General features: G+C 32.9%; 8 protein-coding genes, 1 long non-coding RNA gene and 4 pseudogenes across 12 annotated transcripts; 7 read left to right on the top strand and 6 right to left on the bottom strand.

The window, feature by feature from the left end:
• Positions 1-1,476: 1,476 nt before the first annotated feature.
• LOC107417352 (protochlorophyllide reductase) lies at positions 1,477-4,108 on the top strand. The gene is made up of 5 exons (XM_016025966.4): positions 1,477-1,697; positions 1,816-1,902; positions 2,450-2,978; positions 3,237-3,595; positions 3,691-4,108. The coding sequence occupies exons 1-5, from the start codon at positions 1,644-1,646 to the stop codon at positions 3,844-3,846; spliced, it is 1,185 nt and encodes a 394-aa protein (XP_015881452.3). The 5' UTR covers positions 1,477-1,643; the 3' UTR covers positions 3,847-4,108.
• A 693-nt stretch (positions 4,109-4,801) lies between these two features.
• Positions 4,802-8,346, bottom strand: LOC107417354 (protein STABILIZED1). Its single transcript, XM_016025968.4, has one exon. The coding sequence runs from the start codon at positions 8,192-8,194 to the stop codon at positions 5,117-5,119; it is 3,078 nt and encodes a 1,025-aa protein (XP_015881454.2). The 5' UTR covers positions 8,195-8,346; the 3' UTR covers positions 4,802-5,116.
• Positions 8,347-11,437: 3,091 nt separating this feature from the next.
• On the bottom strand, positions 11,438-24,413 carry LOC107417351 (protein STABILIZED1-like; annotated as a pseudogene).
• Positions 24,414-26,041: 1,628 nt separating this feature from the next.
• On the top strand, positions 26,042-31,084 carry LOC107417379 (probable polyol transporter 4). Its single transcript, XM_016025994.4, has 2 exons — positions 26,042-28,143; positions 29,310-31,084. Exons 1-2 carry the CDS (start codon positions 27,930-27,932, stop codon positions 30,671-30,673), a joined length of 1,578 nt encoding a protein of 525 aa, XP_015881480.2. The 5' UTR covers positions 26,042-27,929; the 3' UTR covers positions 30,674-31,084.
• LOC132803427 (UPF0481 protein At3g47200-like) lies at positions 31,043-33,385 on the bottom strand. Of its 3 annotated transcripts, none has more exons than XM_060816434.1 (2): positions 33,126-33,385; positions 31,043-32,634 (listed from the first exon to the last, which is right to left on the bottom strand). In XM_060816434.1, the coding sequence occupies exons 1-2, from the start codon at positions 33,132-33,134 to the stop codon at positions 31,096-31,098; spliced, it is 1,548 nt and encodes a 515-aa protein (XP_060672417.1). In that variant the 5' UTR covers positions 33,135-33,385; the 3' UTR covers positions 31,043-31,095. The 3 variants fall into 3 exon arrangements, with proteins under 3 accessions (XP_060672417.1, XP_060672418.1, XP_060672419.1); XM_060816435.1 differs by having other exon boundaries at positions 31,043-32,622; XM_060816436.1 differs by having other exon boundaries at positions 31,043-32,616.
• Positions 33,386-42,329: 8,944 nt separating this feature from the next.
• Positions 42,330-44,446, top strand: LOC107417376 (uncharacterized). Of its 2 annotated transcripts, none has more exons than XM_016025993.4 (5): positions 42,330-42,497; positions 42,634-42,848; positions 43,357-43,527; positions 43,648-43,883; positions 43,960-44,446. In XM_016025993.4, the coding sequence occupies exons 1-5, from the start codon at positions 42,428-42,430 to the stop codon at positions 44,207-44,209; spliced, it is 942 nt and encodes a 313-aa protein (XP_015881479.2). In that variant the 5' UTR covers positions 42,330-42,427; the 3' UTR covers positions 44,210-44,446. The 2 variants fall into 2 exon arrangements, with proteins under 2 accessions (XP_015881479.2, XP_048327417.1); XM_048471460.2 differs by having other exon boundaries at positions 42,367-42,502.
• A 152-nt stretch (positions 44,447-44,598) lies between these two features.
• On the top strand, positions 44,599-46,827 carry LOC132803437 (uncharacterized; annotated as a pseudogene).
• Positions 46,828-48,502: 1,675 nt separating this feature from the next.
• On the top strand, positions 48,503-50,128 carry LOC125421828 (probable polyol transporter 4; annotated as a pseudogene).
• Positions 50,129-50,406: 278 nt separating this feature from the next.
• On the bottom strand, positions 50,407-52,484 carry LOC107417380 (UPF0481 protein At3g47200-like). The gene is made up of 2 exons (XM_060816572.1): positions 52,318-52,484; positions 50,407-51,852 (listed from the first exon to the last, which is right to left on the bottom strand). Exons 1-2 carry the CDS (start codon positions 52,324-52,326, stop codon positions 50,509-50,511), a joined length of 1,353 nt encoding a protein of 450 aa, XP_060672555.1. The 5' UTR covers positions 52,327-52,484; the 3' UTR covers positions 50,407-50,508.
• Positions 52,485-54,386: 1,902 nt separating this feature from the next.
• Positions 54,387-56,452, top strand: LOC107417378 (uncharacterized). The gene is made up of 5 exons (XM_048472048.2): positions 54,387-54,573; positions 54,730-54,944; positions 55,214-55,381; positions 55,499-55,734; positions 55,949-56,452. Exons 1-5 carry the CDS (start codon positions 54,504-54,506, stop codon positions 56,196-56,198), a joined length of 939 nt encoding a protein of 312 aa, XP_048328005.1. The 5' UTR covers positions 54,387-54,503; the 3' UTR covers positions 56,199-56,452.
• Positions 56,453-57,036: 584 nt separating this feature from the next.
• LOC107417377 (uncharacterized) lies at positions 57,037-59,328 on the top strand (annotated as a pseudogene).
• LOC132803438 (uncharacterized) lies at positions 57,392-61,252 on the bottom strand. The gene is made up of 2 exons (XR_009638679.1): positions 59,774-61,252; positions 57,392-57,681 (listed from the first exon to the last, which is right to left on the bottom strand). It is a non-coding gene; the product is annotated as an uncharacterized LOC132803438 (long non-coding RNA).
• Positions 61,253-63,632: 2,380 nt separating this feature from the next.
• LOC107417375 (lanC-like protein GCL2) lies at positions 63,633-66,601 on the bottom strand. Its single transcript, XM_016025991.4, has 6 exons — positions 66,077-66,601; positions 65,768-65,946; positions 65,365-65,476; positions 65,139-65,255; positions 64,739-65,053; positions 63,633-64,197 (listed from the first exon to the last, which is right to left on the bottom strand). Exons 1-6 carry the CDS (start codon positions 66,260-66,262, stop codon positions 63,859-63,861), a joined length of 1,248 nt encoding a protein of 415 aa, XP_015881477.1. The 5' UTR covers positions 66,263-66,601; the 3' UTR covers positions 63,633-63,858.
• Between the last annotated feature and the right edge of the window lie 4,624 nt (positions 66,602-71,225).

The following is a 71,225-nucleotide window of genomic DNA, read 5'->3' as shown; positions in this document are numbered from 1 at the left end:
TATATATTTATATGAAAGACTAGATTAGTATTTACTCCATTATTTGGAAGATTAGTATTTACTCCATTATTTGATTTTGGAGATTTAAAAAAATTGCATTTTCTTTTTTTCTTTTTGGATATTTATCTTTTCTCATAAAATTTTGACATAAGAGTTGTATATTACATGCTAAAAGATAATTAAAAAAAGAAAAAAGAAAAAAGAGGGCAGATAATATTCAGGTCAAGAATTGATTTGTCAAACATTGACAATCAGATTTAAATAATATGGCCTAAGAAACTTGTGGGGTTAATGAAAATCAAACTGTTTATTTTACTCTAAAGCCGCATATGTTGCATGGCATTTGTGATAAGCTTATTCATTACGAAGATTGGTCACAATTGAAGTCCCTGCCACGCAAATGGAACATTTTTGTTTTTTTGGGTACAAATCCACAAATGGATGGGACTTTGGCTTGTCATAATTTAGGTGGCCAATCAAAATTTTGACATAACGGCAAAACCACCATTCCCTCGGCAAGAATTTGAGTCGGAATTTTTCTTTTGTGCAAGATCAAAATATAAATAAAAGGAAAAAAAAGAAGCAATATGCCTCTATCTCAGGAATCAAATTCTTCAACATATTCCATATCATTTTTTCAAATATTTTCTTTTTTCTTTTTATATTTTCTTAAAAGTGTGAATGCTGGAATTACTTTATTATTATTATTATTATTATTATTATTATTATTTTTTATTGGAGAATGGTAAATCCAATTGTATCGACCTTGACATTTTACATACTCTTTTTTTAAATTATGCAAATATAACAATATCTCTGATTCAAGTGATGAAGAAGGTGGCTAAATTTCATTTGTTCATTTATGATTTATATGTATTAGGTATAAGACCATTTTCCAACAGTAATCTAAAATATAGAACATCTTTGATTTTCTTTTTAATACAACATTTTAAATATTGAAAGGTAAATGATTTTGTATCATTATTATGTTTATATATATATATATATAATAATGTTAGATTTTTTATTAAATTTATTTATCAATTGATGTAATAAATTATATAACATATTTTATTAATTTATTTTATTATTTATTTAAATATTCATTTTTCATATATGAACATATTAACTAATAACAATTTATTATTTATTATTTAAAAAATATTTTAATATTGTTACTGATAATTCGAACATAAAGAATCAAGTGGAGGGTAATATTGTTATATAAATTTTTTTTTTTTTAAGTAATAATAAAACCTGATCCAACGACCCAAATCCAAATGGTTACCCACCCAAATTCGAAGGCTTAGCCCATGGTTATTGGTAGAAGGGTCTAGATAGCCCAAAAACCATCCCAACAAAGTAAAAACTCAAAAACATGGATGGAAAGGCCATGTCATGAATAATAATATCAAAGAGAAATCTGAAACGAAAATCCTGATTAGACCATAAAAATCGACGTGGTAAATTTGTCGGCAATCCAATCACAATCTTATCTGTCTTCTTTAAACACACACACGAAAGATTATTTCAAATTCCCATTCAAGGCGTCCTTTCTTCAATAATTTCCACAAATAATGCTGCTGCTTCAGTTTGGCATAAACCCATAACATCATCAACAAGAGCTTCTGGGCTGCTCTCTAATGGCTCTGCAAACAGCCTCTTTGCTTCGTCTTGCCCTCCCCCTCCACAAAGAAGTAGACAACACTTGGCTTCTTCTGTCTTAACTGTTTTTACTTCTAAAAGCCTTTTTTTTTTTTTTTTTGTTTTGGGTCTTTCTTCGCTGACTCCTATGAGGTACTGCTACTTTTACAGGGGAAGTCCAGTGCTTCTTTTAAGGAATTGGATTTCTTAGGAATTCCAGTCCCAGATCACCTCAAAGCTGAATGCAAGTCTTCTCTGGTAAATATAAACTGGGTTTGACTTGATGACTTTCCTTTTTCCAAGAAAAGTTTGATGCTTTTTTCTTTTTTCAAGTGTTGAAGTAGTTGATGCTAAATGGGACAGTAAAGCTTGTCATATGAGTGTAAAGCTAGCCCATAAACTTGTATTTGAACGAGAAATTTTGAACATTGTTACTATTATTAAATCCAGTGTTAGTGTCACTTAAATTGCTGTGTAAAGACTTGAAAAGCATTACCATCTGTTGAAAAGAAATAAACATGAGTTACAGAGGAAAAACTATGAAAACTTCTATAATTTATAGTAGAGAGAGAACTTTGATGTAAGATAGGCACAAATGGGTATTCAACATTTTTGGGTAATAAAATGGGTATGCGACATGTTTTATCTACTAAATCCCAAATGAGATACTAGAATAGCAAATTATACCAGTATCGGATTCTTGAGGAAAAAACAAAAAAATGCTATGGAATACTAAACCAACTCTCACTTTTATGCAGCATCCATAAATACCTATTTCAAGTTGAAAAGTACTTTTTACTTGCAGGGTGTGAGGATAAGGGACCTACCCCTTGGAACCTTTAGAGCCCAGACAACAACAAGAAGTCCAACAAAGGCTGCACCAGAAGGAAAGAAGACTTTAAGAAAAGGCAATGTAATAATAACTGGTGCATCCTCTGGTTTGGGCCTTGCCACAGCGAAAGCTCTTGCTGAAAAAGGACAATGGCATGTAATTATGGCATGTAGAAATTTCCTCAAGGCTGAAAGGGCAGCTAAATCAGCTGGCATTCCCAAGGAGAATTACACTATTATGCATCTTGATCTTGCCTCCCTTGAAAGTGTGCGGCAATTTGTGAATAACTTCCGTCAATCAGGAAGGCAACTAGATGTGTTGGTTTGCAATGCTGCTGTCTATTTACCCACTGCTAAGGAACCATCTTTCACTGCCGAAGGGTTTGAACTTAGTGTAGGAACAAACCATCTTGGCCACTTCCTCCTCTCACGACTGCTCCTTGATGACATCAAGCAATCGGATTATCCGGCCAAGCGTCTCATCATTGTTGGCTCCATAACAGGTACTTGCTAATAAAATCAAAGTAACAAATTCCTAAATTTCAATGTCAATTAGGAAACAAAAAAAGCTGTTATGATGATGACAACTGAAACGCGTTCATTAGCATGTAATGAGGTTAGAAAAACTGCATGAATCAATGGACGACTCTCAGTAATATCATAGAAATAATTGCAAAGAACATTGCAGGGGGAATCTACATACTTTGTCACAAAAACAAAATAGATTCCTAATTATGGTTTTTACTACACCGAGATTACAGGAAACACAAACACCTTGGCTGGGAATGTGCCCCCAAAGGCTAATCTTGGGGACTTGAGAGGCCTCACGGGAGGGTTGAATGGGATAAACAGCTCTGCAATGATAGATGGGGGAGAATTTGATGGTGCCAAGGCCTATAAAGACAGCAAAGTATGCAACATGCTCACCATGCAAGAGTTCCATAGGCGTTTTCATGAGGAAACGGGAATTTCCTTTGCTTCTCTCTACCCCGGTTGCATTGCTACAACAGGCTTGTTTAGGGAGCACATACCCTTGTTCAGGCTTCTATTCCCTCCATTCCAAAAGTATATTACCAGAGGCTATGTTTCTGAAGAGGAAGCTGGGGAAAGACTAGCACAGGTCAGTTGAAACCTCAGTACTCAGCAGTAAATGTTTTGTGTCTGAAATTGAAGTTCTATGTTATATAAGAACTAAGTAAAGCTACTATTCTTCAGGTTGTAAGTGATCCAAGCCTGACAAAATCAGGAGTGTATTGGAGCTGGAACAAGAACTCAGCCTCGTTTGAAAACCAGCTATCAAAAGAAGCCAGTGACCCACAGAAAGCACAGAAATTATGGGACATCAGTGAGAAGCTAGTTGGATTGGCTTAAATGAGCCCCAGAAATGATAAAACTTCCTTCCACAGTGTGCCTCTGTCTAGGGAAAATATACTACAAATCATCTAATTGAACAAGAAAAGTAGAAATTTTATTGGGTTGCATAAGACTGATAAGGATATACCCCATTGGTTTAGACATAAGCTAACAGTAGAGAGCAAGTCACAAGGATGCAAAAACCCTCCCAGCTCAAATGGCTTTACATACAAAATTACATTTCCGTTGATTTGCTTATATATCGCAATATTTAGGTCGATATGCATTCACCCATCAATTGACGAAAAGGATGCATTTGGACACTAGTTGGAAGAAAGCAAGCCTTATATGAGGAGGGAAGCTAACATAGAATTACCCTCTACCATTTTGGTGTTATACCATGCTACCCCTATGATCCATAACTATTCTAATAGCCCCATGGATTCACCACCGAAAAAAAAAAAAAAAAAAAAGTGCAGCTCCATGGTTTGAAGTATTGAGAAGCCATGTGCCTCTCCTCCACCTAATAATAACGCCATAGTAAATAAAGTTCATAAAAAAGAAAAGGAAAAATACAGGACTCAAGGAGGAAAGCGACAATAACAATCACCAATTACCTACAACGCTCGAAAAGATTCCAACACCAACTTTACCTTACCAGTGGTCCATTTCTCCCCTTCCTATACTACCCACGAGCTTAGGAAGAAATGAGACTAACCAGGATCCAGTTTGCCAAGGCCACAATCCCAATAAAGTAATCAATCCACTTGGTCTCTTTTGATAAACTCAAACACCCCCTCGCATGTCCGAACATAAAGAAATGTTTTCACCCAAATTAAAAAAAAAATAAAAAGTTTGCTCTACATAACCGTGAAATTGAATGGGTTGTGCCGGTTTGGTTAAAAACACAATTGCAGTTTTTGCTGGAAACCAGAGAGAGCCCCCGTACAATATGCACAAATATTCTGTGTGATGAAAAAGAAATCCACAAAAAATATTATTCCATTCAGAAACATTTTCCATAATAACCAATGAGGTATATATCTTTACGATGACGGAAAATTACAGCTCCAAGGAGATTGGGAAGAGGTTGCGTAAAAATGTAGAACCAAAAACCCGAGTCCAACCTCGTGGTATTTGCGACTAACTGATCAATACAACAGTCTACTACAACTTAAAATTTAACTAGCTGCCCAAGATTAAGTTATAAACAAAAAGAAGTCCTCAGTACTATAATTTTACCAAATAAAGAGGCAAGAATTCTACAACTTTCTGATTGAACTAATTATTATTGTTTACTATTTTCTGCTGCACTTTCTTCCTTCCCGAGGACCACCACAACTTTCTTCAAGATGGCTTCAACAGGCTGGTGGGAATTTTCCACAGCCTTCGATATTGCTTGCCATTTCTCACCGTGCTTTGGTTCTGCAGCAACACATCTTCTCAGAACCTCTTTTTGCATCTCTTCACTTCCATGCTGAAGTTCAAATTTGTAAAATAAAGCCCAGAAATCACCAATATCTGGAGCAAGCGTCACAGCTCTGTTGAACCAAGTCCTAGCTTTATCCACCTTCCTATCTTGCCAGAACAACTTGGCCACAGCAGCAATGACATGTGGATCATGATCACATTTCTTGAGGGCATCCATACTCTTGGTTTTACGTTGGGGACGTGGTGCCAGCTCAATGCATGCTGCCCACAATATACCACTATCGGGACACTCCTGTAAGGCCTTCGCCATCAAGATATCAGATTCTCTCTTATTGCCATGCCTCAATTCAGCTCGAACTGCAGCAAGCCACAGTTCAGGATTCTGAGGATTCTTCTTTCGGGCCATAGTGAGAACCGCACGAGCTTTACTCAGCGAATTCACCTTCTCCTCAAGATTTGCAAGAGAAAGCCAGAGGGGTATACAATTGGGGCAGTGCTTCAGACCCGAATCATAAGCCTCCTTAGCTTTTTCTAAGTGACCAAGCCGCTCGTCAAGCTGTCCAAGCATCAGCCACAATTTAAAGAATGAAGGGAAGCGTTTCAGTCCTTCATTAAGCAGTCTTCTCTCCTCATCAATGTTCCCCAATTCTCTCTCAACGATCGCTGATTTCATCCAAACTCTTTCTGTACCACCCCTTTCTCGCGCTTTAGAAAGAAGCATTCTCGCTCTCTCAGGTTCATTGTTCTCAAACTCAAGCTTAAATGCAGCAAGCCAAATCTCCTCAGAATTTGGAATCGCAGCATAAGCTTCTTGGAGGATGGCACGAGCAGCAGGCACATCCCCAGCAAGCCACTTCTCCTTGGCACCCATAAGCCACAAAACTTCAGCCTGTGGCCGGTAAGTAACAGCTTTACGAAGTAAAGCATCAAGAGACTCCCTCGTCCCATGGCTCTTTTCAAGTTGTGCTGCTTTGAGCCATATGCTCTTCTTAGTTAGGAACACAGTGAGTGCATGAGCATAAATAGCTCTGGCTGTCTCAATGGAACCCCTTTTCTTGCACTCCTCTGCATCAGCAACCCATGTTCTCTTCCTATCTTCATCCTCCACTCCAATCCCAATTGTATTATGAATAATCGCTTGGCAAGTTGCAATAGAACCGGCACGTTCGGCAGCCTCAGCATCCTTCATCCAGGCTTCTCTATCAATCACCAGCCCTTCTCTTTGCAAAGCCCTTATGCCCCTTTCAATAATTTTGCCAACCATGGCAGTATTCCCATTAGCTTCTTCCAACTTCGCAGCAGTGATCCATATGGCAGGCTCCTTTGTTAGCTTCTGTCTTGCCTTGTTAAGAACCATTTTAGCAGTTTCATATGTTTCCAACCTAACAAGTGCCAGCCACAATTCAACATGCAAAGGGCAACATTCCACAGCCCTATGAAGCAACACTCTCGCATTCTCCTCATTAGACAGCTCCACAACCGCCTTCCACAGCCTGACAGAATCAGGAATATGTTCCAACCCTCTCCTCAAAACCTTGCTCTTACTTGCATCATCATGCTCCAGTTTTGCAGCCTGCATCCACAACTTCACCGAATTCGGTATCGACTTCACTCCCTTAGCTATCACAGCTTTGGCTTCATCTGGGCTAGAAAGCCTACAAGCCTCCAACCACACATCCTCATTCTTGGGACACTCCTCACAGCCTTTCTCAATCAACTGCCTCGCTGCTTGAATCTTCCCAGCTACTTCCTCCAATCTCGCAGCCGCAATCCAGCCAGGTGGGTGCTTTGGATTCGTCTGAGTAACACTCTTAAGCAACAACCTAGCCTTCTTTATATCAGAAATCTCAGCATCACTGGTAATCTTCATACTCTTAAGATCAGTAAGATACCCTTTCGGGTCCACAACAGTTAATCCGGAAACAGAATCCGAAAGCCTATCCAACTTCAATGACAACACAGTACCTCTCCCCTCGCCCACCGCAGTCAAATCGGTGACCGGAGTCTGTGACCAGGGCGTTTCTGTACCACTAGCAGCTCTGCTCTTCGGGTCCAATGCAGTAACATGTTCCTGTTCCTGCCTTGCCTTCTCAAGAAGTGTATCGGGCACTGGAACAAAGCTCTCGAACCTCTTCTTCTTGTTCCTCAATGAATAATCTCCAATTTCAGGTATACTATCCCATTCTTGAGCAGACAAAGTATACAACTTCCTCTTCAAATCCGCAAATTGCTCAGTAATCTTGGGGTTAGAAGCACGGTACTTCTCAATCTCCTGCTTCAACCTAGCTTCCCTCCTGTCCTTTCTCCTCGAATCCATTCTCTTATCAATCTCCTCCCAAACAGCATCAGCCTCTTTATCATCCTCATCATACTCAGCAGAAGCGAACAATCCCACATCGTTACCTTCAAACTCATCAAACTTCTGATTCTCATCATACCCTTTGTCATCCCCTTCGTCCTCTTCCTCTTCCTCTCCGGGCTTCCCACGTCCGCGACCAACCGCAGCAGGCCCAGCAGCAGCGCCGCCAATCGTGGTCGCTGACCTATCAGGTAGGTCCGGTGCGGCTCGTGCAGGACCGATATCGGATCGAGTAGTGAACCCAGTAGCACCACGACCCAGCCCGGCGACATAGTTTGGGGGAGGCTTCGAATTCAAGAAATCAAGGCGGGGCTTTGGAACGGCAGGAGTTTGGGTGCCACCATAGAAGGGGAAATGGAGGGTTAGGGTTGAATTGGTTCCGACCCCAAGTTCAGATAGGAGGGAAGAGTCTTCTTGGGTGTGGAATTGGAAGCTCTGAGACAAGAAGAGGTGCTGGAGAGAAATGGGAATGCCGGAACTTCCATGGATAGCGAGCTTGAGATCTTGGAGAGTGGTGGTTTTCGGGTTGACGTTGAGGGCTAGGGTTTTGTGGATTGGGGATGCGATAAACACCATGATAGCTTGTGGAAATGGAAAGAACAAGGAGATTTGATTGGGCCGTTTGAGATCGGAAGAAGAAGAAGAAGATGGCTCCGAAAGAGAAAGCCGACGAAGAATTTGGTGTCCGGAGCTTTGTTATGATACAGTCTCAGAGTCGGTGACGCATTTGGATTGGCCTTTTTGTTAATTGTTCGAAAACTAATTGGGCCTTTTTTGGGCCTTATTTTGCTTGACCGTAGGAGGTTCTACTCGCCCAACAAATAATAATAATAATAATAATTTGGCTAGATCTATCATAAAATTGTTGACCAAACAAATTAAAAAAATAATACAAAAACAAATTTTCATTTGCAATTAGAATTTTTTATTTTTCTTTTTTCTCCTTCAGTTAGATTAGAAAGTAACAATCTACCAAAGATTTAATCTTCTAGTTATTATCATTTAAAAAAAAAAAAAACCAAACATATATTCTTTATTTTAAAATCAATTTTTGGAAAAAAAAAAAAGTCGCTATTTTATGACTTTTTCACAATCTTATATTCCATTTTCATCATTTTGTTGCTTTATTTTTCTTATTTGATTAATTATATATAATTCATTTGGAGAATTGTAAAAATGATCGTAGAACAATATTTCTTGAAAACCATGAAATCATGTGAAATTTGATTTTTTTTTTTTTTAATCATAATCTATATGCAAAGAAAACGTCAAAGAAATCTTTTTCAATCCTTGAGTAGCAAATATTTTTAATAATTTTTATTTTCCACAATATAAGTCTAAGCGATTTGAGGTTGTTTGACCAAGAAAATAGAACAAACTTCTAATTGTGTAGCTGTGCGAAGAAGATGATTGCAGTAGAACTTCTACTGGGCAAGACATGCATAAAATTTCCAAAACGAGAAAACTGTTCAATTTTATATTATTGAGGAGCGTATATAAAGTTTATTTGGCGATGCAGAAAGAAAAATCGAGTCATTCAGGCATCACCATCCAACATGCAACTGAGAATGAGTCATGTGTATACAAAAAGCTAATAACTCTACGATAAATAGAACAAGAAAAAATCTATTAAAAAAAAAAAAAACCATTAATTTATAACCAGAAGTTTTGGCCTCTCAATGCAAAGCCTGTCACACTCATCCCTCCAAAAAGTGTCTAGAAAAAAGGAATAACAGAACTTTTTTATGATGAACTTGCGGAAGGGGAAACCTTATGGTACAGACTACTTCTTTGGCTTCATTTTAGGCATCTAATTCATGAAAAGGAGTTAACAAAGTTTCTTCATTAGCAACAAATTCATATTAGAGGCATTGAGTATATAATTGGGTAGGTCTTTTGATAGGTTTTTGGTATGGCATTTAAGATTTCCAAGTAAGTTTGATATTAAATTTTTGCATTATTTTGCAAAGTAGAAAAAAGCCTAAGAATACTAGTTAAATGGAAACGCTTAGCTATCATTTTGCTTGGTGCTGGGCTGAGTATTGGATACCATTCTTTTCAGCTTCTAGGTGTGATTGCTATGCCATTAGCTTGTTGGGCCAGGGGTTCCTTCCCCTTCTCACTCTAAAGTTGTTTCATTTTTGGAGTTCAATTGGTTATAAATAACTTCGTATTTCAATAATGGTTGATGTTAAATTTGTCTTTCCTTCTTTCTTCTTCTTTGATGCTTTAAATTTTTTCATGTGATACTCAAAATGGTTTCATCAAATTCTGTGGTACTATATAGAAAATCGTTTCTTTTTTCTTACTTTTCTCTCCTTTAGTTTTGGCTTGCATTAAATTCGTTGATAATGGTTGCCCCTGCAATCATTTAATATGAAATTGGTTTTTGAATAAGACCATGAGAAAGGTAAATTGATCGAGAACTATAGCTGGTCTCTTCTGACATTTGTGCTCATTGCAGAAAACATTTTATATCTTCTTTTTTTCTGTCTTAAAGACACATTAGTCATGCTGCAACACAAACTTTAACAGTGTTTCTTATCAAATATTTTCAAATATAATAAATTATTTTCACCACTAACAGTTTGTCGTGGCACTCGAATAATTATTGCTAATATGATTACTAATCTGTATAACCATATTTATTATCTTCTATAACTAAGAAAGTCTTTTTGGTACTTAGAACTACTATCATTCTAATCATCTGGATTCAGAAGCATAATTTTATAGTGGAGCTGTGGATAAAATATATCTCCAAAAGTTGTGTTTAGCTAGCGGTATCAAGATAGCTTTACATTCAAATGGATCTGGCACTAATTAGGCATAACTTTCAAATTGACAAGGGTGAAAGTGATGAAACTGCTGGTTCTGTTGTAGGAAGGCTTCAGGTATACCAGCTCATCATCAGGAGAGGCTCCTATTACACTTTAATTGATAGCAAAATTATGTTACATACACGCTAGACTAAGCAATATTTTATTTATAACTTTCATTCTGTCTTTAGTTCAGTGTTTATTATTATAAAATTTATATTTTATGTCATTTTTGACATTCCTCTTCACTTTCACAACGATGACTAATATGAAAATTGTTTATTTAATGCAATCCAAACACATATATTGAGATTAAAACTTCAGATAGTGTGTCTCAACTCTTAGCATTAACTTAATATTTTGGTTAGTATATGGTAGTGTCTTTTTTCTTTTCTTTTTTTTTTCCCTCTAGATCATATAATTATTTTATTAAAATATTTTATTTATGTTAAAATTGATTCATCAGTAATTAGATGTAGTATCAAGTAATAATTATGGACAAATGAATTATAATAAAGAAAACAAAAGGAATTATCAAAGAAAGTTGAAGAACGTGAAGCACTACCTTTTAGAAGATGGAACAAACATGAGACAGACAAGCAGCAAACTACCATTCCTCAACTCCTCTCTACTTGAAAAAACACAAACCAAAATTATTTTTAAAAAACTATAAAACATAACAAATTGTAGAGGGAAAGAAAAACAAAGACCTCCATAGCTATTACCTCAAAAGCTCCGTTTAAGCTTTTAATAAAATGGCAAGGGGACCGCTTGTATGAAAATAAGAAAGAAAAGGTCCCACTTTTATCCTGGGTACTGCTTAGTTTTCCTATTTGCATACTGAAAACAACGAAAACAAAAGAAAGGATTCTAAGATAAAAGAGCATCATCATTCATCATCAAACATCAAGAAAAAGTAGTACCAAAAAATATGTTTTTTTACTCGTGTGCAGATTTTTGTCTCCCTCAAACTCTGTTCTTGGCTATAGCAATGCTTTCCTTTTTATCGTTTTTTATTGTGTGATTTTAGTCCTAGCTTTGTCAATTTGTCAATGAGCTTTGGAACTGCTGTAATAGATCTTCTCAAAACATCTTTCTAGATTTCTTCACTTCCATGATGAAGTTCAAATTGGTAATATAAATCCCAGAAATCACCAATATCTGGGGCAAGGGTCACTGCCCGATTGAACCAGGTCCTAGCCTTGTCCACGTTCCTGTTATTCCAGTACAACTTGGCCACAGCAGCCATGACATGGGGATCATTTTCACATTTCATGAGGGCATCCAAACTTTTGATTTTACGCTAGGACCAAGTGCCATCTCAAAGGATGCTGCCCACAATATACCACTATTGGGACACTCCTCTAAGCCTTTGCCAACAAGGTATTAAATTCTTTCTTACTTCCATGATTCAATTCAGCTCGAACTGCAGAAGCCACAGTTCAAGATTCTGAGGATTCTTCTTTCGGGCCATAGTGAGAATTGCACAAGCTTTGTTCAGCCCAATCACCTTCTCTTCAAGATTTGCAAGGGAAAGCCTAAGGGGTACAAAATTGGGGTAGCGCTTAAGACCCAAATTGTAAAGCTCCTTAGCTTTTACTAAGCGATCAAGCCGCTATTCAAGCTATCCAAGAATCATCCACATTTTAAAGTACCAAGGGAAGCGTTTTAGCCCATCATTAAGCAGTCTTCTTTCCTCATCAATGTTCCCCAATTCTCTCTCAACAATTGTTGATTTCTTCCAAACTGTTTCCATGGCACTCCTTTCCCGGGCTTTAGAAAGAACCATTCTAGCTCTCTCAATTTCATGGTTCTCAAACTCAAGCTTAAATGCAGCAAGCCAAATCTCCTCGGAATTTGGAATTGCAGAATAAGCTTTTTGGAGGATGGCACGAGCAGCAGGCACATCCCCAGCAAGCCAATTCTCCTTGGCACCCATAAGCCGCAAAACTTTAGCCTTTACGAAGTAAAGCTTCAAGAGTCTCTCCAGTCCCATGGCTCTTTTCAAAATATGCTGCATTGACCCATATTCTCTCCTTAGTTAAGAAGACTGGGTGCATGAGCATAAATATCTCTGTCCGTCTCAATGGAACCATTTTTCTCACACACCTCAGCATCAGCAACCCAAGTTTCTTCGTATCTATTTCCTCCACTCCAATCCCAATTGTATGACTTATGATTGCTTGGCAAGTTGCAATGTAGCCTGCACGTTCAGCATCCTCAACATACTTAATCCAGGCTTCTTCATCAATCACCAACCCTTCTCTTTGCAAAGACCTTATGGCCCTTTTAATAATTTTTCCAATCATGGCAGTATTCCCATTAGCTTCTTCCAACTCCGCAACCATGATCCATATTTTAGGCTCTTTGGATAGATTCCTTCTTGCCTTATTAAGGCCTTCAGCAGCGTCATATGTTTCCAACCTGACAAGTGCAAGCCACAATTCAACATGCAAAGGACAACCTTCCACAGCCCTATGAAGCAATACTCTTGCTTGATCCTCATTATCCAGATCCACAATCGCCTTCCACAGCCTAACAAAATCAGGAATATGATTAATCCTCGTGTCAAAACCTTGCTCTTACTTGCATCATCATACTTTAATTATACAGCCTGCATCCACAAATTCACTGAATTGGATATGGACTTCACTCCCTTAGCTATCAAAGTTTTAGCTTCATCTGAACCAGCAAGCCTATAAGCCCCCAACCGCACATCCTCACTCTTAGGACACTCCTCATAACCTTTCTCAATCAACTGCCTTGCTGCCTGAATATTCCCGACTAATTTCTCCAATCTTGCAGTTGCAATCCAACCCGGTGGGTGCTTAGGATTCGCTAGAATAACACTTGTTAGGATATTCTGCTATGAGACACACAATTATGACTGAAGTAGATATTATAAAAATAAGAAATTTATATGAAAAAGTACTCAAATAAAATACACACAAAATAATTGACAATTGTAGAAGGATTTTATTATAACAAAAGAATATAATAATTTTTTTATAAAATAAGAAAAATACAATTGACAGCTTTCTTATAATAATAAAAGACATACACTTTTTCTTATAGAGGAAAGACATTAGTATTTAGGGAAAACCCCTTTAAAAATTCTCTCCAATACTCTCATTCTTTCTCTTTGCTTCTATGTTTCTCACACCAATAAATGGAATGGAATTTTTCAAAGTATGGAAATGCATATATAAGGAGGTAAAAAAAGAGGCTGTGAGTATTAAAATTGAATTGGTAGTCTCCTACTACTAACTAGTCATGACATCTTGATTTGATTGATTTTTGTTTTATTTATTTATTTATTTATTTTTTAATCAATTTCCATCCCTCCCACTGCCTTAGGCAAAATGAAGAGGAAGCTTTGCAAGCTGTAAACACCACTGCACTGCTTTAACTTGTTTACATCTTTAATGGCCAAAAAGTGGTTTTACCATCACATATCTCCCACTTTTGCTATAACCCTTCTATCCTTTCTACTTGCCATTTTATTCCTATACTACTCATGTTTCTACTAGGCTAATGGAAGATCTACACCATATAAACTTGTCAGTACTAATTCGCTTTATCATAACATCTGCTAGTTTGTCTCTAATATAGATTTTCTATGGATCCACACTTACCTCTTCCACCTTCTCACGAAATGAAGTGAAATGGAACTCATATGTGTTTTGTCTGAGTGATATGCTAGATTCTTTGCTAAACGCAAAGCACTCTGACTATCACAAAACAAAGTTATCCTCTCTTGTTTGTCTCCAAGCTCCTTTAGTATCATTTTGCAACCAGATTGCCTCTTTGTTAGCTTATGAAGCTATAATATATTCTGCATTCGTTGTAGAAGTAGTCACGACAGACTGTAGTTTTGAAATCCAGCTTATAGCTCTTCCAGCAAAAGTAAACACATATCTTGTGGTGGATTGCTTTTGTCAAGATCATCTGCATAATCTGAATCAACATAGCCTCTAACATTAAAGTCTAATCCTCCATAACATAATGCAGCATTTGAGGTACCTTTCACATATCCTCTTCACAGTACTCTAATGCCCTCTATTAGGATTTGCCATGTGTCGATTAACTACTCCCACTGCTTGTGCAATGTCTACCCACTGCTTAATAGGAAGAGGGGTAAAAATTGCCTTACAATTTTGCATGTTGAAACGCTGCAAAATTTTCTTCGAGTAATTCTACTGAGAAAGCCAAATCTTCCTATTATTTCTGTCTCAGTAAATTTGCATATCTAGAATCTTGTTTGCCGGTCCTAAGTCCTTCATTTCAAACTACCTAGCCAATTATGCCTTCAAATTCTTAACACTATCTTTATTGGGGCATGCTACCAACATATCGTCAACATACAAAAACAAAATAATAAAATCACCATCACCAAATCTCTTGTAGTAAGCACAAGGATCTAAAATTATGTCTGTTGTATCCAAGGCTCATGATGAAGGAATCAAATCTTTTATACCAACATCTTGGAGCCTATTCAAGACCGTATAGAAATTTGTTCAAACTGCAAACCAAGTTCTCCTTTCCTTTTTCTTCAAAACCTCTTGGTTGGAGTATTTAATTCTTGTTTTTAAATTTTCCATGAAAGAATGCAGTTTTGACATTTAACTGCTTTAAATACAAGTCAAATGTAGCACACTGTAACAGCCCAGTCCACCCGCATACGATATTGTCCGCTTTGGGCCCAGCCCGTACGATTTTGTCAAAACGCGTCGCAAGGGAAATGTATCCACACCCTCTTTTAAGATATGGTTCGTTTCTCTTTCCAACCGATGTAGGATTTCACAATCCTCCCTCTTGGGATCCAGCGTCTTCATTGGCACACTGATCTAGATACTAGCTCTGATACCATTTGTAATAACCCAGTCCACCTGCATGCGATATTATCCGCTTTGGGCCCAGCCCGCATGGTTTTGTCAGAACGCGTCGTAAGGGAAAGGTATCCACACCCTCTTTTAAGGCATGCTTCGTTCTTCTATCCAATCGATGTGGGATCTCACAATCCTCCCCCCTTGGGACCCAGCGTCCTCGCTGGCACACTGATCTAGGTACTGGCTCTGATACCATTTGTAACAACCCAGTCCACCCGCATGTGATATTATCCTCTTTGGGCCCAACCCGTACGGTTTTGTCAGAACGCGTCGCAAGGGAAATGTATCCACACCCTCTTTTAAGGCATGCTTCGTTTCATTTTCCAACCGATGTGGGATCTCACAACACATTCCCAAGACTAAGCAAACTATTATAAGTCGAACAACATGAAAGAATATTTCATTGAAATCAATATCTTCTTTCTAAGCAAATCCTTTCACCACCAATCTAACATGATACTGCTCCACTTGATCATTGCTATCTCGTTTGATCTGTAGATCCAATTGTTGTCGATAGCCTTTCTTCCTTGTGGTAATGGTACAAGATCCGATATCTTGTTTTTATAGAGAGTTTCAATTTTTTCTTACATTGTTGCCATCCACAAAAAAGCTTTTGGGCTTTTTATAGCCTATTGGAAAGTTGATGGCTTTCCATCTTTAGTAGACAGTATGTAACATTTCTCTCCATAATGTATTCTGAGTGCCAAGTTGGTTCTCTTCTCTCCTTAGTTGACCATTGAACTTATGAAGTTACAAACTCAACTTGCTCTTGTTTTTCATGCTCTGATGCTGCTTCAGAAGAATCTAGAACTTTTTTATTCTTGTCTTTCTTTATCTTGAACTATAATAGTCTCTAGGTTCTCTTCTAAAGTACTATTATTTTCATTTTCTTGTATTTTATCTTCTGTAAATATCACATCTCTACTAATTATCACCTTGTGGGTAGTGGGATCCCATAGGCGATATCCGTACATTTTCTTGATTTTGAATCCAGCTTTGATGTTTCTTTGGGCATTGTACATAACATAGAAAAGACTTCTAAATATATGCAAGAGAGAACAATTAACTGGCTTATCATTCCACATCTCTATTGGGGTTTTCAGATCAATTGCGGTTAATGGTGACCCATTGACCACATAGCAGGTGGTCTTAAGTGCTTCTGCCCAAAATGACTTGGCCATCCGTACAATTCTCAACATCGCTCTTATCCGATCCACCAAGGTTTTATTTATCCGCTTTGCTACTATACTTTGTTGTGGAGTATATGCCACAATGAACTGCCTATTGATACCTTCTTATTGACAAAAGTTATCAATTTTTTTACCAGTATATTCTCCTCTAGTATTTGTCCTCATACACTTGATCTTCTTCTTAGATTCAAATTCCACCTACACTTTGAATATTTTAAAAACTAGAAATACATCTGCTTTCCTCTTGATTAGGTATACCCAACATCTCCTGGAATAATCATCAATAAATGATACGAAGTATCTTGCGCCTCCTAGGGACATAAATGCTGCTTGCCAAATATCGAAGTAAATCATCTCTAAGATAGCTTTCCTTCTAGCATTAGAACTGCTGAACTTTAACTTATGCTACTTATTAGTAACACAATGCTCATAAAGGGGTAATGAAACCTTTTTGAGCCCTGGATGAAGCTTTTATTCAATGAGAATCTTCAAGCCTCATTCCAACATGTGGCTAAGCTTACAGTACCACATCATCGTTGACTCTTCTACAGAACTTGCTGATACTGTAGATACTTCTCCTTCTTGTTGCGTTTCTCCTTTAAGCATGTACAAATTTATAGCTATTTTTTTGCTTTCATCATCAAAAGCGTGCTTTTGATTCTTTTCATGATAATGATCCCATCTTCAATATGGGTTTTACACCCACTATTATTCAATTGTCCCAAAGACAATAGATTTTTTTTTTTTCAGGCCTTTCACATGTTGTACCATTTGGATGGTGCGAACCGTGCCATCATACATCTTCAATTTGACAGTACCAATACCAGCATTCTCCAGGGTATGATCGTCTCACATGAATATAGATCCTCATGCGATACGTTTATATTGATGGAGACATTTTCTCTTAGGGGTCCTATGCCCTGTTGCTTTTGAGTTCATAAGTCAAACATCAGTGAATCTCTTCTGCCTTCAGTAACTATTATTACTTCGCTGTATAAAATTTCATCATCATTTGAGGTACTTGCCATGTAATCTTAAACTTTGGATGACTGTAGTGCCCTTTCTTGCCACAAGGATGACACTTAATATTCTTTTTACTTCTGGATTTTGATCTACTCTGATTTTGACTTACGTTCCATTGATCTCTCTCTTGTTATCATCAAAGATTCAACTTGTTGTGAGCCTCCCAATCTATCTTCTTTGGTCTTGCACTGACTTTCTTCTTCAAAAACCACAGCTGCAATATCATCGGAGATTTTTCTATGTTGTTGGTTAAGTTGTCAATTAGTTGATCATACGAATCGGGTAGACTTTAAAGCAGAATTTTAGTACATTCACTCATCTCTATGTTATGCCCCATTACTGTGAGCTAAAAAAATAAAGTATTAAGGGTGTTGATGTGGTCATTCACAGTAGTTGACTCCATCATCCGACAGTGTAAAGTCTTTTCCTTTAAGAATATTTTGTTGTTTAGTGATTTGGCCTCGTACAACTTTATCAACATATCCCATATATCTTTTGCTGCCTTTTTTTCTGCCATGTTTGACAATACTTCGTCAACTAGTGCTAGATGCAGATTAGCAATAGTATTACCATCCATCTTGTTCCATTTTCCATCATCAAGGATCACTGCGGACCTTTATTAAATTGCCGCCAAGCTGTTATCTTTTCTCAAAACTGCTTTTATTCTCATTTTTCACAATGAGAAATTATTCCCATTAAATTTTTCTATTTTGTACTTTGCCACCATTAGTGAAGGTGCCTATTTTTCACTATCTAGATTTGACTATAGCACGAAAAATTGGCTATAAATCAGGCTCTGATACCACTGTTCGGATATTGTGGTATGAGATACACAATTATAGCTGAAGTGGAAATTATAAAAATAAGAAATTTGTATGTAAAAATACTCAAATAAAATGCACACAAAATAATTGGCAATTGTAGAAGGATTTTATTATAGCAAAAAAATACAATAATTTCTCTCTAAAATAAGGAGAGCATGATTGACCATACCCTTTCTTTTATAATAAGAGAAAATACACATTGTTTCTTACAAAGGAAAGACATAAGTACTCAGAAGAATCCCCTTTAAAAATTCTCTCTCTAATACTCTCTGTCTTTCTCTTTGCTTCTATGTTCTCACACCAATAAATGGAATGGAATTTTTCAAAGTATGGAAGTACATATATACATGTGTCTAAGACCCAAAAAACAAAGGCTGTGGAGTGTTAAAATTGAATTGGTATTCTCCTGTTACTAGTTGTCATGATAGCTTGATTTGATTGATTTTTATTTTATTTATTTTTTTATTAATTTCTATCCTTCCCACCGCCATAGACAAAAGGAAGAGGAAGCTTTGCAAGCTGTAAACACCACTGCACTGCCTTTGACTTGTCAACATCTTTAATGGCCAAAAAGTGGCTTTAACGCCACAACACTTTTGAGCAACAATCTAGCCTTCTTTATATCTGAAATCTCTGCATCACTAGTAATCTTGATACTCTTGAGATCAGTAAGATACCTTTTTGGGTCTACAACAGTCATCCCAGATACATAATCCGAAAGCCTATCCAAATTCATGGACAACATTGTGCCTCTCCCCTCACCTATTGTAGTTAAATCCGTTACCAAAGTCTCAGTGCCACCGCCACCACCAACAATGCTGCTATTTGTGGCGTCTAATGCGATAACATGTAGTTGTTCCTACATTGCTTTCTCAAGAAGAGTATCGAGCACTAGTACAAAGCTCTCAAACCTCCTCCTCCTCTTGTTCCTAAACGAATAATCCCCAATTTTGGGTATACTATACCATTCTTTTATAGACAAAGTGTACAACTTCTCCTTCATATTAGAAAATTGCTTCGTAATCTTCGGGTTCAAAGCACAGTGCTTCTCAATCTCCTTCTTCAACCTAGCCTCCTTTCTTTCATTCCTCCTAGAACTCATCCTCTTATCAATGGCTTCCTATATAGCATCAGCCTTTTTATCATCCTCATCATACTCATCAACATTTGCAAACAATCTAACATCATTACCTTCAAATTCGACTCATCATGCTCATCAGCATTAGCATTAGCAAACAATCCAACATCAGTATCTTTAATTTCATCAAATTTTTTATTACCACTATACCCTTTTTTATTGTCGTCGTCGTCGTTCTCTTTGTCATCTACTTGCTTTATGGGCCTTCTCCCACATCCGCCACCAATCGAGATCGTCGATGGCACGGCTCGAGTAGGACCAATATCCAATAGGGTAGTGAAGCCGATAGCTCCACTGCCTAGCCTAGCAACATAGTCTGGCGGTGGCTTGGAGTTCAAGAAATTGATGCGGGGTTTAGGAATGCCACCATTGAAGTTGGTTCCAAACCCAAATCCTGTTTTAGATAGTGTTAAGGTTGACATTTTAGGGGATTAAAGAGAATAAAAGAAGAAGAAGATTGAAGCAAAAGAGGCAAACAAACTGTATGTAGAAATTTTTTGTTTCGGACAAAAAAGACAGAAATTTGAAATATTATGAGCATATGATTATGAATTTATAAGTGTGGTTCTGAGAGCCTTATTAGGAAACTGCCTTTAGAGTCGGTTAAGCATTCAAGATGGGCTTTGGGTTAAGCCTCTAAAACACTGGGCCTTGTTGGGCCTCATTTTGTTCAAGTATGTTTTTTTATATAAAATAAATTATATTAAATAATAATAAATAACAATTATACCCTCTTAAAGTATAAAAAAAACCTGTTGGATCGAAATATATATTTATACCAGGAAATTAAAACCAAAGTTTTTCATTTTCCTTTTAATATTTAAAGTTTTAGCTTTTTTTAAAAAAAAAAAAAATTTCCTTAGCAACTCAACACTAGAGTTGTGAAAAAAGAAAGATAACAGTAAAAGGCTTTTTTTTTTTTTTTTTTGGGAAAAAAGAAATATTTCTTTGATATTTGGTTAAATGTAAATTATAAATCCTAAATTTGTTAGGTAATGAAATTATATTGAACTAATAATAGATAATATTGATCCATGACGTCATAATGGCTAAACTTTGTGGGTAGAGTTCATAAATCCTAAATTTGTTAGGTAATGATTATATTGGACTAATAATAGATATATTGATCCATGACGTCATAATGGCTAAACTTTGTGGGTAGAGTTTGGTTTTAATCTTGTATATCTTAGTCCATTATCTATGAAGTTGTAAATTTTGGACCACCCCTTAACGATAATAGCCTTTCTTTATAAAGCTTGAGACTTTCAAATCATAGTAATTGTATAAGCTTCTGTTAAAAAAATTCACCTAAGTATTATTATTATTATTATTATTTTCCATATGAAACTAATTTTTTTAAGGAAAACAAAATATTAATTAGGGATGGGTGCCGATTTAATTGTTTTTTTTTTGCATTTTTTTTCCTTTTTCCTTTTTTTTTTAATTTTAATTTAATTTAATTTTTATTTTTTTTTTGGTTTCAAACTTAATTGAACCGGACCAATGAAAAAAATTCAAATCAAATTTAATCTACCATCATTTTTCGATTTGGTTCAATTTGGTTAGTTTGAGCTTTGATCCAATATTGCATTATTTTTTTATAATGATATTTTTAAAAATTTGTTATTATTTTTTAAATAATTTGAAATTAATATTATTAATATTTTAAACTAAATAATTTAAAAACATACATAAACATATAAAAAATTATATATATATATATATATTATGGTAGTCAGCTCAGTCTAGTTTGATTTGAATTTAAAGTCGTCCAAATCAAATTAAATAGATCATAGAACAAAAATCAAATGAAATCATGCTAATTTGATTAGTTGGTTGGGGCATTTTGGAACAATTTGTACCCACCCTAATATTGATAGACTTCCAAATTGGATTGTTAAAAACTAAAAAGTGCCGGGTTAAAAGTCAGCAAAATCATAATAGATAATAGTCTTTTGTTGACTTTTTATGCATTCTCTTAATCAATCGTACAATCATTTGGCTAATTGTATAAATTATCACAAACAATTTTCTTCTTCATCATCTTCTTCTTCTTCTTTGTTTAACCATCAAATCATAATCCAAAATGCATTTATATAAATTATATGTTTGTCGGCATTTCAATAAGAGTTTTACGTCCCATTTGTTTTAAAATATAAGTTAAACAAATATCAATTTTTTCTTTTAAATTATATTGAGATTTCAAGATAACAAGAGGAGAAAAAAATATGTCATGTTTTCTGTTTTTTGTTTTTAAAATATTATTTTAAAAATAAAAAAATAAATTATTTTTATTTGTTTTTTAAAATAAAAATATTATAATGTTTGAAAATAGTTTTCAAAACTAAAAAGTAGAAAACATAAAATATTATTTTAATATTTTTAAATTTTTTTTTAAAATTTTATTTTCTAAAACTATTTTTAAAAACTTAAACAAATAATCATTTATTTTAGAAATAAATTTTTTTAAAATAAAAAATTATTTAAAATCTAACAGCCAATAGTAGGCGGGCTAGGCTCATAACAACCAACTAGGGATGGTTAGTTTTTACTTCTTTTTTTTTTTTTTTTTTTTTTTCAAGAACCAATTGGGAATTTTTGTTTTTTTTTTTAGTTTTTTTTAACCAAAAATTGCTCCATGTTTCTTTTTAAACATTTACAATAACTTTGCCCTTATTTGATCTCTCAAATCTGCTATCTGTCAGTCATATATGCGAATGATTAATTAACTAAGGCAACCTTACTTGACGAACCAACTATAATTAATTGGATCTAGCATTTATAAATATTATTTCTATTTAAATTAGCAAATCTTTTTCACAATACTTTGGACCAAATAATTAAGAGATGTTTAGTAATTGAGTGCCTAACGTTTTTTAGTTGTTTCTTTATTTTTTCTTTCTTAAAACAACTCAGGATGGGCCGATTTGACTTATGGATATTTTACGTCATGAAGTAATTGCTGCTGTTGATTAATAAAATTCAGTTTTTACTAACAGCAAATTATACCAATTTTATTCGAAAGTTAAAACTTCTTCATTTTCAAGTTGTTTGACAATGTAATGGTCGGGTTATTATAGCTGAAAATAGAGATTTACTTTGTAAAGTTTTATATAATAAATTTTTTTTTAAAAATTTTTTTTTATTAAAAAGCTAATAAATATTTAATTGTAAATAAAAAATCTCTAGTAAATGTTCATTAAGCTGTATTATTTTGAAAGTGTTTGCCCACCATAAATAGAACAAATTTGTATAGATGTACAACCCTAAAAAAAGAGGGAAAAAAAAAACAAAAAAAAACAGAAAAAGGGAAAGACTCCAATAGAAATATTATTTGCAATACCATTTGGAATACACACGATATAAAACATTTCAAAACTCTTTTTTTATGTAATTAAAAAAAAAAAACTATTTTACTTTATATTGGAGAAACCTGTTTAGAGTTTACAAGTAGTGCAAAAAGAAAATTCCAATCTCTCTTTCTATCTGAAGTTTCAAAACTCTTTAAAAGCATGAATTTTGGGTGCGCATGATTTCCATGAGAGTTTTTTACTACAAAATTTAACACTGCATTTGGAATAGGTTTCTAACCAATTTTTTATATTTTATTACTGAAAAAAAAAATCAATTTTCTACTTTTTATTTCTTTTATATAAAGAAACAAGTTGACGTACCAAACCATATTTGTCTCTTTCATAACCAAATTTTCAAAAACTTATTAATTTTTTCTTATATGTACTCTTACACTATATTTAAATTGAAAGAATAGGAAGAAATAAAAAGGAAAACATTCAAATTCCTTGTTTGAATAGTTAACATGAAAAAAATGAAAGAATTTGTCTTTTCGAACAAGTCAATTTTTCATCCAAAATTGAAAGTAAAATAATGAAAAAGAAAAGAGTTCAATGAAAATTTTCAATATTTCAAAATTAACTATATTATTATTATCATTATTATCTAGTTGATTTGTTAGAATATACATTCAAAGTAATTATGTAAACAACTCATTTTGTTTCCTTTTTATTTACTAATCATCCAAATAATAATTGTTAATAAATACCATAATATCATTTTCTTTCCTTATTAAACTTATCATTTCTTTTCCTTTCTTGACTTTCTCCAATCCAAATATAGTGTTAAAAACTTTGGTTAAGAGTATTTACACTTAAAATAAGTCAATTTAGGATATAGATGAAAAAAAAAAAAAAAAACATACCCTTAATTTTTAGCGTGATATGAACTCCAATGGCAAAACATGTTTCCTCGTATAATAATCAAATTTAACTATTCATGTCTCTAATATAAAAAACTATACAATATAAATTCAAAAACCTTTGGTTGGTAGTGTCAGTAGTAGTTAAAAGAAAGAAACCATGAGAAATTGATTATGAGACAAAGATATGTGCACCTGGAAAATCGGAGGGGTGCATATTGTCAGTGAAACAAAAGTTGCCGAAACCGACGAGAAATCAGCAATAATTTCGGTTGCCGGCCGCTTTCGACACCTATTAGGGGGGGAGGGGAAGAAGTTTTGTTAGGAGTGCCATCGGAATCAAAGGAAGTTGCCGAAATCTTCAAAAATCGGTGGAAATTTTCTTTTGTTGGTGGAAAGCGCCAGCCGAGAACTGGTGTGTGTGTGCGTGTGTTGTGATCGAAAGGGAAAGATCTGAAGGGAAAGGGGACAGCCATAGAGGAGGAAGACACAAGGGGGAGGAAGACACAAGGGGAAAGGGGATAGCCAGAGAGGAGGAAGACACGGGAATTTTTATTTTATTTTTTGGTTATTGATTTTTTTTTAAAAAAAATGTTAATGAAAGTGAAATAGAGGAAGACACGGGAAATTTTTTTTTTTTTTGTTATTGATTTTTTTTATAAAAAAAATGTTAATAAAAGTGCAATTGTGGAAAATGTGAATGAAAGTCCAGAAATTGTTGATTATTTGGATTTGATGTTTATGGATTTTCACAATGTTAATTGAATAGGAAAGAACATAGAAAGGGAAAAATATAAAAAATTTGAAATGAAATGAGAATAGAAAAGTGATAGAAAATGAATGTATACTTCTTTGGATTAATCCATATTATTTTCTATTTGGACAGTTAGTTGGAATTGATAGAGAGAGATATACTTGCCACATCCACAATTAGATGGAAAAATTTTTTAATACGATGAGTTAGAATGCTTATTGTTATACTTATAAAATATTGAGATATAATTATCAATTTAAAGAACCAAGAAATTCTTTTTGGTATTAATAATGTATTAAGCATTATATTTGAAAATTTCTTGTATCTTACTATTATTTGTTAAATTTTCTATGTTTTGGTGCTAATTAACATTATATTTTATTCACTTATAAATAATTTGTAATATTTATAGAATATTTTATTATTATTATATTCTAATTATTGTATTTTTATATTATTTTACTCTATTAATTATTTTATATGTAAAATTTTTTATTTTAAATTAAAAATTTATAATTTTGATAACTTTATCGATATTTTTGTAAAATTATATTTTTGATATTTTAATTCACATCAATATTTTCTTTACGGCATATTATCATGATATATATAGGTCTTTCCAAATCCCAACAAGCTGTTCCCGAAAGGACTTGTTTGTCGGTTCAATTTCACCCATAATCAGTAATATTCTTCATTTTCACGCTTCCACACATTTGTCCAACTGAAAAAATAATGATAATTTACTTTAAAATTAATGAACTATATAAATCCTTCCATAAAGTATAGGATCATTTAGTCAGACATTCTATAAATACCTCCAATGTGGTTTTTATTTCTGTACTACAACATTCTTTAAAAAATTCATATTTAATTAGATAATCAATTTGCACTCAGACCCATAATTTTTCGTATTTAAAAACTTACAAAAACATATGTAAATTTAACTTTCCTTATGGAATTTTAGATTTAGAACGATAAAAAAACAAAGAAGACCTTAATGGTGCTATATACTTTACTTTTAAAAACATATTACTAATTTAAAGAGATTCTTTTTATGATGAATACTAATTTAAAGAGATTCATTAAAGATGATCAGAGAAGAATTGGAAATATACTACGAGCCTCTTCAAATAAAAAGAAAAATTAAAAAAATATATTAATTTTGGAGTTAATATGCACAAAATCTTCAAAAAGAGGAGGATTTTAAATGTGCATATCGAAATTAGATGGTGAAGGATTTGGTGAGGCTAGTATCATGTTCTTCATTAAATCACTATAATTGTATTTAAAATCCACATTCACATAATTCAATATACGTCCCTATGAAAAATGGTTGACATTTCAATGGAATTTTCATTTCATTCTAGCATGATTCCAGCAAACAAACATAAATAGCACTATTTAAATAATTATTATTCGTAATATTTTGTCGAAATCAACTTTTGTAAAGATTTCCTTTAATTTTAAGCACCAAAACTCACTTCACTTTGTTATAAAAAAAAAATATATATATATATATATATATATTAGTCTGCACCTACTCTCTCTCTCAGGACTGACCTGATACTGCCATATGCGGTCCCAAAACGTGCATAAAAATATAGCCCTTGGATGAAAACGAATGGTTGACATTACACATTCCTCTTCTCCTCCCAAAGCTCCCTCACGTGCTTCTCTTCCTCAGATATCCAACCCCTTTATCAGTCTGCACTTACTCTTTTTCTCTCTCTCTCTTTCTCTCACCTGACTTTCAGGGCAGCCAACCTAGTTTCACTCCTGTCAATTAATTTTCCATGGATGATTTCAATCGCCCCCGTCTCCCCTTCCCTCCCTATTTCTCTCTTTCTCTTTCTGTCTGATCACACTTAGAAACAAAAACTGTACAAATTTCATCTTTTGCATCTTTTGGGTTGCTGAATTTGGAGTTTCTTGCTCGTGTTTGGAAGTTTTTAGATTGATGGGTTTTTGACAGTTATTATTTTTGTTTTTTCCAACCCCAAAAAACAAAATTTAATCTTTTTGTCTTAAGAATCATACTAAAAATCGAAAAGCTCTCTCTCTCAAAATCCTGAATCTTTCTCCGTTATGCTTCTAATGCTTCCACATGCTCACGAAGCAGAGGAGAAGAGAAAGAGCAGTCACGTGAGAGAAATCTGGCCCAAATTTAATCTGGGTCATCCATCTAATCAGCGGCAGAGAAATCTCCTCATAAAAGGACCACGTTTTTTGTCCGTATAGAATTCGGTGAGGACGTCCTGACTATAGACTCTCTCTCTCTTTCTCTCTCTCTATATATCTATATTTGTGATTATATGCAAGGTGGACAACTATATTAATGCTTAGCTAATTCTCTTTGACTGCTGGTTTCTTATTCGCCCTACGTGGCTTTAACTTTCTTTGTAATTCACGCGTCTTTCATATGACTTGACTATTATTTGATTCCATTCCATTCAATGTCAATTATTCTTATCCCTTACTTTTTGTTATAAATATCTTCATTTATTACGATCAAAATAATTATTTATATTTTTAGCCCCAAAAAAAATAAAAAATTTATTTATATTAAATTTTCAAAATTTTAATAATATAACATTAAGACAAGACATGATATCTACTGTATATAACATAATTTTTTTCGGGTGAAAATAAAATAATTATTTTTCTTATACTTATAATCTTTACATTTTAATTATCTCCAAACTAATTTTACAAGTCTAGTAGGATAATTTACCATAGTTTCCTAGCAAATAGTTCGTGTTCAAATTCCATATCTTTAATTACATAATAAAATAATTTTAGTAAAATATTTTATGTATCTTATAATTGATTCATCAATGGTTTGGATTCTACTATCATCTAATAATTATGGATAATGAGAACAAAAGGAACAAAAATGGAACATAGACAACAGCTAACTGCCATTCCTCAACACCTCTCTGCTCAAACAATGGAAACCATATATATTTTTTTTTTTGAAAAAAAAAAACCCCATAAAAATAAAGTAGAGTAAATAAATAAATAAATAGGCCCCTTCGCTAATAAATTATAGGGAAAAAAAAAAAAAAACTCAGCTCCACAGCTGTTACCCCGAAAGCTCCATTTAAACTTAATAAAGTAAGAGGTCAAGTTTTCTGCCAAAAAAATAATAATAATAAAATAAAATGTTAAGAGGTCTAAGCCCCTGTGATGTATACCGCTAGCACATGAAAAAATGGCAAGTGGGTCGCTTGTGTAAAAAAAGAAAGAAAAGGTCCCACTTTTATTAGAGTCTTCTTCCTTCCCTCATTCAGATCTAAAACCCCATCCATGGATTGAGTCTCTGAAACTTTCAAAGAGTCAAAGCCCATCACGAAAACCACCATTTCTGTTCTGGGTTGTGCTTTGTTTCCTGTTTTCTGTTTTCTTTTTTCTGAAAGCAGAAAACAGACAAAAAAAAAAAAAAAAAAAGTGAGAGAGAGACAGAGATGGGGCTCATGGGTGTCCAAGATAATGGGAATATTGGAGAGATGGGTTTGTCTGGTGTCTCACTGGGAAGTAAGAATAAATACAAAAGAATGAATTCTGAGATGAAAGAGGATGAAGATCATCATCAAAAGGAAGATAGAAGAAGTAGTATCAAGAGATATGTTTTTGCTTGTGCAGTTTTTGCCTCCCTCAACTCTGTTCTTCTTGGCTATGGTAAATGCTTTTCCTTTTTTTTTTTTTTTTTTTTTTCCCCTATGATTTTATTCCTTTCTCATTCATATAAAAGCTTTTATCAGGCATAATTTTCCAGCATTCTCTAAAATTTATTTTTTAATATATATGTGTCTATATATATATTTGTAAAATACAATGTACAAAGACATACACCGACACACACAAACATGTAAGTATATATGTATGAATTCTAACATTTCATGTTGGATATAGATGTTATTGGTTTTTTTTTTTTTTTTTTCGGTTTTGTGAAAAATTTATCACGTGTTGTAGTTGTTGCTTTAAACATTGAATTAGCATGTTCTCGTTTTTAATTCGATTTGTTATTTTGACTGTTACGTTTAACCAATAAAGGAGGAGGATACAAAAAATCTTCATTCTTTTTATGCTTCTCATAATATCAGAGAGGACGGAGAAAATTGAATTTATTATAGGGTCGTAATTGGCGATGAGTTAATTGACATTATAAATATACGTAATTAATTAAAGGGTTATTTGCTGTACGTACCAAAAAAAATTATATACCTTGTTTGGCTATAAAATTTAAATATGGTTTTCTAATTTTAAAATGCTATAAATGTAGTTTATCAAATATAAAAAAACACGGGTTTACTAATTCTTGAAAAAATTTATTTATAACACAATCTCCACTTTAAAGCATAGAAAAGTTAAATGATAATTCACTTCTGTTTTTACTGGGAATTTTAGATTACTTAAAAAAAAAAAAAATGAAAATAAAATTAGCAATGTTAATCAATTGCATCCAGAGTCTCTTTCTATCTAAGCTTGTTTTAGTCAATTTTTGTATAAAATGTTATAGCCAATTTTTTCTCCAGGATTTTCACTCTGGCGAAATGCTGAAACACTTAATTTTTCTCTGTGAATTTATATCTCCACTGTAATGGAAACTCTTCTATATATGTCTAATATAAATAGCTTCAATTATAACAGATGTATTTTTCATACTTGATCCCACATCGAGAAGTAGTATGGCATTTACAATATTCATCAGAAATCCAGTTTCATCCATGTAGTTTTGCAGTAAACAACGAAGTTCTGTACTTTTTTATAAATTTCCCACTTACATTATTTAAATTCTTTGCCTGAAGTGAATTTGGAATTGAAATTGTTTACTGGATTGGCAGATGTGGGTGTAATGAGTGGAGCAATCATATTCATTCAAGAAGATTTGAAAATAACAGAGGTACAGGAAGAGGTACTTATTGGGATTTTAAGCTTTGTTTCCCTTTTGGGTAGTTTAGCAGGTGGTAAAACATCAGATGTTATTGGTAGGAAATGGACAATGGCTTTAGCTGCTGTTGTCTTTCAAATAGGTGCAGGTATAATGACACTTGCTCCTTCTTTCAAAGTACTAATGATTGGTAGATTGTTGGCTGGAGTTGGAATTGGCTTTGGAGTCATGATTGCTCCTGTCTATATTGCTGAGATATCACCAACTATTTCCAGAGGCTCATTCACTTCATTCCCTGAAATCTTTATAAATCTAGGCATTTTACTTGGTTATGTTTCGAACTATGTATTTTCGGGTCTTTCAGCACACATAAACTGGAGGATAATGCTTGCCGTTGGAATTCTACCTTCAGTCTTCATTGGTTTTGCACTTTTCATTATCCCTGAGTCTCCAAGGTGGTTGGTAATGCAGAACCGAGTTGACGAAGCAAGATCAGTGTTGTTGAAAACGATTGAGAACGAAAATGAGGTAGAGGAGAGACTTGCTGAAATACAAGAAGCTGCTGGTAACTCCAATGCAGAGAAGGATGAAGAGAAAGCCGTGTGGCGTGAAATGTTGAGTCCTTCTCCTGCACTCCGCCAGATGCTGATCACTGGTTTCGGAATCCAATGTTTTCAACAGATGACAGGAATAGATGCAACAGTTTATTACAGTCCTGAAATCTTCAAAGATGCTGGAATTGATGGTAAGTCTAAGTTACTTGCTGCAACTGTTGCTGTTGGTGCGACAAAGACCGCTTTTATACTTGTTGCTATTCTTCTCATCGACAAACTTGGGAGGAAACCGTTGCTCTATGTGAGCACTATTGGGATGACTGTTTGTTTATTCAGTTTGGGATTTGCCCTCTCTGTACTGGGTAAAGGACAGATTGGGATTGCATTGGCAATTTTATCAGTTTGTGGGAATGTAGCTTTCTTCTCTATAGGAATTGGACCCGTTTGCTGGGTTTTGACATCTGAAATCTTCCCTTTAAGGCTTCGAGCTCAAGCAGCAGCACTTGGGGCTGTGGGAAATAGAATATGCAGTGGCCTAATTGCCATGTCTTTTCTCTCAGTCTCCCAAGCAATTTCAGTTGGTGGAACGTTCTTCATTTTCTCTGCAATTTCTGCACTTTCTGTTGCCTTTGTATACAAACAGGTTCCCGAGACCAAAGGGAAGTCATTGGAACAGATTGAGTTGCTATTTCAGAATGGTCATGAATGGCAAGGAAGTGAAGTGGAGCTAGGAGATGTTGAACATCTTGTGCAGAAAGAATGATTGGTTTGGAAAATATATTCGAAATATGAACCGAAAGTTTCCAAGTAGATTGCAGCTTGGCTTGAAGAGGATGTAGAACTTACTCCATATTCTTTCTTTTTTAGAAATTTTCACATCTTTGATGGAAATTATATGGATCCAAATGTGCAGGATGTGGATTTCTATGGAGAAGTTTGCTGCCACAAATCAAAACAGGTCTCCACAACAAGATCTATATATGAGTTAGTATACAGAGGGAGTACATGCAATGATGTTTGTGTTCATTCTTTGTTGTTATAGTACAGTACCTCTTATGGTTTTGATTAATCTTTATAAACCATGAGATATATGTATTACATTAAATTGTTTAAATGCTTAATAAAGTTTCACTTTTCAAGAAATATAAATTCACTAAAGAAAATATTAGTCATACATTTGAAGACCTACACAGACATAATAGAACAAACAGCCTGTATGAAAGTGAGTACGAGGAGAATAAAAGCTGCAATGACAGAAATAATTGCCCACGGAGAATAGAAATAGTTTTTTCTCAGGCTTATGGCCCACTTATTCAAAGCTGCCTTCAGTCTGCTCCGACGGCTGTTGTGGTACTGATTCAAATCTTCACAAATACTAGCAAAACAGAAACTCTCTGAGCTCACAGCAGCTGCATTTCCTAGTTTCTTTATCACAGTATATGCACAGCTGTTGTCAGCTAACCTGTTGTCGATGATTTCCTGCTTCACAAGTAAATCCACATCCTTGGAACTGTGAATAAGGCAATCCAAAAATGCAACAAAATCATTTGCGTAAGCTGTCATATCAATGCGGTTGCACTGTTCGAAGGCAAGCAGATTCATGACTGCCACCTCCGTCTTCCTACTTACTGTCAATTTTGTAAGTTTCAGAACCCTCAAGGAGTCAATATAATCTATGCAACTCTTGAAATCGTCATCATGTATGCAACTTTTGAACAACTTTGTTGACTTCATTACCTTAAATTGAACCCCTGCCTGGCACAGCTCTACAGAGCTAGGTGTGGTAATAATTGCTTTCTTCCGTGTCTCTCTAGAATTAATAGGCGGTCTGTAAATGTATCTCAGTAAATCAACCAAATGTTCTACTCGAGGATCAACACATCTACATATTGGCGTGATAGACGAGCAAGTATTTTCCAATTGTACTACTCGAGGAGCAACAGATATACACCTTGGAATGATGGGGGAGGAAGGATTTTCACCCATCTCTACATTCAAATCCAGTAAAGCAGAGGTGAATCTAACCAAAAGTTCATTGATGTGGGGAAAATTCCCGTGAAACGGATACACTTTTTGGTAAAGATCCTTAATAATAAAGAGGGGAAGCTGATTCTCAAGCAATACCATGTCGGGGAAGATATCGTTTATCATGTATGGTTTGTTAAATATGCGGTCATGGTCGTTTCGAAATTCACTGCTCCACAATCTTAATAACACCTCAATGGTGAAGGCGGTGTCAACTAGAATCATACTTACGAACTCATCACTGCCGAGATTGATGGATTCTGCATAAGCACTGCGCAGCTCCGCTTCTTTTTCCTTTATCAAATCAACATAATATGACACGCTTTTGGGTACGCTGTCGGGTATGCAGTCGAGGCTGTCGGGTACCCAATCGGGGCTGTCAGGTACGCTGTCGTAGGTGTAGTTAGAACTGTAGAGTGAATGTGCTGCAAGGCCTCGTGCAAGAAAATCCCGTAGGTACCTGTATTTGTGCTCTTCCATGGTTCGCAACTCTTCCTTGCCATGGTGAAAAGGACCTATAGAAACTACCTTAGGAGTGTAGTCACCTTCATTCCCAAGTCTTAGTCTATCAGGAACTTTATAGATACTACAGGCATTGGTTAGACGAGGCAGTGTTTCTAATTTCTCACAAATCCTGATTGTTACCACGTCAAGCAACGTTTCATTTTTCTCCGTTGCAGCCTGTTTCTGCGTCATGAACTTTTTCATTAAACCAAAAAAAAAAAAATGGATGATGAATTTATAATATCAGACACCAGAATGAGTTTAATTTAAACATGCAGCCAAACCCAGATTCTTTTCTAAACGTTCATTTGAGAAAATTAAACCGCACTTTATAAAAGATTGAAGCTATTTTAATGGTAAAGCTTTTGCCAAGCAATAGCTATTTTAATGATACATTTGTCGTAAGGTTTATAGCATTAAAATTTATATATATATATATATATATAATCTAAATATTAATATATATTAAAAAGCTAATTAAATAGATAAGTGAAATATAATAATGAACCAAATAATTTAGTATTTATAAAAAATAAGTAAAATTAAACATAAATCAATTCACTATTGACATGTTAAATTTTTATATATGAAGGTAAATTTAATTAGTATTTCTATCATTTTCCAACTTTTTACATAAATCCCACACATAAATTAAAAGCAGGAGAAATATTGAGTTGAAGAAGAACCTGATACATGTTGAGCCGAAGAAGAACAATTGTGAAGGAGGAAGAGAAAAATAAACCAGCAAACGCTGCAAACCCCTCAAATTTAGAGATCGGTCTGTGCCTTCATATCTCAGACAGAGACCTTGCATATCGATAGCATATAAACCCCGCACGATTTGAAACTAGCCACTGTACATGTCCACCGTCCAAGTCTTTTTCTAATCAGATAGACCAAAAACAATCAATACCTTTTTTTTTTTTTTTTTTTTTTTTTTTAAAGAAAATTGGAAAACTCACCATTAAACTTAAAATCCTGCTAATAATTGTCAAAACCTAACCTAAAAAAGAGACCATTGACTGAAAAGTCTTCGAGAAAATTCACAATAATAATGACAAAACTCACCATTAAAAATATAAAATCCTAGTGAAATCACCAACCTTGTAAAATATATATATTAAAATTAATTATTCTTAATATATATGACAAACATAAAATTTACTAAGATAATGAGAATTTTATATATTAAAAAAAATTAAAAATAAAAAATAAAATTTTATATATATATAGTTTTATGTTTTTGTAGAAGAGAAAAAGACCATTAAAATTATTTTTTAATTAACTTTTTAAATTTATATAATATAACTATTCATTTAATATGTGTTTTAAAATTTTTGAATTATTTGGTACATTTGAAATTGATGCGAAAAAAATATTTTTTTTATTTTTCTATTTTTTATTTTATTATTATTATTTTTTTACATACGTTATACGTATGACAAACATAAAATTTAGTAAGATAATGAAAATTTTATATATTAAAAAAATAAATAATTAAAAAATAAAAAATAAAAAATCTTTTTTTATACATATTCTTTTATGTTGTTGTAGAAGAGATAAAAAAATAATTAAAATTATTATTAATTAACTTTTTAAATTTATATAATATAACTATTCATTTAACATGTGTTTTGAACTATTTGGCATTTGAAATTGATGAGGGAAAAAAAATATATTTTTTTTTTACTTTTTTTATCTTTTATATTTATTACATACCTTCATATGCGTAGTATTTGCGAACGCATTGACTAAGGTAAATAACATTAACACTCTTCCACGACATATTAGAAGGAAAGGGGCACAAAATTAACATGATGAAATTGTAAATTAGTTGGTAATTAATATGGATTTAAGAATTGTTATAAATGGTCATTGCTGTCTAACTACAACAAATCTCCTTTTCTTAATTTATTAAGAAAACAAAATCCATATTAAAATACGTTTGGTATCATATATAAGGCTATATAATATGTATTATAATTTGGTTTGACACATTTATCAAACGTATTAAAAAGTGCTGGCTCCAGCATCCAATCCCCCAACACAAAAGGGGGGCAGGGTATCCATCGATAAGGTTTCCACCCCTTTTTATTTTATTTTTTTTATTTTTAATTTTTTTTCCCTCCTCGGAAACTGCTCCTTTTCATGGTTTATTTCTTTTATTTCTTCTTCTTCTTCTTTGTTTTTTTTTTTTTTTTTTGGGTGAATTATTCAATGCACTTATTTATGTTATCTCAAATATTCGACTAATCTTCATAAACCAATAAATATATTTAACACTAATTTTTATGTCATTCAAGAAATTTTAATTGCATTTTAATAGTTCTAATTTAGTAGAATTGCATGTTGAGCCATTAAATTTAAGACGCTGTAATTTATTCCTTGAAAAAAAAAATATTGTGTTTAAAATATAAAATGTATCACAAATTCCTCAACTCAAGTGGAGTTTTCCAACCATATATGCAGGTCTTTTGACAATTAATGTACTGTCATTCAAAAATTTTAATTGCATTAGCATTTATTTCTGTGCGATGCACGGTATATATAAGCAGAATAGATGACTTATTTAATAATTAATTACGTTAAAAATTTTATTTAAAATTTTTATTACTAATAAGTATATTTCGATCTTTTTTTTTTAATTTATACTATAAAAATTTATTAAAAATTATATATTTGACTTATATATATAATACTATTCAATTATAAAATTCAAATTCAAAAATTACCTATATAAATTACCTACATAATTTTTTTTCCATCTATGAAATTTTTTAAATTTAAATTCAAATGCATTTATATAATTTAACTTAAATTTAAATGTATTTAAATAATATTTTTCATTTATATAATTCAAATGTATTTTTTGGTTTCTTGCAAATAATTAATTTTCATATATTAAATACTCATAATGTAATTTAATTATTTATCATTATTATTATTATTATTATTATTATTTATTCTATAAATATATTTTTATCTTATAAGATAAATTATTTATCGAATTTCATTAAAAAATGTTTACCTATTTATTTTTTTCCATCTATAAAATTCAAATTTAAATTCAAATGCATTTATATGATTTAAATCAAATTCAAATGTATTTATAAAATATTTTCTATCTATAGGATTAAAATTCAAATTCAAAGATATTTTTTGATTTTTTATAAATAATTAATTTTTCTATGTTAAATCCTCATATTTAATTTGATTAGATAAAAAATTAAATTCAAATGAAATAATAGCATCCTCTATATCTCTCATGATATATATATATATATATATATATTTAATTTAAAGGATCTTTCCTTTTATATATATTTTAAAATGTTTTTAATAAAATAATTATTTTCATTAAATTTTATAATTCATTGTTTCTATTTACAATTATTTATACCATATATAGAATATTTTATCTTGTAAATATTAGTTAAACCCTGTACAAATATGTATATTTATTATTAATAAAAATCATGCCTTAACATATTCTTGAAAAATCTTTAATTTTGTTTTATATTAAATATTAGATATTAGATAATTTAATATTGAATATTAAATATTGAAATTATAGATAATTATTAAAATTTTCAATTTAAATTTAATAATTATCATTCCATATCGAATTTATCTATTTTTAATATTTAAAAATATAATAATATAATTATAAAAAATAATTAAATAGTAGAATAATTATTTAATAATATTATCATTCTTGTTAATAAAATAAAAACAGTACGGGATAGCAATTAAGATTCAAGATTGAATAAGAACATAAAAATCAACTTAGACATAATTACAAATCAAATTAATGGTTATTAGTCTTGTATAATTTTTATTACATTGTAAGTATCCAGTGATACTTTTCAATACAAAATCCACATTTTATATAAAATTGATTTTATATTGATCCATATTAATTAAATCTGGTCATATGTAGTACATTTTGAGCATTTTTGGAAAATATTGAAAAAAAATGCATTATCAATTTTAAATTTCTGATAAAGAGATCAATATCATTAGTAATTACTATATATTAATCTTATTGTTTGATAATAAAATTTTATTTATTGCATATCCATATATAAATATGTATTAATGTATAGACTTTTTGTATGAAATATCTTTAATAATAAAATTATCTTTTCTTATATACATATTTTTCTAACCTAATCCTTAAAAAATTCAAAAAGTAACCAAATAAGGAGAGAGAAAAAAATTTTTTCTTGCCAAGTTTTATTCCATCACCAAAAATAAAATCTTCATACCCACATATTATGGAAGTTTTATTCCATCACCAAAAATTTCTCTTACCAAATTTATATTACAAATCAAATAATCATGGAAAGATATTATTTCGTTGGTAAATTAATATTTTTCCTCAAGTAAAATAATTAAAATTTAAATAGTTTTAGAATTAATTAAATAGGTCAATACTTTCCTTATTAGTAGTTAATTTCCTTGATTTTATTTTTATTTTTATCTTTTATGTTTTAAAAAATTTTCTATTCTAATAGGGAATAAAAATAAAAAAAAGAAAGAAACAGTTATTATTATTATTTTTTTTTATTAGAGAATTGTTGTCCTTTTTTTTTTTCCTTATTAACCATTAACAACTTTTTTTTTTAGTTTTTCTTTCTTTTTTGAAACCCCCATAATTCTATACCCCTTCTTTTCGACATAGTTGATCAAAATTTATTATTTTTATTTTTTTTCAGTAGAGAATCGTTGCCCTTTTTCCTTATTAATCATTAATAATTTTTTTTTTTTTACTTTTTTTCTCTGTTTCTTTCAAACCCCCCTCTCCTTTTTTTTTTTTTTTAATCCATTCTCTACCCCTTTTTTAGTTACTTTTTGGAAAGAAAAAAAAAGGATTTTGTTTTTCTTGTTTTTGAACATGTACAAATGGTTTTACAAAAGCTAAGATTAATTTTATTAGCTTATGTATTATTTTAATTTATAATTGGTATAATTGGTTATACAAAAGTATAATTTTTGTTTTATTTTGCTGAGAAAAGTCCAGGTAATTTACAATATATGCAAAAAATTAAATAAGTTCGTAAATTGTCAGAGAATTAATTCTATTAGTGAGGCCATAAATTTATAGATAGCCTGATTTGACCCTTGTTTCCTAATTCGGATAAGTTATTGTTTACATCTAAATGGTGTTTATGCTTCACTCCAACATACACCAATTTAAACAATTAAATGCAGAGATAACTTAATTTTTATACTAATTACTTAAATTAAAATATGCAACAGAAATAGGGAAACTTATTATTATTATTATTATTATTATATAGATTCTTATTTGCGTTAAAACAAACATATGTAACTTTACCTGAAAAGACCATCATATTTATAATTGTAATTATTAAGAGTATGACTGTGCATGCCATTTAAATTAATAAATGGAAATTATGTTAAAAACAAAAACAAATGTAGAGAATAATTATATTAACCAACAACAAAAACAAAAATATTGTCTGCCTAAAAAAACCATATTGAAATTTATACTAACTAAAATAAAAACATTATATTATTTCAATCCCAATAGAAAAAAGCATAATAAGGAAAAAAAAAGTATAATATCTAGAACAGACGCTTAATCTCCTTAAGTTGCTTTTTGTTCAATGAAATTGTCTCAACGTCAAAGAATTCCGGCACCACTTGATTGCTAGAACGATCGTATTGCTTTTTCTTGCATGCCCTTGGTTTGAATAATCTCCTGTGTCTTCTCATTTTTATCTTTTTTTTATCCATCATTTTGAAAAAGTTGATAGACAAAGAAAAATCAATAAGTAAGGATTCTTCGTCAGAAGCATCTTCTTCTTTTTGAAGAGTTTTTATATCATATCTTGATTCAGAATCATCAATTTCTTCCAAAAATCCATAGCATGGCTCACGTACATGATTATGATTAACATGATCAGTTTTAGGATCTATAAAAAAAAAAATTGAAATTAAATAATAAAAACACAAAAAAAACCTTAAACATTAAAATAGAAATATGAGAGAAATAAAAATTAACAAAATATTGAACACCAAAATTTTAAAAAACCAGAAGGTGTCACTTACTAATTTATAGCCAAATATGTTTAATTTATTTGGTAAATAAAATAAAATAAAATATTAAATAAGAATACATGCAAAAGAATATTCTCTAAATTTTTAATTATATATATGTTGTACATGCACAGGCCTATATATTTAATTATGATTACACAAACCCATAAATATATATTTGGTAAATAATATCAAATCAATTCAAATATTTTATTTATTTTTAAATTATTTCAAAATTTAAACCATATGTAATTTTATCAATTGTTTGATAGTTATGAATATTTATATAAAAAATTAATTATATATATGTCTGGTTATATCTATAAAAGGTAAATAATGAATGATAGATAATAAGTAGTAATAAATAAAATAAAAATATTTCAAAATTATTACCATATATAATTAAATTATATCAAAATTTATTTTTATATATATATTTAGTTGTATCCATAAAAAGATATAATAATGAATAATAACTAATATAACATAAATAATAATAATAATAAATAAAATTAAAAAAATATGTTTTTGGAAGGAATTTGAAAGAATGGTATGCTGATATATGGCACATATATTTTTTTTATTTTTTATTTTTATATATTAGATAAATTTTAATATTTCTAATTTAGTATAATTGCATCTTGAGCCATTAAATATAAAACGTTGTAATTTATTCCTTGAAAAAAAAATATTGTGTTTAAAATATAAAATGCATCACAAATTCCTCAACTAAGTGGAGTTTTCCAACCATATACGCAGGTCTTTTGACAAATTAGGATGTGTTTGGTGGGATGTATTATAGTTTTGTATAGTATTATTTTATCCAATACAATGTTTGGTAATATAAATGGATTGGACTATCTAATACCTTCTCCACCTTTAATATACCTTGCAGTGTACCACCCACCCACCCACCCTGGCATTGTCTTCTTCCTCTTCACTCTTACCACAACCACAACCCCCAACCCTCCCCCCATTTGTAAAAATTAGTTGTATTTGTGATTGTGATAGTAGTTCATTGATTCATTTAATATAAGCCCACATTTTGTAATAATTATACTTTTTTATCTTACTTTGGTTCCAGTTATAGCATTAGCTTTTTTTTGGAACAAACATTGTATAAATTTTAAAATTGTGGAAAATAGAAATCAGAGATTATAAGCTAATTGTGTATGTGTTATGTGCAGGGAAACAAATGTCGCCGAGATGGCTGAGAAGTCGCCGATACTATCGGTTGTCCTCCACCGTCGACACCGAAAGGGAGAGGGGGAAGTTTCTGTCATGGTTACCGGAGGAATGTCATCGGAGTTGACGCGTATCTCCTGAATTGCCAGGTGTCGGTGGGAGTTTCTTTTTTTTGATGGAAATGGTGGAAAAAAGGTGGAAAAATCGGCAACTTGTCATTGGTGGAAATTTCGGAGAGATCTCAGCCGGCATGTGTGTGTTTGAGATCTAATCTGAAAATGATCTGTGTGTTGTGTGTTTGTGAATGTGATCTGTTCTATGTATTTATGTGTTTGTGTGTTTAGGATGAGAAAGAGAGGGAGGAAGAAGATGAAGGGAAGAGAGAAAGAAGAAGAAAAGATAAGAAAGAAATCTTTCTTCCCATGTGGGGGAAAAAGGAAAAAGAAAAAAATAAAATAATATAAAATAATAAAATAATAATATTATATTGTATAAAGAATGATACATGGCTTGCTTTTTATATGGTAGCATATCAATACAATCTTTTTATATTTTTTATCTTTTTATCTTAGTGTTTAATTTGATTTTATCTATTTAAAAAAAGTTAAATAACATTGTTAATTTTTTGTTATATAATATATAAGATTTTAGTATATATGTCTAATTGGATGAGTATTTTATTGTATTTTATTAATATTGTATTCTAATTATTGTATTTTTATATTATTTTACTATATTAATTATCTTATATGTTAAAATTTGTATTTCAAATTAAAAAATTTTAGTTTCTGTAACCTTATCGATATTTCCATCGATATTTCTGGAAATTCATATATTCGATATTTTCATCGACATCGATATTTTCTTCACTGATTATGTGTATATATACTTGAAGGCTATTCTAGTTGGGAAACACGGAGCATTTGTAGCATACTTAGTATCGGTGATCTACCCGGAAAGAGTATCCACCGTAGTAGTACTAGGTGTTCCTTTCATGCTACCAGGCTCTGGTGTCCAAGGTCTTCTTGCATCTAAAGGCTTCTATGTATCAAGATTCCATGTATGTATACAAATACATTCATTATCCCCTGCAGGTTCCATACAGGTAAACATCCGAAAACCATATCCTAAATTATAATAAAGGAGATAGTAATATGGTACTATGAACAAATGTTAAAAGCATTAACCTCTGCCTAAAACTTGGTATGTCACCATGTTTTAAAAAATTATGATACTCTTTTGTAGATTTATATATGCTTATTATATATTTTTGACCTATTTATTTATTTTTTTCTAATTTATATATGCAGGAGTTTGACAGTAGATATTGGTTTAAGTGAATAAAAAATAACAGTACCAGCATTAATTCCTTATAATAGGAGACAAGGACTGTGTCTTAAAATTTCCAGGGTTGGCAGACTATATACATAGTGGAGCAATGAAGCAGATTATTCCTAATTTGGAACTCAGATTTGCAGCAAAAGGATGTCATTTTGTGCCTGAACAATTCCCGGAGCAGATTAATCAGCTTATCACCCCATTCCTTGACAAGCATAGTATTCGATTTGAACAATACAATCCATAGCAAGGATTTGAATAAATTCAGTGTTTTGTTATGTGTTTGAGATGTTCTACCAAAATAATGGTTTGGTGTTATGCTCTTGAGATCTACGGAAAATTAATCCAAGAGCCATAATGGCTTTTGAATTGGAGGAAGTCTGTTAAAAGCAGTCATCCAATGAAAACTGTCTAACTGAACTATAAATTTTCTCCATTATGAAAGAAGAAATGTGTTCTTGGTACTTTTATCATAAGGTATTATATAATATATATCAAAGTGATAAGCTTGATAAAACTTGTGACATTAATCTAAGTTCTAGCAACCAACTGTTATATGTATTATAATTCATATACTTGAAGAGGAGTTGATCATGACTTTGCTGGCATGAATGGTGTTATAATTACCACACACATCGACAAAAAGATGCGATAAATTAAATTTTGAGGAAATCATGAACTAAAAAAATTATTAATAAAAAAATCCTCTTTTTTATATATAATGAAAACACCTTCAAACTACAGTCAATTTGATTATAAAGATAATAAAGTAGAGATTTTTATGCATACACATCATAAAATGACTTATTGAGTACATATATTTTCAAGGGTGACCTTTCCGAGAATTGTTTGCTGATTGCTCTGTGCATATCAAGCATGGACAATTAATTTGAGTTTTACAAAATTATCAAAAAGAATATTTCTAATATTTTTTTACGCAAATATTTCTCCTAAAGGTAGGAAGAAAGACAAAAATTTAATGAAGATTTGTGGTGGAAATTACAATGTTATCACATGGGTCTAACTATTAATGCCACTGTCCATGCTGAGTGAGTGTGGATTTGAATCATTGGGTGCGGGTTAGGTGACAGCAAAAAAAGAAAAAAAATGGGGGAAAAAAAAAAACAGATGTCTAAACTTTTGTAAGATTCTGACAGGCTAAAAATCTTGAGTATACGGATATGCTCTGATTGGTCTCTTCCACATGTCAATTCAAAAACCACGTGACATGTACGAAAATTACAAACTTTACCGTGAAATTACAATAATTATGATATAAAACATTGACTTTAATGTTGCACCGCCGTGAAATTACACTGAGCTCATCTCCTATTCCCTGTTTCTATCTTCTGCCTCTGCATTGTCTTTGTTTCTCTGTTTTTTTCTCTCTGTTTCTCTAATGGAAAGTATCAAGCACAGCTACGTAGAAGTGAGTGGACTCAAGCTTCATGTAGCTGAGATTGGAAGTGGTAAAGTAATTCCAATCTGAACCCAGTTCTTATTTTTAATTTTCTCCGTATAACTTTGAATGTTTATGTGGTGAAATCCCCACAAAGAATGAATATTTATAAAATTGAGCATTTATTTTATAATATACATATGCAGGTCCAAAGGTGGTTGTGTTCTTGCATGGATTTCCAGAGATATGGTATACATGGCGCCACCAAATGATTGCGGTGGCCAACAGAGGCTATCGAGCAATCGCTTTTGATTTCCGGGGCTATGGACTTTCCGACCAGCCACTGGAGCCGGAAAAAGCCAATTTCCAAGTCCTTGTTGACGATGTCATTGGTGTTTTGGACTCTTTGAGCATCGACAAGGTAACATCCTGGTTTTTTTCCTTCGTTGATCAAACAAAAGATGGAGGAGACAATACTAAAATGTTCGAGCAACAGAAAAGTTTCTTTAAAATGTTCGAGCAACAGAAAAGTTTCACATGATTCAGATTTTCTGCAAATGCAACTTACTTTCATCCTATTCTCCTCCTTCCTTCCCCCCCCAACAACACCAAAAAAAAAAAAAAAAACCATTCTGAAAAACTTGCGCTATGGGGAAATGGCAAGCAGATGAGGCTTCTGCACTTGACCATCCAAAATTCTGTTCTTAATTTCATCCACTCTTAACTCACAGAATTTTAATTGCTCTAACTATAGGAGTACCATGAAAAAATCAACTAGCTTATGTTTATGCATAGTAGATAGCCAAAAGTAAATTTTTTGCAGAAAATAAACATGGATGAATCTTTTCTAGCATTATATGCACAAATACAATCTTGCATTTACATATATATATGTACTCACTAAAATGTTAGTCAGTGTTCTATACCAGGCTATTCTTGTTGGGAAGGACTTTGGGGCTTTTCCAGCATACTTGGTACCTATACTACACCCGGAACGGGTGTCTGGTGTAGTGACACTAGGTGTTCCTTTCATGCTTCCAGGTCCCTCAGCCGTAAAAAATCATCTTCTTCCTAAAGGCTTCTACATAACAAGGTGGCAGGTATATTCATTATCATTATAACCATTCCCTCTTTTCTTTAGACCAGTTTTGTTTCTTTTATCTATTATTGTACCATTCAATTCTGTATCTAGTTACTGGTTTCTCGTAAAAAAATGGCAGGAGCCGGGGCGAGCGGAAGCAGATTTTGGCCGCTTTGATGTCAAGTCAGTTATAAGGAACATATATACTCTCTTCTCAAGAAGTGAAGTCCCAATAGCCGGTGATGATCAGGAAATCATGGACTTGTTCAACCCATCTACTCCTCTTCCGCCTTGGTTCTCGGAGGAAGATCTTACTGCCTATGCATCTTTGTATGAGAAGTCTGGATTCCGTTTTGCACTCCAGGTTCCATACAGGTAGTTTGAAGGCAAAAATTAGAGAGGAAAAGGAATATAGAAGTTTATCAACTTAAGTGGTTTTTCATCTATGCAGGACTGTGAATGTGGATATTGGTATAACTGATCCTAAAGTCACGGTACCGGCATTGTTTGTCATGGGTGAGAAGGACTACGTCTTGAATTTTCCAGGGATGGAGGAATACGTAAGGAGTGGAGCAGTGAAACAGTTTGTGCCTAATCTGGATATCATTTTCATAACAGAAGGAAATCATTTTGTGCATGAACAACTTCCAGAGAAGATTAATCAGCTCTTAATCACCTTCCTTGACAAACATAGTACCTGATTAATAGGTTATTTTATTTGAGCCTTAGGAACAATATAATCCAATGAGTAAATAAAATTGTTCTCTATGGCATATTAGAAAAAACCTGGCCTTATGTTATTACCTCGTATTTACAGCCTCCTTTTATATTTTGTACCTCCAATATGATATGCTTTATGAACCTTTCAAAGTTATGTTGTCAAAATATATAATAGTTTAATGTTATGTCACTTAAATTGCCCTGGGACAATTCTCCTATCTGACCTGTAAATACTTCTAGACAATCTTTAACAACGGTATTGACTTATGGTGATGGCTATTAGAAATTTGGGGATGTTCGGTTCAATGGTTGAACAAATCTTCTAGTGACTAATTAGAATAGCTAGAATCTTATCTTCTACTTTTCTTCATACTTTATCAAAAAGACTTTTATATTCCGGAAAGCAAAAATAGGAAGTTTACTAGCGTTTAGATAAATTCAATTTCAGCTACTTAAATGAGGTAACCACACAAGTTTCCCAATCCGGCATGTTACTTTTCAAAACAAATTATGATTTGCACACATGGACTAGGATACAATTTATTGTGGAAAGCACGCATATTCTAACAAGTATAGTGATCTACAGTGACTTTTTAAACAGAAGACTCTGTTTCCATAATTTTATGACAAACACTTGAGAGAGTACATAAGTAGGAAATTTTGCATCAGAGAGTTCAACCATGTCGAGGAATAGGTACAAAATACCTCCAATCCCTTCAAACAATGAGTATGGCTTTAGGTTTCAAGAACCTATATTAAAAACACCATGTACCCATTAAAACCTATATTGAAAACACCCACATAGGTTTTAAGAAATTTGTGTGAGAAGCTATATAGTTATAGGTTTAGGCTTTGGGAAAGAACAGTGCTTTCACATGGTATCACAGTGGAGTTGACACATCATGAGAGTGACCATTTTACTCCCTGCCAGACAAGCTCGCTTGTGCCAAAGCTTATACGATGAACTGCCATTCATAACCTAATATATTCTACAATTATTATTATTATCATCGTAAGGCACAATTTGAATCCAGCCTAATGAATAATTCGACAAATTATTTGGTTCCTAATGATCTAATGAATAATAACATTAAATACCCTGATTATGGATGCATTAACGTTTAAAGAGTTTACAACTGCATTTATTAAAATGTCTGAACAACAAGAAAACTCTCACTTCAGATATTCTGCAAATGCAACTTACTTTCCTCCTTATTAAATTATCATTGTTCTTAAAAACTTAAGCCACTGGGGAGTGCCGATGATGTTTCAGCAGATGACCATCCAAAATTCTGTTCTTTCATGCACTCTTACTGACAGAGCTTAATTGTTCTGGCCATAAAAATACCATGAAATTATCCATTAGCTTAAGATTATGCATACAGAAGATAGCCACAGTTTTTATCAGGAAAAAAACATAGATGAATCTAAACTATCATTACATTCACAAAGGCAATCACATACATATATATATACGTTCATATATATAAACACAGTAAAATGTTCTCAATGTTTTGTACCAGGCTATCCTTGTCAGGAAGGACTTTGGGGCTTTTCATGCATACTTGGTAGCTGCAGTCCACCCTGAAAGGGTGTCGGGTGTAGTGACACGAGGTATTCCTTTCTTACTTCCAGGCCCCTCTGCCATTAGAAATCATCTTCTTCCTAGAAAGGCTTCTACATTTCAAGTTAGCAGGTATATTCATTTTTGGTTGTAACTATTCTGTTTTCTTTACAGTACCTTTGGTCTTTCATCCATAAGATACTGTTCAATTCTATGTCAACAATACTTGTTTGCTGTAACAAATGGCATAAGGCAGTGGAAGCAGAAGCAGATTTGAGCTGCTTTGATGTCAGGCCAGTGATAAGAACCACATACACTCTCTTCTCAAGAACTGAAGTCCCCATAGCCAAAGACGATCAGGAGATAATGGACTTGTTCCATCTACTCATCTTCTTGCTTGGTTCTCCGAGGAAGATTCTTTATGCCTATAGATCTTTGTATGAGAAATCTGGATTCCGTTTTGCACTGCGAGTCCCATACAGGTAGTTTGAAAGTATATATCGTGAAATTAAAGGATATAGGTTACCATCTCTCATGGTTTCTGAGAACCAAAATTAAGGAGGGGAAGGAATATAAATTTGTCAACTTAAGCGGTTTTTCATATATGCAGAACTTTGAATGTAGATACTGGTATAACTGATGCTAAAGAAACAGTTCCAGCATTGTTTATCATTGACGAGAAGGACTATGTATTGAATTTTCCGAAAATGGAAGAATATATACGAAGTGGGGCAGTGAAACAGTTTGTGCCTAATCTGGATATCAAGTTTATGACAGAACGAAATCATTTTATGCATGACCAACTTCCGGAGCAGATCAGTCAGCTAATAATCAGCTTCCTTGACAGACATAGCATCTGATTAGGATGATTTTTTTGAGCTTGACGAGCAATATAACCTAGAAGTAAATAAAATTGTTCTGCATGACATGTATGAGAAGGCTCACCTTATGTTATGTACCTGGATTTTAGGACATCATTTTATATTTTGTATCTCCATTAGACAAGCTTAATGAACCTTTCACAGTTATTTTCTGTTATAATTAGTTTCACTAAAGACAAGTATCAAGAAAACTACTACTTTTGCTTAGTGACTTAACAGCTAATTAAACTAAGAACTGCCAAAAATTTTGGAAAATCTGAAACTAACCTCACATTCTTGTAGATTGGCAGACAGACAAAGTTAAGGTAGTACATGAACTGCCATATGATTGTTAAGGAAGTGCATCTTTTTATGTCACTTAAAAGCTAAATTATCCTCGGACATTTTTCTACTCTGAATTATAAATACTCTTTTACAATTTTATTGACCTTTGGTGATGGCTAATTAGAAATTTGGGGATGTTCAGGTTCAATGGTTGAAGGAATCTCCTACATGCTTAATTAGAATTAGCTAGAATGTTAGATGTTTCTTGTCTTCTATTTTCCATCATCCTGATCAAAAGACTTTATACTACAGACAAAAGGTAAATTAATATCTCCTACTTTAAAGAGGTAACCACACATAAGTTTCCCAATAAGGCATGCCATCTTTCAGAACAAACTATAATTTACACGTAAAGAAGAAAAACTAGCTAAAAAAATACACTAAAATAAGGAACGCACACATGGTCTAACAGGAAGAATAAAAGACTCTGCTCCCATGATTCCATGACAAACACTTCAGAGTTCATAAGCAGGAAATTTTGCCTCAGAAGGTTCAACCATGTCCAGAGAGAGGTAAGCCATACCTCCAATCCCTTCAAACAATGAATATGGATGGTCACCTCCATGCATCTCTCCCTGTGAGATAAGCTTGTGAGCTCTATCAAGTAGAAAACAAGCTAAAGCTGCTTTGTATAAGTATTCTACATTTCCTGTCAGCTGGTAGAGTGAGAGGAACACATAAGTGTTTCCGCCTTATGCCATGGCAAATCCCAACTCGCTTGAGCAACCTCCTGTTCCAAACTACTTCTGCTGCATCCATAGCTGCTTTCAGAACCTCCTGATCCAGAAAAACCTAAGCAGTTTGTCATATGTTAAGAAAATAATAACGAGAGTGCACTGGTACAGGATAACTAGGAACACAGCTAAACTAAAGAGTAGGACTTTCTATATTCTATAGTTAGTAGTTTGAAGGACTAGAAAAGGAGCACTCCTTTCCCATGTCATGATGTGTTTTATGCTTTACTCAATTAGTATCCAATTGAAAGTCATTCAAGGAGCACTTGATCATGCAGTACCCAGAATAGATAGTAAAGGAATTATGAATGACACTGAATATTTTATCCAAAAGATTCAGTGTTGTGTCCAAATATCTGTTTTATGTGAAAGAGTCCTAAGAATAAGAACATGGAAATAACATGGAAGTTCGAGGACTGGTGTGATTCATTCACTTTTTGATACTTAGCCAGAGCCAATGAATTCAATATTCATGCAGTTCTTTTAAATGCAGCACAGAAAGGGAGCAAGATTACTTCCCAAAAAAAATAAAAAATAGAAAGAAAATAAAATTATCAATGTTGATCATTTGCTTCCAGAGTTTCTTTTTATCTAAGCTTAAAATGTTACGGCCAATTTTTTGTCAAGTATTTTCATTTTTTCTGGCGAAATGCTGAAACACTTAATTTTTAATTTTTTCTCTGTGAATTTATGTCTCCCCAATAGCGGAAACTCTCCTATATGTCTTTAATATAAATAGTTTCAATTATAACAGATGTATTTCATACATCGAGAAGTAGTATGGCATTTGCAATATTCATCAGAAATCCAGTTTCATCCATGTAGTTTTGAAGTAAACAATGAAGTTCTGTACTTTTTTATAAATTTCCCACTTGCATTATTCAAATTCCTTGCCTGAAGTGAAATTATAATTGAAATTGTTTATTGGATTGGCAGATGTGGGTGTAATGAGTGGAGCAATCATATTCATTCAAGAAGATTTAAAGATAACAGAGGTACAGGAAGAAGTACTTGTTGGGATTTTAAGCGTTGTTTCCCTTTTGGGTAGTTTAGCAGGTCGTAAAACATCAGATGTTATTGGTAGGAAATGGACAATGGCTTTAGCTGCTGTTGTCTTTCAAATAGGTGCACGTATAATGTCACTTGCTTCTTCTTTCAAAGTACTAATGATTGGTAGATTGTTGGCTGGAGTTGGAATTGGCTTTGGAGTCATGATTGCTCCTGTTTATATTGCTGAGATATCACCAACTATTTCCAGAGGCTCACTCACTCCATTCCCCGAAATCTTAATAAATCTAGGCATTTTACTTGGTTATGTTTCGAACTATGCATTTTCGGGCCTTTCAGCACACATAAACTGGAGGATAATGCTTGCCGTTGGAATTCTACCTTCAGTCTTCGTTGGTTTGCACTTTTCATCATCCCTGAGTCTCCAAGGTGGTTGGTAATGCAGAACCGAGTTGACGAAGCAAGATCAGTGTTGTTGAAAACGAATGAGAATGTAAATGAGGTAGAGGAGAGACTAGCTGAAATACAAGAAGCTGCTGGTAACCCCAATGCAGAGAAGGACGAAGAGAAAGCCGTGTGGCGCGAATTGTTGAGTCCTTCTCCTGCACTTCGCCGGATGCTGATCACTGGTTTCGGAATCCAATGTTTTCAACAGATAACAGGAATAGATGCAACAATTTATTACAGTCCTGAAATCTTCAAAGATGCTGGAATTGAAGGTAATCTAAGTTACTTGCTGCAACTGTTGCTGCTGGTGCAACAAAGACCGCTTTTATACTTGTTGCTATACTTCTCATCGACAAACTTGGGAGGAAACCATTGCTCTATGTGAACACTATTGGGATGACTGTTTGTTTATTCAGTTTGGGATTTGCCCTCTCTGTACTGGGTAAAGGACAGATTAGGATTGCATTGGCAATTTTATCAGTTTGTGGAATTGTGGCTTTCTTCTCTATAGGAATTGGACCTGTTTGCTGGGTTTTGACATCTGAAATCTTCCCTTTAAGGCTTCGAGCTCAAGCAGCAGCACTTGGGGCTGTGGGAAATAGAATATGCAGTGGCCTAATTGCAATGTCTTTTCTCTCAGTCTCCCAAGCAATTTCAGTTGGTGGAACGTTCATCATTTTCTCTGCAATCTCTGCACTTTGCAATCTCTGCACTTTCTGTTGCCTTTGTATACAAACTGGTTCCCGAAACCAAAGGGAAGTCGTTGGAACAGATTGAGTTGCTATTTCAGAATGGTCATGAATGGCAAGAAAGTGAAGTGGAGCTAGGAGATGTTGAACATCTTGTGCAGAAAGAATGATTGGTTTGGAAAATAGATTCGAAATATGAACCGAAAGTTTCCAAGTAGATTGCAGCTTGGCTTGAAGAGGATTTAGAATTTACTACATATTCTTTCTTTTTTATAATTTTCACTTCTTTATGGAAATTATATGGATCCAAATATGCAGGATGTGGATTTCTATGGAGAAGTTTGCTGCCACAAATCAAAACAAGTCTCCACAACAAGGTCTATATATGAGTCGGTATACAAAGGGAGTACATGCAACGATGTTTGTGTCCATTCTTTGTTGTTATAGTCCAGTACCTCTTATGGATTTGATTAATCTTTATAAACCATGAGATATATGTATTACATTAAATTGTTTAAATGTTTAATAAAGTTTCACTTTTCAAGAAATATAAATTCACCAAAGAAAATATTAGTCATACATAATTAATTTCAATAACAACAACAACAACAGAGATGAAATACATTTGGAGACCTACACAGACATAACAGAACAAACAGCCTGTATGAAAGTGAGCACGAGGAGAATAAAAGCTGCAATAACAGAAATAATTGTCCACGGAGAATAGAAGTAGTTTTTTCTCAGGCTTATGGCCCACTCATTCAAAGTTGCCTTCAGTCTGCTCCGACGGCTCTTGTGGTACCGATTCAAGTCTTCACAAATACCAGCAAAATAGAAAGTCTCTGAGCTCACAGCAGCTGCATTTCCTAGTTTCTTTATCACAGTATATGCACAGCTGATGTCAGCTAACCTGTTGTTGATAATTTGCTGCTTCACAAGCAAATCCACATCCTTGGAACTGTGAATAAGGCAATCCAAAAATGCAACAAAATCATTTGCGTAAGCTGGCATATCAATGCTGTGGCACTGTTCGAAGGCAAGCAGATTCATGACTGCCACCTCTGTCTTCCTACTTACTGTCATTTTCGAAATTTTCAGAACCCTCGAGGAATCAGTATAATCTACGAGACTCACGTACGAATCTTCTGGCTTCATTATCTCAAATTGAAGCCCTGCCTGGAACAGCTCTACAGAGCTAGGTGTGGTAATAATTGCTTTCTCCCGTGTCTCTATAGAAACAGAAGTCGGTTGGTAAACAGATCTCACTAAATCAACCAAATGTTCTGCACTAGTAGCAACAGATCTACACCTTTCAACGATAGGGAAGGGCCTATTTTCGTTCATCTCTAAATCCCAATCCAATAAAGTAGACATGAATCTGACCAAAAGTTCACTGATTGGGAGATGTATCCCGTGATTCAGTATTCTATAAAGATACTCAATAATGAACAAGGGAAGCTGATTCTCAAGCAATACCATGTCGGGCAAGATATCCTTTATCATGTATGGTTTGTTGAATATGCGGTCATGAGCATGTCGAAATTCACTGCCCCACAATCTTAATAATACCTCAATGGTGAAGGCAGTGTCAACTAGAATCATACTTGCAAACTCATCACTGCCGAGATTGATGGGTTCTGCATAAGCACTGCGCAGCTCCGCTTCCTTTTCCTTTATCAAATCAACATAATGTAACATGCCGTCGCGTATAGGCATGGCAGGTCCTCGTTCAAGAAAATCCCGTAGGTACCTGTATTTGTGCTCTTGCATGGTTCGCAACTCTTCCTTGCCATGGTGAAAAGGACCTATAGAAACTACCTTAGGAGTGTAGTCACCTTCATTCCCAAGTCTTAGTCTATCAGGAACTTTATAGATACTACAGCCATTGGTTAGACGAGGCAATGTTTCCAAATTCTTACAAATCCTAATTGTTACCTCGTCAAGCGATGTTTCATTTTTCTCCGTTGCAGCCTGTGTCTGTGTCATGAACTTTTTTATTAAAAAAAAAAAAAAAAAAAAATGGATGATGAATTTATAATATCAAACACTAGAATGAGTTTAATTTAAATAGGCAGCCAAACCCAGATTCTTTTCTAAACGTACATTTGAGAAAATTGAACCGCACTCTATAAGATATTGAAGCTATTTTAATTTTCCTAGCCGTAGCTATTTTAATGACAATGACAGCATTAAAATTCATATATATATATATATATAATCTAAATATAGATATAAATCAGTAGCTACTAAATGTTAAGTGAAATATAATAATGAACCAAGTAATTTAGTATATATAAAATATAAATAAAATTAAATATAAATCAATTATATATTTAAACATACCATTTATATGCATCATGGTAAATTTACTCAGTATCTCTAACATTTTCCAACTTTTACACATAAGTTAAAAGCAGGATAAATATTGAATCGAAGAAGAACCTGAAACATGTTGAGCCGAAGAAGAACAATTGTGAACGCGGAAGGAAAAATAAACCAGCAAACGAAACCAGCAAATGCTGCAAACCCCTCAAATTTAGAGATCGGTCTGTGCTTTCCGTGATACAGACGGCATATAAACCCCGTACGATATGAAACTAGCCACTGTACAAGTCTTTTCCTAATCGAATAGACCAAAAAAATCTTTACTTTTTTTTTTTTTCTTTTTTAAGAAAATTAAAAAACTCAACCATTAAACTTAAAATCTTGTTAATAATTGTCACTATAATTTCAACTAGAAAAGCGACTGTAGGACTCCATTGTCTTACAGTCGAATATGGTTTTTAATATGAATTTAAGAATTGTTACAAATGATCATTGTGATCTAAATAAAGCAAATCCCCTCTTCTTATTTTATTCAAAAAAAAAAATCCATATAAATATATGTTTGGTATCATGTATAAAGCTATATAATATTGTATTAGCTGTATTATACAGCATTTGATTTGGACTGACAAACGTATAAAACGTGCTGGTTGCAGCATCCAACCGCCCTTAATGGATTGTACTAACACAAAAGTGGGGCAGGTTATCGTTTGGATGAGGCTTTCACCCCCTTATTTTTTTTATTTTATTTTATTTTTTGTGTGTGTGTGTGTGTGTGTGCGTGTTTTTTGTGGCCTACGATGCCGCACTTTTTGTTAAAAAAAACTCTTTTTTTTTTTTTTTTGTTTGTTTGTTTGTTTGTTTGTTTTGTTTTGTTTTGTTTTGTTTATGCTAAAATGCGCACACTGCACTTTGATATTAATAGAAAATTCATTCTTCTTTGCTAACGCACTGCCTTTTTTTTTTTTTGGGGTGAATTATTCAATGCAGTTGTTCGTGTTATCTTTTTTTTGTTATTATTATTTTGTTGATTTTATTTTTTAATTTTTAATATTCGTTAATCTTAGGTAATAAATTATTATTATTATTATTATATTAATGATTAAAATTCAATTTAATGAATTAAAAGGAAATCTAATTATTTAAGAAAATTGATTATAATTTTAAAAATAACGATCATTTAATTTGTATTAATTATAATGTAATTATTAATGCAAAACTATATGAATAATAATAATAATAATCAACTTTTTAATAAAAAATATATATATTTTTTACAAAAATGTATAATAAACTACAATTTCACATCAAATTTTATACATACTTTTAATATAATATAAATTAGTATAGTGCAGTCGAATACAATACAAACTAATATAAGATAAACTAATACAATTGTATATACCAAATGTGCCCTAATGAATACTCATGGATCCACAAAATTTTATTAATTTAAAGGGGTTATTAAACAAAGGAAGTACTTGTAATGATGTTTGTGTCCATTCTTTGTTGTTATAGTCTAGTATCTTTGTTTAATCTTCATAAACCAAGAAATACATGTAATACTAATTTTTCCCTCATTCAAGAATTTTTAATTACATTTCAATACCTCTGGTTTAGAAGAATTTTATCTTGAGCCATTAAATTTAAAACGTTGTAATTTATTCCTCGAAGATTAAATATTTTTTTTTAATTCTACTCATAAAGGAAAAAAAAAAAATTGTGTTTTAAAATATAAAATGTATCACAAATTCTTCAACTTAAGTGGAGTTTTCCAACCATATATGCAGGTCTTTGAGAATTAATCTATTGGATAATAGAGGTACACCTAATCCAAAAATTAATTATAATCTTATATGTTTAATTTTTTTTTTGGTAAAAACTTATATGTTTAATTAATCTATATGAATAAAAACAATTTTATTATAAAACAATATAAGATATCTAATATTTACTTCACCGACCATGTCATAAACACAATAATATTAATAAAATATTTAATAAAATATAGAACATTTATTAGTACAAGTCATGAAATCAATATAACAATTATCATTTAATGGAACTGGCATCAATAACAACGCCTTGCTGACCTGATCGAGTATTGACCAGCATTTTTCTTTTTTTTTTTTGTTTTTTTTGGTAATAAGAGTACTCACCAGCTGCATTTATATTTTGCTGTTCATTACTCTGTCTCACTTCAAATCACTGATATTTTCTCTCCCATTCTTTGTCCCTATTATATAGCTTCTCCTTCCTTCCACATATTTTCTCCGTGTACCTTTTGTTTTTTTCCTTTCCCAATGGAAAATATCAAGCATAGCTATGTAGATGTAAGAGGACTCAAGCTTCATGTAGCTGAAATTGGAACCGGTAAATTAATTAACTATCCAACTTCATTAATTGTTCCTCCTTTTTTTTTTTTTTGGTTAAATCATTATATTTTGTACTTTTTTGTATGAAAATGAAACAATATTGAATCTATATATGTGATCAATATATATATATATATATATGTAAACATGGTAGGTCCAAAGGTAGTGCTGTTCTTGCATGGATTTCCAGAACTATGGTATACATGGCGCCATCAAATGATTGCTGTGGCCAACAGCGGTTACAGAGCTATTGCTTTCGATTACAGGGGATATGGACTCTCTGACATCCCACCGGAGCCGGAAAAAGGAAACTTCAGAGACCTTATTGATGATTGCATTGGCGTTTTGGACTCTTTGGGCATCAACAAGGTAAGTTTTCCCGATTTAATCAAAACAAGGATGGAGAGATCTGTACTCTGTAAAAATTTGTTGTATTTGTGATTGTGATGGTTGTCCATTGATTCATGTAATCTAAGCCCACATTTTGTAATAATTATACTTTTTGATCTTACTTTGGTTCCAGTCATAGCACTAATTTTTTTTTTGGGAACAAACATTGTATAAATTTCAAAATTGTGGAAAACAGTAATCAGAGATTATAAACTAATTGTGTATGTCTTATGTGTATATACCTGAAGGCTATTCTAGTTGGGAAAGACGTTGGAGCATTTGTAGCATACTTAGTACCAGTGATCTACCCGGAAAGAGTATCCGCCATAGTAGTCCTAGGTGTTCCTTTCATGCTACCAGGCTCTGGCGTCCAAGGTCTTCTTGCATCTAAAGGCTTCTATGTATCAAGGTTCCATGTATGTATGCAAATACATTTCATTTTCTTGATTTATATAACTTCTTTTTATAATTCTTTCATTTTATAATGTTGTGGTTTTTGAATTGATTCTGAAATTAACACTGGTGATCTGCAGGAACCAGGACGAGCTGAAGCAGATTTTGCTCGGTTTGATATAAAAACAATTGTGAGGAACATCTATACTCTCTTCTCAGGTAGTGAGGTCCCAACAGCAGCTGATGATCAGGAAATCATGGACTTGTTTGATCCATCTAATCCTCTTCCACCTTGGTTCTCTGAAGATGATCTCAATGTCTATGCTTCTTTGTATGAAAAGTCCGGATTTGGTTATCCCCTGCAGGTTCCATACAGGTAAATAACAACCCGAAACCATATCCTAGATTATAATGAACAAGACAATGATATAGTGCTACGAACAAATGTTAAAAGAATTAATCACTTCCCTTAACTTGGTATGTTACAATGTCTTCCAAAATCATGATACTTTTTTTTAAAAATTTATATATTCTTATTATATATCTTTGAACTATTATTTTTAATTTTTTTTTCTAATTTATATATGCAGGAGTTTGACAATAGATATTGGTATAAATGAACCAAAAATAACAGTACCAGCATTCCTTATAATAGGCGACAAGGACTATGTCTTAAAATTTCCAGGGCTAGCAGACTACATACATAGTGGAGCAATGAAGCAGATTATTCCTAATTTGGAGCTAACATTTGTGGCAGAAGGATGTCATTTTGTGCCTGAACAATTCCCGGAGCAGATTAATCAGCTTATCATCCCATTCCTCGACAAGCATAGTATCTGATTTGAACAACATATAATCCATAGCAAGGGTTTGAATAAATTAAATGTTTCGTTATGTATTTGAGATGTTGTACCAAAATAATGGTCTTGTGCTATGTTCTTAAGATTTACAGACAATTAGTCCAAGAGCCATAATGGCTCTTTTATCGGGGGAAGTCTATTAAAAGCAGTCATCCAATGAGAACCGTCCAACTTAACCATGAGTTTTCGCCATTATGAAAGAAGAAAGTGTTTCTTGGTACTTTTATCATAATATATTATATAATATATATCAAAGTGGTAAGCCTGATAAAACCTTTGGCATTAATCTAAGTTCTAGCAACTCACTCGTATATTTATTATAAATCATGTACTTGAAGAGGAGTTGATCATGCTGGCATCAATGGTGTTATAATTATCGCGCATATTGACAAAAAGATGCGATAAATTAAATTTTGAGAAAATCATGAACTAAAAAAATTATTAAAAAAACACTATTTTATATAACAAAAAAACCTTTAAACTACAGTCAATTTGATTATAGCTAATAAAATAGAGATTTTCATGCATACACATCATAAAATGACTTATTGAGTGCATATTTTCAAGGATGACCTTTCCGAGTATTATTTGCTATTGTATCAAGCGTGGACCATTAATTTGAATTTTAGAAAATATCAAAAACATTTCTAATATTTTTTATGTAAATATTTCTGCTAAAGGCAGTAAGAAAGACAAAATTCGATGAAGATTTTTTGCGGAAATTACGAAGTTATCACATGGCTCTAAACCATTTGTAAGATTCTGACAAGCTAAAAATCTTGAATATACGGATATGCTGTGATTCGTCTCTTCCACATCTCAATTCAAAAACTACGTCACATCTTCGAAAATTACAAACCTACCACGAAATTTTATTAATTGTGATGTAAAATATTGACTTATAGTGTTGCACCAACAGCATAGGCTTATTTGCTTTCTAGACCTTAACACTGAACTCATCTCCTATTCTCTGTCTCTATGTCTTTGTTTCTCTGTTTTTTTCTTTCTGTTTCTCTAATGGAAAGTACCAAGCATAGCTACGTAGAAGTGAGTGGACTCAAGCTTCATGTAGCTGAGATTGGAAGTGGTAAAGTAATTCCAATCTGAACCCAGTTCTTATCTTTAATTTTCCCTGTATTGCTTTGAATGCTTATGTGGTGAAATTTACACAAAGAATGAATATTTTCATTAATTGAGCATGTATGCTTATTATGTATGCAGGTCCAAAGGTGGTGCTGTTCCTGCATGGATTTCCAGAAATATGGTATACATAGCGCCACCAAATGATTGCGGTGGCCAACAGAGGCTATCGAGCAATCGCTTTCGATTTCCGGGGCTATGGACTTTCCGACCAGCCACCGGAGCCGGAAAAAGCCAATTTCCAAGTCCTTGTTGACGATGTCATTGGTGTTTTGGATTCTTTGAGCATCGACAAGGTAACACAAAAACATCCTGGTTTTTTCCTTCGTTGATCAAACGAAAGATGGAGATAGGAAACAATATTAAAATGTTTGAGCAACAGAGCAACAGAAAAGTTTCACATAATTCAAATTTTCTGCAAATGCAACTTACTTTCATCCTATTTCACAAAAAATTAAAAAAAAAAAAAAAAAGAACAGTTATTTTACTTTTGGCATTGAATTATCACTATTCTAAAAAACTTAGAAGCTATTGGGAAATGGCAAGCGGATTAGTTTTCTGCACTTGACTATCCAAAATTCTGTTCGTAATTTCATGCACTCTTAACTTACAGAAGTTTAATTATTCTAACAATAGAAGTACCATGAAAATATCAATTAGCTTATGTTTATGCATACTGAAGATAGCCAAAAGCGCTTGGCTTTTTTTTTTTTTTTTTTTTTTTAGGGGAGAAAATAAACGCAGATGAATCTAATCTAGCATTACATACACAAGTAGATTTGACAATCCGGACGTCCGGATGGTAGAACGTCCCTATATATATATATATATATACACTATTCTTGTTGGGAAGGACTTTGGGGCTCTTCCAGCATACTTGGTACCTATACTACACCCGGAACGGGTGTCTGGCGTAGTGACACTAGGTGTTCCCTTCATGCTTCCAGGTCCCTCTGCCGTAAAAAAATCATCTTCTTCCTAAAGGCTTCTACATAACAAGGTGGCGGGTATATTCATTTTCATTATAACCATTCTCTCTTTTCTTTAAGCTACTTTTGTTTCTTTCATCTATTATTATACCATTCAATTCTGTATCAAGTTACTGGCTTCTCATAAAAAAATGGCAGGAGCCAGGGCGAGCGGAAGCAGATTTTGGCCGCATTGATGTCAAGTCAGTTATAAGGAACATATATACTCTCTTCTCAAGAAGTGAAGTCCCAATAGCCGGTGATGATCAGGAAATCATGGACTTGTTCAACCCAGCTACTCCTCTTCCGCCTTGGTTCTCGGAGGAAGATCTTACTGCCTATGCATCTTTGTATGAGAAGTCTGGATTCCGTTTTGCACTGCAGGTTCCATACAGGTAGTTTGAAGGCAAAATTAGAGAGGGAAAGGAATATAGAAGTTTATCAACTTAAGTGGTTTTTCATCTATGCAGGACTTTGAATGTGGATACTGGTATAACTGATCCTAAAGTCACAGTACCGGCATTGTTTATCATGGGTGAGAAGGACTACGTCTTAAATTTTCCAGGGATGGAGGAATACATAAGGAGTGGAGCAGTGAAACAGTTTGTGCCTAATCTGGATATCATTTTCATAACAGAAGGAAATCATTTTGTGCATGAACAACTTCCAGAGAAGATTAATCAGCTCTTAATTACATTCCTTGACAAACATAGTATCTGATTATTCGGATATTTTCTTTGAGCCTGAGGAACAATATGATCCAGTGAGTAAATAAAATTGTTGTCTGTGGCATATTAGAGAAAACCTGACCTTATGTTATGTACTTCGTATTTTTAACATCGTTTTATATTTTGTACCTCCAATATGATAAGCTTTATGAACCTTTCAAAGTTATGTTGTTAAAATATATAATAGTGTTATGTTATGTCACTTAAAAGCCAAATTGTCCGCAGACAAAAGTCTCTTCGCTGACCTGTAAATAGACAATCTTTTACAACTTTATTGACTTGTGGTGATGGCTATTAGAAATTTGGGGATGTTCAGGTTCAAGGGTTGAAGGAATCTTCCAGTGACTAATTAGAATAGCTAGAATCTTATCTTCTACCAAAAGACTTATATTCCAGAAAGCGGAAAATGGGAGGTTTACTAGTATTTAGATAAATTCAATTTCAACTGGTTTAATGAGGTAACCACACACAAGTTTCCCAACACGGCATGCCACCTTTCAAAACAAATAATGATTTGCACACGAAGAAGCAAAACTAGCTAGAAACGTAGACCAGGATACAATTTACTAAAGCACACATATTCTAACAAGTATAGTGATCACGGTGACTTTTTAAACAGAAGACTCTGTTGCCATGATTTTATGACACAATTGAGAGTTCATAAGCAGGAAATTTTGCATGAGAAGGTTCAACCATGTCTAGGCATAGGAACAACATACCTCCAATCCCTTCAAACAATGAGTATGGACTGCCACCTCCATGCATCTGTCCTTCTGTGATAAGCCTGTGAGCTCTATCAAGTAGAAATCAAGCAAAAGCTTTCGCTTTGTACAGGTATTCTACATTTCCTTTTAGCTAGTAGAGTGAAAGGAACAGATATGCATTCTCAGTTATGCCATGACAAATCCCAACTCACTAAAGCACCCCCTGTTCCAACTACTTTTGCTGCATCTTTAGCCGCTTTCAGAATCAATACCTTAGAGACTTGGAACAAGTTAGTTTTATTAGTGTCCAATTGAAAGTCATATAAGGAGCTCTCGACCATGTAGCGCTTGGAAAAGCTAGTATAGGAATTCTGAACAATGTTGAATATTTTAATCCAAAAGATTCAGTATTTTGTCCAAATATCAGTTTATGTGAAAGAGTCCAATGATAAGAACATGAAAATAACATGGAGTTTGAGAACAATGTGATTTATGCATTACACTTTTTGATGCTTAGCCATGAGCCAATGAATGCAATTCTAAAGGGAATAAGATAATATCACGGTGTTCTAAAATATAAAGGGCATGCACAGGACATAATTCCAGTTTCTAAACTATTGTCAGACTTTTTGGGTGGTAAAAGCTTGAATATATACATTTTGAACATATGTCTCAAAAACCACGTAGCATATTCGAAAATTACAAACTTAATATTTAAACAATATAGTTTAAATATAAACTTTAACGGTGCACCAATAACATTTGCTTATTTGCTTACCAGACCTCACGACCTTTCATTGATTTGATGACACCTCTCTCCAATTTATACGCCGAGCTCATCACTCCATTCTCTGTCTACATATGCTCTGTTTCTGCATTCTCTCTCTGTCTTTCCAATGGAAAATATTAAGCATATCTACGTATAAGTAAGTGGACTCAAGCTTCATGTGGCTGACATTGGAAGCGGTAAGTAATACCAATCTGAACCCAGTTCTTATATTTAATTTTCTTCGTATAAATTTGTGTGTTTATGTAGTGAAATTAGACAATGAATCTATATTTATATAAATGAGCGTACATATTATGTTTACATATATATATATATATATAGGGGTCTTTGTAATGCATTCAGTGGTCCTATTTCTCCTTTCTTTTTGTCTAAAGCTTTTATAGATAATATGAATCAGGACTGTGAAATGTGACTAACTCCTGATTCAAGGCAACATGCCTAACTGTTTCTTGGTTGCGTCCTGCTTTTGGTTTAATATAACCCCCTTTTGAGCCAAAAAATATATATATATATATATATATATTATATATAAAAATATTCTGCGGACTGCATCAAAAGCCAGCGCTTTTGAGGAAAAACCGTTGGCTTTGCTGTGTATATATATACAGTATACACAGTAAAGTCAATGTTTTTTTTTTTTAAAGCATTGACTTTTAGTGCGGTCCACATACGAACGGTCCGCACTATAGAATTACTACATATATATATATATATATATATATATATATATATATATATATATATATATACATGTGTGTGTGTGGGTTCAAAGATGGTGTTGTTCTTGCTGGGATTTCCAGAAATATGTTATGCATGACGCCACCAGATGATTGCTGTGGCCAACAAAGGCTATCGAGCAATCACTTTTGATTTCCGTGGTGGACTTTCCAACCAGCGAGCGGAGCAGGAGAAAGCCAATTTCCAAGTTCTTGTTGAAGATATCATTGGTGTTTTTGGGCTCTTTGTATATAGACAGGGCAACAGAAATGCATCCTGGTCGTTTACTTCTTTTTTATTTTCTATTTTTTTATTATTTATTTATTTATTTTAATAAAACAAAGATGGAGACAGGAGACTATTTTTATTAATTTAATTGACAGACTTCTCTTTTTAATTAGCTGTAGTGGAAATATTCAAGTATATTAAAAAACCGACATAAGTTTTAAGAAATTTATATGAGAAACTATATAGGTTTGACTTTGGGCTTGCTGGAAAGAACAGTGTTTTCACATGGTATCACAATGGAGTTGACACATCATGAGTGTGACACATCATGAGAGTGACCATTTTACTCCCTACCAAACAAGCTTGCTTGTGCCAAAGTTTATACAATGGACTGCGTTTCATGACCTAATATATTCTACAGTTATTATTATCATCGCAAGGCACAATTTGAATCTAGCCTAATGAAGAATATGACAAATTACTTGGTTCCTAATGATCTATCGAATAATAACATTAAATACTCTGATTATGGATGTATTAATGTTCAGGGATTTTTAGAACAGTCATTTATTAAAATGTTTGAACAACCAGAAAACTCTCAGTCTAGATATTCTGCAAATGCAACTTTCCTCCTCATTGAATTACCACTGTTCTTAAAAACTTAAGCCACCTGGGTGTGCAGATAAGGTTTCTGCAGATGACCATCCAAAATTCCATCCTTTCATGCGCTCTTACTGACAGAGTTTAATTGTTCTGGCTCTAAAGATACCATGAAATTATCCACTAGCTTAAGATTATGCATATTAATGATAACCACAGTTTTTATCTGAAAATAAACATGGATGAATCTAAACTATCATTACATTCACAAGTACAATCAATACATATATATACATTCATACATGTACACACACTAAAAAGTTCTCAATGTTTTATACGAGGCTATCCTTGTCGGGAAGGACTTTGGGGCTTTTCAGGCATACTTGGTACCTGCAGACCACCCCGAAAGGGTGTCTGGTGTAATGACGCGAGGTATTCCTTTCTTGCTTCCAGGCCCCTCTGCCATCAGAAATCATCTTCTTCCTAGAGGCTTCTGCATTTCAAGTTAGCAGGCATATTCATTTTTGTTATAACTATTCTGTTTTCTTTACACTACTTTTGGTCTTTCATCTGTAATATACTGTTCAATTCTATATCAACAATACTGGTTTGTTCTAGGAGATGGCATGAGCCAGGGCGAGCAGAAGAAGATTTTGGGCCGCTTTGATGTCAAGCCAGTGATCTACGCAGGACTTTGAATGTAGATATTGGTAGAACTATGTTAAAGTCACAGTTCCAGCACTGCTTATCAAGGGGGAGAAGGACTACGAATTAAATTTTCTGGCAATGGAAGAATACATACGAAGTGGGGCAGTGAAACAGTTTGTGCCTAATCTGGATATCAATTTTATGATAGAAGGAAATCATTTTATGCATGAACAACTTCCAGAGCAGATCAGTCAGCTAATACTCAGCTACCTTGACAAACATAGCATCTGATTAGGATGCTTTCTTTGAGCGTGAGGAACAATATAACCCAGGAGTAAATAAAATTTTTCTGTATGACATGTATGAAAAGGCTCACCTTATGTTATGTACGTGGATTTTAAGACAACATTTTATATTTTGTATCTCCATGTGACAAGCTTGATGAACGTTTCACAGTTATGTTTTGTTATAATTAGTTTCTATGAAGACAAGTATCAAGAAAACTACTACTTTTGCCTAGTGACTTAACAGCTAATTAAACTAAGAACTGCCAGAATTTTAGGAAAATCTGAAACTAACCTGACGCTCTTGTTGATTAGCAGACAGACAAAGTTAAGGTGGTACATGAACTGCCATATGATTGTTAAGGAAATGCAGATTTTTATGTCAATTAAAAGCTAAATTATCCTCAAGACATTTTTCTACTCTGACTTATAAATACTTGAACAATCTTTTACAATTTTATTGACCTTTGTTATGGCTAATTGGAAATTTGGGGATGTTCAGGTTCAATGGTTGAAGGAACCTTCCTGGTGGCTAATCAGAATTAGCTAGAATGTTAGACGTTTCTTATCTTCTATTTTCCATCATCCTGATCAAAAGACTTTATAGTACAGAAAAAAGGTAAATTAATTTCACCTACTTTACGGAGGTAACCACACACAAGTTTCCCACAGGCATGCCATCTTTCAAACAAATTATGATTTACACATAAAGAAGAAAAACTAGCTAAAAAATACACTAAAATAAGGAAAGTACACATATTCTAACAAGTATAGTGATCTACAGTGCCTTCTTAAACAGAAGACTCTGCTCCCATGATTCCGTGACAAACACTTCAGAGTTCATAAGCAGGAAATTTAGCCTCAGAAGGTTCAACCATGTCCAGAAAAAGGTATGCCATACCTCCAATCCCTTCGAACAATGAATATGGATGGTCACCTCCATGCATCTCTCCTTCTGAGATAAGCTTGTGAGCTCTATCAAGTAGAAAACAAGTAAAAGCTTTTGCTTTGTATAAGTATTCTACATTTCCTGTCAGCTGGTAGAGTGAGAGGAACACATATGTATTCCCGCTTATGCCATGGCAAATCCCAACTCGCTTAAGCAACCCCCTGTTCCAAACTACTTCTGCTGCATCCATAGCTGCTTTCAGAAATTCCTGATCCCGAAAAACCTGAGCAGTTTGTCATATGTTATGAAAATAATAACGAGAGTGCACTGGTATAGGATAACTAGGAACATAGCTAAGCTAGAGAGTAGGAATTTCTATATTCTATAGTTAGTAGTTTGAAAGACTAGAAAAGGAGTAATCCTTCCCAATGTCATGATGCGTTTTATGCTTTACTCAATTAGTATCCAATTGAAAGTCATTCAAGGAGCATTTAAACATGCAGTACCCAGGATAGATAGCAAAGGAATTATGAATGATGCTCAATGTTTTATCCAAAAGAGTCAGTGTTGTGTCCAAATATCTGTTTAATGTGAAAGAGTCCTAAGAATAAGAAGATGAAAATAACATGGAAGTTTGAGGATTGGTGTGATTCATTACACTTTTTGATGCTTAGCCATTAGCCAATGAATTTGATATTCATGCAGTTCTTTTAAATGCAACACAGAAAGGGAGCAAGATAATATCACGGTGTTCCAAAATATAAAGGGCATAGACAGGACATAAATCCAGTTTCTAGTGGAAATTATAATCCATTGAAGTTTACCTTTGCTGCTTTGACAAGTGTGAGAGCAATTCCAGGAGCCCCATGACACCAGTGAACAAGAACATCGCTCCGATCTTCTTCACTTGCAGGGTAGTTCCAACTAGGGAAGCGATTATAAATCATGTATCTAAGAGTGCCCTTGACATCTTCAACCTCCTCTGGCTTCAACTCCATATCCATCAAAACATGCATGATTCCTGCTAATCCATGGGCAGCACCCCAATATTTTTCCCCATACCATTCAAACATCAATGGACTTTTTCCTTTCTTAGCCAGTGCACGACCATTCTTGATAATTTCATCCACAACCGCTCTCTACAAAATATTTACTCAAGGTATAAGATTTGCTGCGATAAACAACAAAATCAAATCAATACAAGACCTCGGAACTCAGGGCTACCATGAAGAATGAAGGAATTGTCCCTTCTCCAATATGCTTGTTCAAAAACAAACAAGCCCACAGAAATCCAACTCGCCCATATAACAACTCATCAGGGAGATTTCTGGACAGCTTAATCTGCAATTTTCACTCAAGTCAGTTTTCATGATCAGCAAAAACTAATACAAAAACACTAATAACTCTAAAGAATTTCCACTAACGTTATCTACAAGTACAATCAAACTACCTCTTTAAATTTGGATAGGTAGTAAGTAAACAACTGCCTGTCACCAGAAAGCTTTGCTGCTACAGCCCCAAGAGCACATACACCACCCCGCCCACATATAAAAGTCACATCCCTACCACCAGTGCATCACATAAGCACCTTAATCTACCAATTGCCTTGAAACATGTTTAATCCCAACCAAAGCGTTCATATAGGCACAAAAAACAATATATGGAGATTCCCCACAAAGGATTCTTCTCATAAGCACCTTAATTCACTCAAATGAACCTTAAGCAACTTAGTACATATATATATATATATGTATACATATACATATACATATATAGTGTGTGTTGTGTGTGTGAGAGAGAGAGATATTATCACCATATCCCATGAACAAATGAAGAGGCATAGATAGTAGCACCTAGAAGCTAAAGAAGCAGAGTCACAATCCCTGACAATCTGAGAACAGAGCATGAGATCATTCATGTTGTTAGTGACTTGATAAGCTTTAAATAGCAGAAAAGCCTTGCCAAGAGCCCCGGTATAGAGGGTAAAGTCGTGCTCGCGTTGTCCAGCCACTCTACGCATGTCACTAACAATCTGTAAGACAATAACACAAACACTTAGTGAGCAGACCCGTCATTCAAGGATACTATAAACACGTGTATATATATATATATATATACACTTCGCGGTCAGCCACATGGACAAAGAGAAGAAGAGAGAATACGGTTTCTCTAAGGTCTAAAGCTGTGCGTTTAAAGTGGTGAGAGAGAGATGGGTATGGCATGGAAAGGAGCCTCATGAGAGAGTCGGACCCAGCTTCATGTTGTTGTTGTTGTGCTAAGCTGGTTGAAGAAGTTGGCATTTCGGCTACGAAGCCTGGCATTAAATTGGGAAAGAACCTGTCCGCCATTGCTGTCTCTGTGTTTTTCTTCTCGATCGCCGGTCAGTTCCTTTGATTGATTACGAGGGGAGAGACAGTTTGAGTATTCACACCTCGTCAAGATCAGAAGACATGTGGCATAACTTTGTTAATGAAGAACCTTTGAAGGTTCGGGATTTGGAGCAACGTTCGCTTTTTGCCACCACATCAGTGTGCCGACATTGTTCTTACTTTTTTTTTTTTTTTTTTTTTTGGGTGAATATTCTTCTTACCTGCTTATGTGATTTTTTATTTTTTGGTTAGTGGCTTATATAATTGTATTTTCAAGATGTAATCCATGAAGATTTTGTTAGCGGTTTGTATAATTGTATTATAAAAGATGTAATTCACAAATTTGTTTTTATTAATACTGCAATTTTTTTTTTTTTTATTGATACTTTGAGACTCATAATAAATTTTATTTGGAAAAAGCATTATCTAATATTGTGAGATTTTAAGTGGAGTATGTGTAGTCCGATCGTGCTCTTCTTCTCTATCCATAGTTTTATTTTTTATTTATTTATTTATTTATTTTAACTCATATATAGCTATAATTGTCGAAAACTTTTTTTTTAATCATTAATTGTATAAAAAACAATCAAAATTGAAAGAAAAGAAAAGATGATATAATTGCACTACAAGAGTGTATAAAGAATAATTAAATTAAATTAAAAATAAGATCTATTTAATCAGTAGAGACTATGAAACAATTCAATTAATTCATATATATATATATATATTGGTAAATCAATGTATTCATATTTTTGTTAGGCATTTAGTCTTCCCATTGATGGATTACTTGTGAATCTTTAGCATGGTTTCATGTAAAAAGAAAAAATAAGAAAATGATTTGATCTAGGTTATGTACAATTAACTACCGACACAAAATGAAAAATTAAATTAACTTAAAAAAAAAAAAAAAAACTGATCATGAAAAATTTTGTAAAAAGTTGGACACATTTTTTTTTTTTTTAAATGCAAAGCAATTTCATACATTAAGAAACTTAGGTACAAACATTAGCTCAAAGTACATTATAAAGCCATTGTGGGCCAACCTCATAGCAGGAATCAAAATCAACTAAGCCTGTTGCATAGATATTTGTCTCCATATAATCAAAAGAGCATACCGAACTTGGATAAACAAAAAACATATCTTTAATTTGTTCTATGAATAAACAACTCGGGTCTAGATGATTGCCAATATTAACAGCATTCATTAAATGCACTACACTGATGGAATCACTCACAATTTCCCTATGGAGGAAACCTGCCTCCAAACAAAACATAATTGCCTCACGAATAGCAACAAGTTCTACACATTGGACAGACCATGAAGCCACAAAAGGTTTAGTCAAAGCTCTCATCTTTTGTTTTGGATAATTTGTTATGTTAAAACTTTGATTTTAATTTTTAAAAATTTCTTTTGTTTTGATAAATGGTAGAAAGTGTTACAATAAAATATATGATATATATATATATATATATATATATTTGTCCAAATCTCATTTCAAAATGAAAACTTAAAACCAAAACATTATTTGTTTATATATGCATATATATACATATGTAGAGAGATTCTATGGCTAGGATCGACCTAACGAAAAAGAATGTGGTAAAAAAATGTGGGGAAATGCCCAGCCATTAGATTTCAACTTATCACACGAACGGCTCAGATTATTCCTTATCATACGTGAGAAAATTACAACTATCCTGCTATAAAATATCATTTCTTTTTCCGCTAGCACCACTATTTTACGAGCCTCCCCATTTCAAAATTTCCAAATCCATCTCTTATCGTTTTAAAATTTCAAAATTCCCAATAAAATCTACCATCTCTAGCTAACTGTTCCAAAATTCCCATTCAAATCCATAATCTCTCACCATTTCGAAGTTCCCAAATAAAATCCACCATCTCCCGCTCTCACCACCTTTCAAACCCTAAATATTCTTTGCTTCCACCGTTCGGGCCTTCTTTTCGACAATCCCAAAGGTTAGTAATTGTGAACCTTTGTTGTTTTTTTGTAATGTGAACCAATGACTTATTAAATCTTGCATTGTCTTATACAAAAGTCACAGCTGGAGATTAACTATGTGAGCATGTCAACTAGTATTAGTGAAGTTCAACCGATCTGGATGTGCTCATGTAGACAATATATGCATTTTAAAACGTCAAGAACAAATAAGAACCCAAATCATCAATTTTGAAAATGCTTAAATGGAGAACAGGTCATACAAAATTGTTAATGTGTTGAATTTTCAATTGTTTTCTCCTATAAAATAATTAAAATTTCGATTGAATTTTCATTTTATATTTTTAATTAACACAGGAAAAAGGATATGGTAAATTCATTTGGGCAAAAGAAGGAGAACGTAAGCTTGACAAAATAAATATACATATCGGTGAAATTCATCATTTGTCGGTGCAAGTGGAGAAATCTAATAATATTCTTGAAGTAATTCAGAAGAATACTAAGAGGAGCCACCAATATGACCTTAAAACTGTTATTGTTGCTGTAATTTTATTATTTTGTTTGTTTAAAATGTTTGGCTATTGACCAAGTGACCATATATGTGTGTGTTGGTAAACTAATTATGTACTAAATTCTGTTATGTCCTTGTTAAGAACTATATGTATCCTACAAAAATATGACTTATTTTGTTGAAACTTTGTTAAAATTATCTATGCAATATGACTTCGTTAATTAAATAGCATTTCTCTATTTGTTGTTGATTCTAAATGAATAATAGAAAAGGGTACTAATGGATACAGTTAGCAAAGTTTAGTGCAACTGCAAAGCAATTGTTTAACTTTTATGGGGGTCCACTAGGAACAAAGGGATTCTCTGACACAATGGAGGGGGCAAGTAACTCATTCGAGATGGTTTAACATCTTGTTACTCATTCAAGTATACTAATTTTAGCAATTTGAAGTAAAACATCAAAATGTCTTTTCCTCTTATTTTTTTCATGAAAAGACTAAAGCTGACGCTTGCGTTGGATTTCCCTAATACATATATTTTTTTTTCAGGACTTTGATTTTGAATCTTTGTCAAATATGGTATGTTTAAAAGCTACGTAGATGCAAGAGAAATAAAGATGGTTTTCAAGCAAATAAAAGAAAGAATATAAATTTGAAAATTGTGTTAAAGCCGACGTTTTTATATGTTAAAAGCGTCGGTTTTGATAAAATCTATGTTTTTATTTACTTCATTAATTGTTTTATTTTTATTTTGCATGGTGTTTTCAATTTGTCACAATTTATTGTGTCTAAGCTAGATTAACTGTTTAGTTAATGTTACAAGCTATATTGATAAATCTTGCATTTAAAACGTGCAATACAATGGTTTAACATCTTGTCACTTATTCAGTTATACTCGTTTAGTGCAATATATCGTGTCTAAGCCATATGTAAATATGTTGTGTCTAACCATCACTCATTCCATTGATGGTTGTAAATTTTTTTTTAATGATTTTAGACAAAATAATGATGAAGGATTTTAAACAAAAGTTATAAGATCATTTTAAAAAAAAAATTAAAAAACAAATCAAAAGATATAAACATGCACCAAAGCCGACGCTATTGACATGTAAAAGCATCGACCTTTTACATTTTTTTAAAAGTTTTATTTTCTTGTTATCCTTCACTATTGTAATTTCCATTGATACTTGTAAATTTTTTAATGATTTTAGACAAAATAATGAGAAAGGATTTTAAACAAAAGTTACAAAATCATAAAAAAATTAAAATATAAAAAATTAAAAAGTACACCAAAGCCGACACTATTGACATGTAAACGTGTCGGCTTTGGTTAACTCTGTTTTTTTATGTATTTTTTTTTCTTGTTATCTTTCACTATTGAAATTTCTATCGATGCTTGTAATTTTTTTTTAATGATTTTAGACAAAATAATGACTAAGGATTTTAAACAAAAGCTACAAAAATCATTAAAAAAAATCTCAAAATTTACAAAAATTTCTAAAATTAAATCAATCAGCAAAGCTGATGCTTTTGACATGTAAAAGCTTACCCCTTTCTTTTTATTACTTGTTTATGGATGTTATCCTTGACTACTCTAATTTTCATTGATTTTGTAAATTGTTTTTACTGATTTTAGACAAAATATTAGTAAAGGATTTTAAACAAAATATACAAGATCATTAAAAAGGAAAAAAAAAAGTTACAATGAAAATCAAGAAATTAAAAAATGCACCAAAGCCGACATTAGAAAAGTTAATAGAGTCAACTTTGGGCACATTTTTTTAAATTTTTTCCTCTTATAATTCAATATTGTAATTTTGATAATCTTGTAAATTTTGAAAAATGATTTTAGATAAAATAGTGAAAAATAATTTTAAAGAAAATATACAAAATCATTAAAAAAAATGCATAAAAAGTGCAGAATTAGAAAATGCACCAAAGTCAATGTTATGGACATGCAATCGCGTTGGCTTTGGCTCCTTTTTTTTTAAATATTTTTTTTCTGCCACCAATGTAATTTCCTTTGATGGTTGTAAATTTTTATAATGATTTTGGACAGTATAATCACAAAGGATTTTAAACAAAAATTAAAAAATCATTATAAAAAACATAAAATTTACAAAAAATTTTAAAAAATCCTAAGCAGACGCTATGTACATATAAAAGCATTGGCTTTGGTCCCTTTTTTTAATTTTAATTTTTCATTATTCTTCACTATTGTACTTTGTAAATTTTTCTACTGATTTTGGATAAAATAGTTACAAATAATTTTAAATAAAAATCACAAAATCATTAGAAAAAGAACAAAATTTACAACAAAATTTAAAGGAAACTAAGCCGACGCTATGTGCATGTAAAAGCATTGGCTTTGGCCCCCTTTGTTTAATTTTCCTTTTTCTTGTTATTCTTTACTATTATAATTTGTAAATTTTTCTAATGATTTTGGACAAAATAATTACAAAAGATTTTAAACAA

The sequence above is a fragment of the Ziziphus jujuba genome, chromosome 4, assembly GCF_031755915.1.
Source record: "Ziziphus jujuba cultivar Dongzao chromosome 4, ASM3175591v1".
In the NCBI taxonomy this organism is placed as follows: Eukaryota; Viridiplantae; Streptophyta; class Magnoliopsida; order Rosales; family Rhamnaceae; genus Ziziphus; species Ziziphus jujuba.
Note: the sequence above shows the minus strand (reverse complement) of the source record. Positions and strands in the feature narration are given on the sequence as shown.

Bases quoted from the DNA above. Each gene is read 5' to 3' on its own strand.
- LOC107417352 (XM_016025966.4), top strand. From the start codon at position 1,644: ATGGCTCTGCAAACAGCCTCTTTGCTTCGTCTTGCCCTCCCCCTCCAC. The intron at 1,903-2,449 runs GTAAATATAAAC...TTTTACTTGCAG, and splicing joins CTGAATGCAAGTCTTCTCTG to GGTGTGAGGATAAGGGACCT. The intron at 3,596-3,690 runs GTCAGTTGAAAC...ACTATTCTTCAG, and splicing joins CTGGGGAAAGACTAGCACAG to GTTGTAAGTGATCCAAGCCT.
- LOC107417354 (XM_016025968.4), bottom strand. From the start codon at position 8,194: ATGGTGTTTATCGCATCCCCAATCCACAAAACCCTAGCCCTCAACGTC.
- LOC107417379 (XM_016025994.4), top strand. From the start codon at position 27,930: ATGGGGCTCATGGGTGTCCAAGATAATGGGAATATTGGAGAGATGGGT. The intron at 28,144-29,309 runs GTAAATGCTTTT...CTGGATTGGCAG, and splicing joins CTCTGTTCTTCTTGGCTATG to ATGTGGGTGTAATGAGTGGA.
- LOC107417376 (XM_016025993.4), top strand. From the start codon at position 42,428: ATGGAAAGTATCAAGCACAGCTACGTAGAAGTGAGTGGACTCAAGCTT. The intron at 42,849-43,356 runs GTAACATCCTGG...GTTCTATACCAG, and splicing joins ACTCTTTGAGCATCGACAAG to GCTATTCTTGTTGGGAAGGA. The intron at 43,528-43,647 runs GTATATTCATTA...AAAAAATGGCAG, and splicing joins TCTACATAACAAGGTGGCAG to GAGCCGGGGCGAGCGGAAGC.
- LOC107417378 (XM_048472048.2), top strand. From the start codon at position 54,504: ATGGAAAATATCAAGCATAGCTATGTAGATGTAAGAGGACTCAAGCTT. The intron at 54,574-54,729 runs GTAAATTAATTA...TAAACATGGTAG, and splicing joins TGTAGCTGAAATTGGAACCG to GTCCAAAGGTAGTGCTGTTC. The intron at 55,382-55,498 runs GTATGTATGCAA...GGTGATCTGCAG, and splicing joins TCTATGTATCAAGGTTCCAT to GAACCAGGACGAGCTGAAGC.
- LOC107417375 (XM_016025991.4), bottom strand. From the start codon at position 66,262: ATGGCGGACAGGTTCTTTCCCAATTTAATGCCAGGCTTCGTAGCCGAA. The intron at 65,054-65,138 runs GTAGCCCTGAGT...AATATTTTGTAG, and splicing joins CAATTCCTTCATTCTTCATG to AGAGCGGTTGTGGATGAAAT. The intron at 64,198-64,738 runs GTAAACTTCAAT...CAAACTGCTCAG, and splicing joins CACTTGTCAAAGCAGCAAAG to GTTTTTCGGGATCAGGAATT.